At 48.8% G+C, this 70,530-nt stretch overlaps 2 protein-coding genes across 2 annotated transcripts; one reads left to right on the plus strand and one right to left on the minus strand.

The window, feature by feature from the left end:
* Positions 1–22,884: 22,884 nt before the first annotated feature.
* On the minus strand, positions 22,885–38,336 carry ZIC4 (Zic family member 4). The gene is made up of 7 exons (XM_064275383.1): positions 37,497–38,336; positions 30,869–31,486; positions 25,868–26,341; positions 25,017–25,159; positions 24,166–24,217; positions 23,643–23,765; positions 22,885–23,024 (listed from the first exon to the last, which is right to left on the minus strand). The coding sequence occupies exons 1-7, from the start codon at positions 37,564–37,566 to the stop codon at positions 22,885–22,887; spliced, it is 1,620 nt and encodes a 539-aa protein (XP_064131453.1). The 5' UTR covers positions 37,567–38,336.
* A 6,612-nt stretch (positions 38,337–44,948) lies between these two features.
* ZIC1 (Zic family member 1) lies at positions 44,949–48,421 on the plus strand. The gene is made up of 3 exons (XM_003416166.4): positions 44,949–45,930; positions 47,374–47,537; positions 48,224–48,421. The coding sequence occupies exons 1-3, from the start codon at positions 44,949–44,951 to the stop codon at positions 48,419–48,421; spliced, it is 1,344 nt and encodes a 447-aa protein (XP_003416214.1).
* Positions 48,422–70,530: the final 22,109 nt, after the last annotated feature.

Below are 70,530 nucleotides of genomic sequence, written 5' to 3' on the forward strand. Positions count from 1 at the left end.
GATGGGTGGCTATGGGATGTGAGGAATGCCGGTAAGAGTGAGGGAATGCCGGGTAAAAAGGTATGGGGGTGAAGGGCGAGAGAGGAGTGAGGAGAGCACCGGGTGGAGGAGACCTGAGGGGTCTGTGGAGAAGTGATGGAGTGGACCTGAGTGTGGGGGGATGTGAGGGGTTGCAAAAGAGTGTGAGGAGGGGAGGGTGTATGAAGGGCTGAGGGAGTAGAAAGGGTGAAGAAGTGTGAGGGGCTGAGGCACTAAGAGTGGGTGGGAGAAAGTGAGTTGGGAGTGTGGGGAGGCCGAGGGTGTAACAGCTTTGGGCAATGCAAATGCCTAAGGACTGAATAGGTGTGGAGCGCGCCTGAGGCGGGGGCGGAAGAGCACTTCTCCTCGCTGCCCAGTAGCCTGCTTTCAGATAAACCAGGAGCGAGTCCCCAACTTTGTCAGGCTCCCAGTACCTGCCTCGCCGGGGCTCCCGGTGGAGATCGGCTTCTGCCTGTGACTGATTAGCCCTGTTGGCAAATTAGGGGGGCTTCTGAAATGTCAGGTGAGAAGGAGGCTCCCACACCTCTCAGGTGGGAACTTTCCTGGAGCCCTAGCTCTTGCCTGCCCCCCACATCTTCACCGCCTCCTCCCCCCACCCCATTCTTTCACTCTGAATTCCCGACTTTTACAAACACACACACACACACACACACACCAAAAAAAAAAGATGGGGGCCCAGGCATTTCCAAGTCCGGGATTTTCCAGGAATGCCCATAAGAACGATTTCTGTGTATCGAGATCTTAAATCTCACTTCCTGGCCGCAGTATGGGTTCCTTCCAAATGCCCTCAGGAGCCCAAGAACTGGGCCCTATTGCCCCAGCCTCCCCTTTCGCTTTGCCAGGAGCAAGTAATTTAAATCCTGGGGGTGGACGGCATAGGCACTGGAAATCCGAACGCAACTTATTGGGTCAGAGAATGTGAAACAAAACGGAGCTGGAACGAACTCTCGGTTCTGCTCCAAGAAACCCTAGACCCGCCACCCACTAGGAGAAGGCTGGTCTAGAAGTCCCGACTCTAGCCTGCCCTCCTACTTACACGCACAAGCATAGCGCCCCCGAAGTGGGTTATCTGGGCTCTTCCAACCTCAATTCAGAAATTGAGAATTAACTTCGCACAAGTCCCCAAACCGTCTCTAACTTCTCATGTGCAGAACAGAGTGCAATTGAATAGCAAGTCCTTTTGAGGGTTATTAGAACAGTATAAAACGTATCTACATAAATTACGGGGAATGAATCATCTTTGAGGGGGTAAATGAGAAGATCTCCATCTCACCCAGGTCCTGAAACCCAACCTTAATGTTCCACTTTAATTTCACTGCAGAGTAAATTATACAATTTCACAGATCCTGGCCGGTGTCATTTCATAATCAACTCACTAAGAAAATTAATTACATAGAGTTTTAATGTATACTACAGAATCATCTAAAAGATTTTACCATTTCAGCACCATTTAAATACAATCATATTATCTTTGAAGAGCACTAATTCCATATGCAAATGAATTTTCAGCAGAGATTTTTCTCAAAAACTCATCTCTTGTAAAAACAAAGCTTGTACCTTAATATTTTCAAATACACTTATTTTTGCACCTTTATTTACTTTTTGCTCCAAGAAAAATAACATCGTAATAAATGTTCAATTATTTGGGGCAATTGTTTCTAGAAATGTTAGAATTTTTCTCATCATTTCTCCTCCATTAAAACTACGACATTCTTTTGAAAAAGAGCAGTTTTGCCAGTTATATTATGCCCTCATTCAGATCAAATAATTACTATCTATCCTCTGGAACACTTTTAGAGAAAACCACCTACAGATTTCAGAGTATAAATACTTAATGGTATTTGTGCTTTGGGCTAGAAATACGCACAAATTCTAGAAGTCCGTCAACAATAGACCAAATCAATCATTTCTCATCCTTAATTTGATTTGCTATAATTAAATAACTACATGAATTAGTGGACTAAATACTTGAATGATGCCTAGGATATGTATTAAATCTGTTTTCGAATAATATGTAGATATTTTTCTAATGTGATATGTGTTTTATTTAAAAGGTTCCTACTTCAGATTCAGCAACTTTGGAAATTCCTTAAACACCTAAACAGATTTTTACAACCAGACTCCAACCTAACTAAGTCTCTTGTATTTGGCATCAAGATTGTGGATTCTAGGTAGGTCCCCATTCTCCCATAATTCTCAACAAACCTTGTCCACCACAAGCACAGCTACACAGAAGCAAAGGCTAGACACACATTTCTGACTAACTTTTTTTATGTCACAGTAAACTACCTCAGAAAATAGAGCCTAAAATGCAGAGGGGCAAGAGAGACCTAGGCCAATTTTACTTTGAAATGAAAACATTTTTTCAACTAGTTTAGATGATTATGAGTTCAATAAAATGTGCAAATTCACTCTGAGACCTCCAGGACGATTTCTACCCATATATCATTGCCAGCATCTCTAAATCTAAAGACAAAATACGCAGGCTGACATTCATCTTGTTTCCTGTCAGCTTCAAATAATGGTTTTGAGATGGTTCGTATCTGCCACATTGTTCTTTAAAGAATAAGGTTAAACTGAAAAGGCCGATTTGTTAGTTAAGAAATTTTTAAGAGAGATTATTGAAAAATGAAGGTGTTCTTAATTTTCTTCCCCCCCCCCCCCCCATAACTTTTGTTGATTCCTGTTGCAAGCCTCTCTGTAACACCATTCCCTGTAAGGAACTTGTGCTGGAATTTATCTTTTCATTTGCATTCTGGGATTGTTGTTTTTTACCTTTCTGTCATTTTTGTGCTCCATCTAGATTTGGTTAGGAACGCAGCTCTTGTTAAACAAATTTCCCTTTCCCTAAATAGTAACCCATCAGAGAGAAGGTAAATTCTGCCCAGAGACCAAGAGGAAGAGCTCTCACTGGAGGACTGGTAACCCCCTCCCCTCCACCTGAAGATGCTTAAAGGAAGCCTGAAAGAAACCTTGTCAGCATTGGGAAAAACCATAGTGTTCTCAGGCATTCACATGTACATCACTAGGCGCTAGTGTGAGCTGGTGTAGCCCTGGTCAACTGCATCCCTTTGGAACGAAAGAAACAAACACTTCTCCACCCCAAAAGAATGATGCACCCTGAAGGATACTGCAAATGCCTCCCTTTTTCTTAATTTGACCTCCCTGTGTCTGCAGTCTTAATTGCCCCAGAAACTGAGCCCTGAAAATTGGTGAAGTTTTGCCATCTCTCTGATAATGAAGGAATGTGAAAAATTCAGCACCCAGCTAGGAGCCACAGCTGAGGGAAGTTCATCTTTTTCCCATGTCAAAGTTCAGGCAAAGACAGCCAGTAAATCATTTCAGATTTACGGTGTGAGGCTTGAAAGGGAGGTTGAAACCAGTTTTGGGTTTTTACAAGATTTTTTTTTAATCTTCCTGCTAAAGTCTTTGGTTTTACTGGAGGAAATGTTCAGTCATACAGCTTAGGAATTGGGAGAACTTCCCACGTTCCACGGAGTCTCCAGGGCTCAGATAGCTGTTGAGTGGCCATAGCTCCTCCAGGAAAGATAAATCCTCAAGGTCCTTTGGGTTCATTTCCCAAAACCATGCAGTTACCCGTTGTAGTGGGTATTGGCCCCTCACAGTTTCCCTCACAGTTTCCCCCACTGTTTCTCTCTCTTCTCCCTTCACCCACTCCCCATCTTTGTGGAGGAGTCAACCCTAAGGGGACTACACTGACGTGCCCATTTTCTCAAACAAGAATCTATTGACTCCTTCAAATACAAAGTTTCCTCAACCACAAATTTTGTATCCTATTCATCCTATCAACTTTTCTAAAAGAAAAATTGTAAAAAGAAAAAGCCAGAGAGATGTGTCTCCCACATCTAAATGGTCCCCTATTTAACCAGCAACTAGCAATCATCCGACATTAATTTATACGCTTTGTACAAATACCTAAGCTATTTAAAAGGCTGCTCTGGGTCGTGTGTGGCAGGGAACATCTATCTGGTGAATAGGCAGTGTCACACGGTAGCATGCTCCCTTGTCAAGGCTGATTGTGTTTTAGGCAAACATTTGCGCAAACATAAAGGCAAAGGTCAAGGACTGTTCAGTCCCAGTGTGTGCTAATTCACCTAGCGAACCAATGGGGCAAAAGTTGCATTTTATATGCTTGCCCGCCAGACCCAGGCGCAGAATGCTGCACCGGCTAATGAACAAAATCGCCTCTGATCAGCTCCCTTGTCAATTTCTCTCCAATTCCCCAGTCAATTTCTCTCAGCTTCCTTAGAAATACAATTGGCGAAGACGTGTCTGACAACATCTGGATCAACTCTGCCCAACCTCTGGCGCATAATGTGTTTATTCTAAGTCCTGGGCAGAGACGAGCTAATAATAATAAAACCTGGCTTGGAGCAGACGCTTGCAGGTCGCTGTTTAGTGCTTAAATGAAGGACCGCTCCGCACTGGCTTCTGAATATCCATGCCATAAAATAACACAGCAGACCAACAATATTATTCAAATCAGAGTCGAATCCCAGAGCTATGGGCTAGTGGCAGGACAACGTATTTAACTACGCATTCGCCGCGTTGTCTGTGGAAATATGTGTGCGTGCGCGCGCGCGCTGAGAACCGAGTTTCCAGTTTCTTTGGGGCCACTTTGCTCACAATTCAGCGAACACAGGCATCGCTTTCCAGAGAAATACGCTTTCCACACTAATATATCTAAACCAGCTCCCACAGATGACTCCTAGTTATTTTCCCAAACCCAGGGGAAAACAAAAAAACAAATAATTTCGAGCAGACGTCAACTTGAGCGACTCGGGAGTGGAATATTTTTAGGGTTAAACAAACGCGCGCGCGTTCCAACCTCTAAGGTTTACTTTGCATCAATAATCATCTGGAGAGAACCAATGGCTGAGTTTTTCCAAAGCGTCCATTTAAGGGAAGAGGCGTTTTTTCCCCTGGTAAACCCAAGGGTCTCAGCTGTGCGCGCCCACAGCAAATTCATTTTTTGTACACGTGTAAATTCCTTCCTGCGAGTCAACCCGTAGGCTCAGCTGCGAAGCCGCACGGCGCCCGCCTCGGGCGAGAGAACCCACGACTTGTTGCCTCTGCGGCCCGAACAAGGCTCCCGAGACCCCGGCCACTTAGAGCTTGCGGGCCTCTGAGACTGGGATGGCAGGGCCCAGGGAGAAAGCGCCTCCCGGTAAAACACCCGCAAAACCAGAGCAAAGTCTCAGGCGTCAGCCATCCCAGGAGGGAGCCTGGAGTTAACTTCCTCGTCTCTAAAAACAGCAGAAAAACACTCCCCAAAGAGTATTTTCAGTGCGTTCCAAAACCAAAGAGAAAACAGAAGAAAATGTAACTTACCCGGACCTGCCACAATACTACATTTTGAATGTCCGTTTAACACTTTCATTCTTCCTTTAGTGCTGCAGCTTTTTTTGTTTGTTTGTTTTGTTTTGTTTTGTTTCCTCTTGCCAGAAACCAACTCTCAAACTAGCTGCGGTAAAACAAAAATAAAATAAATAAATAAATAATAAAACTTTTTTTTTTTTCTTTTTTCCCCTTCTCATATCTTGCCAACTAGAATCTGCCTCAAATACTTCTTCTTTCTTTCTTTAGGACAATTCTCTAACCACCACCTGGGCAGCTTCACAAGGCTTAAAGTTTGTGTGGTTTGTGTGCGCGAGTGTGCCAGTGTGTGTGTGTGAGTGTGTGCAGGCGTGGGGGGTTAGTTGCTTTTAAAAAGACATCCTTGTCATTCAGAGTAATAAAAGTGTGGCCCCCCATCTTTGGGTGTGGGGTTTGTACACGCACCTCTCATTTCAGTTTAACTTTTTTCGAGCTGAGAAAGCTGCTAGCTTACTTTCGGGAGACTTTGCTCGTTATTCATCTGTTTAGTCGCCTCAGAGGCACAAAAGCCGATCTGCGGCGTTATGAAAAATGGCCTGGGCGCGGAGAATGTCACAGTGGTCGGCGTATTATTTTAGCCTTCTTAAAAAAAAAAAAAACTCAGGGAAAGTTTGCTTTTGATGAATTCAATAAAAGCGAAGCTGCAAGGGAAGAGGTTTTCAGCTAAAATCATACAGCATGGGGCAGAGCTTAAAATAGCCAGATGGCCAAAGGTAGAGGGACCCTCTCCATTTCAAAACCCAGATCTAGAATTCTGCCGGCTGAGCCTCTTAGCTTATTTAATCCAAAGTGTGTCTTTTTCTGGCCCCCCCCCAACCCACCCATTGATTTCCCCCGCTCTTTTTTCCACCTCCTTTTTGGTCCCCCATCCCAAAAGTTGCTGGTAAGACCCTGTTTGGGGATTTGTAGAAGTCACTTTTCAAGTTTCCTTTTATAACAGAGTTAAACTTTGCAGTGCAAATGGCCTCGAAGAAGTTAACTAAGAAGGACGCAGTGTCCATCAGGTTCCAGGTTCAAACCCTGCCGTTCAAATTGGTACAGCTGAGGCTTTTGAATCTAAAGACAAATATATTCTCCACCACGCCCTCATCTCCGACCACGGAAAATCCCTAGCTTTGTACCCCCCCATACACTTTGTGACCCCAACCTGCAGAGTGTGGTATTCCTGGTAAATGTATCCACACACACACCCATAGCATCCTTAAGCATCAGAGAAGCACTGACTGGGATAGTCACAGCAGCTCCCCTCCCTCCCAAGTTTGGAATGGGGGGTGGGGTGGGGATGATGAAATTAATATTCAACCCATGTAAGTCTTGCTCTGGGAGCCCGATGCTGCCCAAGCAGAGAAATAGAGGCAAGGAGGGGAAAGGGTCAGAAGTAAAAAGGGATGGCTGGGCTTTTTCCCAGGGCTCTTCTTCTCTAGATGGGGACTTGGATCTTCTGCCACCCAAGATCCTGCCCCACAGCGCCAGCCCTGGCAGGATTTAGTAGGGTGTGCGTGTTTGGCCACCAGCTCCAAGAAGGCCTCCTGACTACAGCTCCAGGGGCTGAAGACCTGGATGGAAGGAGATGAGAGTTTTCAGAAAGATTTGGCGATTGGGGCCCAGTGGCCCAGGCCTAAGCTTGAAAGGGAAGCCCCCAGTTACAGGGGGTTCGGGGCATGGAGGAGGGCAGAAAGGTCTGAAAGAGCTAGGGATAGCACCTGGGATGTATCAGCTTCTGCAGGAGAAAGGGGAAGCATTGCTGAACTGGATTTCCTGTGCCTTTGCCCCCCAGACTCGGCACAGGGGAGAGGCAGCCCAAGGAGGGAGCACATTGGGCCTTTGGCTTAGGGCTGCCCTAAGTACTGACTCTGCCATTTCCTGCCTGAGTGACCTCAAGTGTAGTCCTGAAACGACCTCAGCCCTCAGTTTCTTCATCTTTAAAATGGGCATAAAAATACAATCTGCTTCATAGGGTTATTTTTTGTTCTAAATAGGATTGTGAGTAAAAAGCGCCCACAGTAAGCATACAAGAGTCACAGTTGTTGTGCTGTGGGTGTTGCTGTTGTATTTTGTTATAAACACCGATATAGGCTTTTCTGTGATATAGGCTGACCTCGAAGCTCAGGCTCTCAACCAGTGGTTTCCGGGCCACCGCTGTTCTCACACTCTCGAATCTGGGGAGTGTCCAGGCTCGGGCCCCTAAAGCCCCACAGAGACCTCAACCGTTTGGGGACCTAGCCAGCAGGCTGAGAAGGAGTCCTCACATGCATCAGCAGCAACCATAGTCAGTGGCCTGAGGGCCCCCGCTCCTTTCCCTGTGCAGAACTGCCTGGGATATCCCCAATCTTCTTCCCTCAAAGGTGCTGGGGCCCGGAAGAAGCCCCAAAAACTGATTTGAAGAAGACCTTCTGAAAAAGATCAGACGTTTGTGATTTCACCGTCTGGGAGCAAAAGGACAGTGGGGGTGAAGAAGCAGAGGGAGACACCCCAAGGGCAGAGACTGTCCCGCCAGCTCACTCCCAGCCCCAAGTTCACACTTTGACTTTTCCAGCTCTCATTTTTTTTTTTTTGCACGGGTTGCAGGGAGAAAATTTCTTCCATCGCCTTGGCTGACGTAAGGTGGAGTTTGGCCACTGAATGGGAATCCAGGCCCCCAGCTACTCTGGGGCCCCTTAGTGAATCAGGCACTGTAGCAGCTTGGAACCCAAGACGAACCTCTGAAATTCACTGCAAAATCAATGCCCCCATCTTGTAGGACAAATCGAGCTAAAAACTCACAAAACGTGGGGCCGGGCCACATCAACCCTGGTTGATATGGGAGAAGCCCTCTGACAGCCACTTGGAGTTCCCACCCATTGTTGACCTATAAACTGAGTCAGTGAGGACCCAACTTCTGTCAGTACTTTGCCTGCCTTGAGCTCCACAACAACTCCCACGGCACCTTGCGCCTGAGACCCAAAATGGGGCACTGCCTGGCGCTCAAGTTACAGGTGGATAAGGTTCCCTATGTCCTCAAGGGAAGCGGATACCAAAAGTCCAACCCCGGCCCTCGAACTCTTTCACACCTTGCGGAGACTCACGCTGGGGTCAAGGGTTGGCTCAGGGCGCAGGCAGCCCCTACAGTTAACGGCTGCTGCCAAAGCTCTTGCCGGTGACAGAGTTTCCAGCCGCGTGTCACTGAAATATTGACACCCTGAAGAAGTGGGGGGGGGAGAGTTCCCCCACAGAAGTTTGTGTCTTCACCCTTTATAAATGGGGAAAAATTGATTGGGTTACCCCGAAAATTCTGTAGTTTAAACTCCGAAAAACCACCCGTGGGCAATAGAAGTGTGTGTGGGGAGGGGGGTGAGAATGATTTAAATAACTGTCCCAACAGACCCCCGACCTTCTGGGCCGAAGATTTCTTATGATTAATGGGCTTTGCTTTGTGCTTTACAATTATAATTAAACTATAGGAGACTGGGCTCATTTCAATACGGGACCAACTCGGACATGATGAATTGCGCTCTGTTCAAAGCACTCGCTTCACTTCAGCACCCTATTCTGATAACTCCTTCGGGTCCCCAAGTTTACTGGTGACAAATACCACCCCCACCTCCCAACCCTCCACAACTCTCTCTTAACTCTCATTTGTTCCTGGCTTTCTGGTTTGGGCAGGCGTCAATGGGAAGAAACTTGGGCGTCGGGTGAAGCCTGTTCCCGCCCGAGGTGGGGCTATCACATTAATTGTCCCAATAAATTGAGATATAGTGTGCACGATGCAATGGCGCAATATGGTTAGAGTCCACGTGTATGACTTAATTAAGCTATTTGCAGCCTGATGCTGCAAGTCAACGGGTGTGCAATGGATTAACAATCGCCGGCTCCCTTACCCCCAGGATGGCGCATAATTACTTCAGTAGCCGTACAGATCAATTTTTGATGATTGTGGAAATCATGCTTGCTCCACCAAGAAGCCGTTTAATAACTCTCCCTTGTGTATTAAAAAAGTAGTGTTTGGAAATATTTTGAAGTCGCTCCCAACATTTTTATAGGTTGTGAGTGTGGTCTTTAATGGGCCGCTGTTTTATTCCTGTTGTATATTTTACAAAGGGGCAAAGGCTAAACTCTAAGTCTGTGCTCCGAGAGGGAATTGGAGTCTCCCTCTTGCCCTCCCCTGGGCGAACGCCTAGCCCTTATATGCCGGAAGCCTGGTTGGTGGAAAAGGACGCAACGGACCTGGATGCAGCCTCGCAGTAGAGCACCCAACTAACTCTGAAAAAGTCTCTCTGGCCCCAGTCCCATCTCTCTGTCTCTTTCTCTCTCTGTTTCTCTGTCTGTCTCTCTCTCTCTCTCTCACACACACACACACACACACAGACCACCTCTTTCTGCTTAAAAATAATTGAAGGGGACAGCGAGTGCCTGCTCCTTCCAACACCACTTCCCCCATCTCCCCGGAGTCCCGAATGTTGCAAACCCCTCGGGGCGAGACTAAGGAAAGGAAAGCGTCTGGTGGCCGGTGGGGTGGTGTGTACCAACACTGGCTGATGAAATTTGCAAGGGGGCTAATGAAATTATCCAACTTGATGACAGCGATATTGATATTCCGACTTCCTGGGATCCTGGGTCTTTGTTACCAGTAAGATGGCGCCAAAGTCCCAGCTCACTTTCACCGTGGCTGGGGATGGATGGCAACAGTGTGCATTTGTTCCGTGGGATTTAGTATTTGAATCTTAAGCCAAGGCTGATCATTTGACCTCTCTGGATTGAACTAAATTCATCACCTATAATTTTATTAAAAAGCCTGGTGGCCATCAATCATAATGAGTGTATGTGGAGCCAACGTTTTCAAGGGGTATGTGTCAACTTCCCGGACACATGGGGCCTCCACCACTGCTTCCCTGTCCTGGGCTGAGAAGTCACAGACCCCAGATTCCCTCTGAGGATCCAGGGTCAATGTGGAACCCATTGGAGTGGGTGTGGCACTTGGGAGGAGGGCTCTTTGCTAGCCCAGGAGCAGGAGCTGAGCTGGGTGAGATGAAGTTCATCCCCTCATTTAGGGTAAGTTCTAAATGAATACTCTGCCTTTAGACTCCAGAGATGGGGTGCAAACAGTATTTCCAGGCTTAACCTGAAGGAAATTTCATAAAATTCCAAAAGGTGAAAACTCACGACCAAGACCAAGGCTACTCTCCCCTATTCTTGGTCTTGCTGAGGCAAATCGCTTTGCGGTTTCAGTATATCTGGGCTCACACCTCTGTGTCAGTATCCACATACTCACTGCTAGTGAAATAAATGTTACGGCATTCTTATTAAAAAAAAAAATTAAACAACACAAATTTTCAGTGGCCTTTTAAACCCAACTCAACATTAATTCTTAAAAACTGAGGTTGCAGAGTCCCTGTTTTGAAGGTTTCCTCGTCGAAGTTGATTTGTTCTAGTACCTGAAGCAGGTGATGTTTCTGCAGAGACATCTGAATGACAGCAGGAGTGAAGGACAAATCTAATAAAGCGTGAGCATCAAAATGTCATTAAACTTACAAAGACGAGACTCAAAATCACCAAAAAGGTAAATGTCTTCATTAGCCTGATCTCTGAAGACTGTCGAACATTTCATTAATTTATAATTTATGATTGTTTGACAAATATTGAAAAGTATGTAAATATGAGCGGGATAATGTCTTTTCTGCGGGAGATGAGGAAATGACCCAAAGTGTACGTGCCTGCAAGATTACACACAGGACCCAGATCTGTGTTATCAAACTGTGCCGCCCCTTTAGCCAACATATTGTGCAAGTGACAAGTGAAATAGTGCAGATAAACCAATGGTTTAAAACGTAATAAAGACAACAGCCATTTGCATTTTTTACGTTTTATTACAAAGGTAATTTACTATGACACATCTCTGAATGTAATTTATGAAAACATGTTAAAGCAATTACATCGTGTATACAGCCCTCAGAGCTACAAAATTCAGATAAATAATAATATTATAGAGCTCTAGAGACTTTCACTATTGGAAACATATCATGAAGGGAATTCTTTAAAAAAAAAAGAAAAGAGTCAGACAGGAGAAAACGGTGGCATTCAAATTTAAACTTAGAAATAAAATCTTGAAGAACAAAAGAAAATAAATGAATAATATTCTTTGCTGGAGTTGCACCATTCAATCTTTCTGAAGACAATTTGCTTACATTGTGGGGTTTTTCATCAACCAGAATGTTTATCTCTCCCTGGAGTCGATGTTAGATGTAAAGGTATTAATGGTTTCTGGGGAAGCATCCATGAGAGGAATGTATGTATCTCTTTCCAACTTCTGAGCTCATTCCTTCTCTCCATTGCTTTAAAGCACAAGGACTCTGACTGGTTCTAAAAGTTAAAGAGCAATCTGGTTCCCTATGATCGGTACAGTCTGAACCAATCCTTCAAGCAAATTTTCTACACCTGTCTGTCAAGAGTTTTCAAAATGTAAGAAAATTCCATGAGGAAGAAGGAGAGAAAAGCTTATATGGTAGAGGGCAGAATAAAAATGAAAGATGTTTCTTTCCTCCTCTGACTCCCAGAATGCTAATTTCTTTTGTAGTGACTCCATAATATGTTCTGAAACTGGGGGGGGGGGGGGGAGTGCATGATTATAGGCTTCAAATGTAATCTCCAACTTTTTTTTTTTGGCAAACCTTCTTTCCTTCTGTATTTATAGGTCCAGTGTTTCGCATCTGCTTTAGATTTAAAAGATGGTCATAAAACAAGCCTGAAATTGACTCTTTTTTTCTTTTTGTTCTCTGGGGGTGGGAGCCCTGGTTCTATACTACAACCTTGAGGCAGGTGCAGAGTGTGCTATAGATTTGCCTGAAATATTCATCCCTCAGGGAGCATTACCTGCTATGATAGACTTATGGTCATAATCCCCCCACCCCCTTACCCCCACTCCGGCCTCAGCCTTATTAAACCTCTGCAACCTAAGAAAACAGGCCCTTGACCCAACTGAGGACCGACTTGTGGGACATCAGCAGTAGATAATGGTTGCTTCTGCATCTTCTTTTGAAGTCAGGGGTCCCAGCAGCCCACAACTACTGGTCCCCAAAACTGCCTTCTGGCCACGACACCTCCTACTGGATGCAGAGGTGCCGAAGCATTTGAAACGTGCCCACAGAGCCCCATCCAGCTGCCAAATGGGGGCCACAGCCGTGTGCAGCTGGCCAACTCTTTTTCTAAGAGTGGGCAGGTGAGTCCAGGGTCTAGCGACTGGTACTCTCTGAAGGCTCTGATCACGGACTCCTCCTGCTCAACTTCTGGCGTCCAAACGGGCCAAGCAGAGCACGTTTCTATCACCTCCAGGCGAAGTTAGCGCCCCTTCCCCCCTCCCCCTCCCCCATCCCCCCCTCACCAAGATCGGGCAGGTCGGCACCGCTGTCGGACAGACCGATCACTCTGGGACCGGCTCCCTCGTCCATTTCTCTTCTTTCAGCGGCGTGGGTCGCCCTGCTATTCCACGCTACAGCCATTTTGCCCTTTGCTACCCCTGAGTTCCCCCACTATGATCCCCAGGCAGCCAAGGTCCGGGCTAGGTCCGAGCGCCCGTGGCCCTGGACAGGGTCCCCGCGTCTCCTTCTTGCCTCTAGAGCTGGACCGGGTGAGTGGAGGGCAGTGGCTTAGTTCTAACCAAGGTTAAGTCAGTCCTGCGCTCTGGCCTTTGTCTCTCTCTCAGTGTTTAGGGGCCGCATATGCTTTTGTGTTGCAAACAGCAAGCCGGGTCCCCGGGAGTCCCTGACCCTGGGCCTGGGCGGGAGCGCTGTTGCCCTGGACGACTGGAGCTGGGCGGACCTCTGGGCAGTGGTCTGGCACAGGCACGCTGCCAGGCACAGAGGTGCGAGCGCACACACGCAGCGGCCCGCGCACAGACCACAAAAAAGTTCCTTCTTGCTTAAATAAATAGATTTAAGAATGAATTTCGTAGATGATGAACTACTTGAGTTCGTGGATTAGAAGAAGGGCGGAAATGCAAAAAAGGTGCAGCAAAGAGCCGGCAGAGGAAAAAACTGATACCTGCTGACGTGCTGACTCCAATGGGCCAACAATTGCCTAATAACAAATGCAATAATGAAACGGCCGCATTGTTTCCTACTAAGCTCTCGTCCGTGACCCCGTTTATTTCTGCCAGGCCATGTTTTGACGACTTACAGTATATGCAAAAACAAACTTTTCCCGCGGTGTTATTTTTCCCCCCTTCTTCTCTGCTTGTCAAGCTTTTTTTTTTCCGAACAGTCAGATGATTTTAAAAAGAAGGCAAAAGAGAGAAGGCAGAAAAAAAAAAAAAAACTCCACCACTATCACCACCCAAGAAATGATAAATAGCGTCGCATAGCTAATCGCTGGAGGGCGCGTTTACCAATTCATAATCATTTATTCTTGGTGATGTATGGCTCTTACTCTTAAATCTGAAAAGCTTCTATTTGAAGGTGTAAATAGCTTTTTTTTTTCCTTTCCTGCAGTAAACCTTCCTGCATTAGCAGTGATTGATCTCATGTACAATTCGTCCCAGAGTGCTATTTTACAGGGGGAACACTAGCTTTTGGAGATTAACTGGGGAGTCTGTTACATATTAATGAAGTCGGGAGATATACTAACGTTTTGGTAATTTAGTTATTTGTGTCTATAGCTGTCATCGTTATTTTCTTTTAGACCCCTGCGGTTGTTATCCATCGAATTAAAAAGTGGTCCTTAGAATTATTTTTTTTTTCCACTGGCAACTAAATGCCATTTAATGTGAAAAACAAATGTTGACTTCTCTCTTGAAGGAAGTGTGTTTCTTGGCAAGACATCAAAGTGTTTTAAACTGTATTAGTGGATGATGTTAGTTTTCTTACCCAGAGCCTGCACTCAAGTAATAACTAACAGGGGAAAAAGAAAAAAAAAAAGTCTTGGCCTGCCCCTATACTAGAAAAATTGATATTCTAGAAGAAGGGGAGAAAGTTAAAACTCTAAAAGTGTTCCTAGCAAGGGGTCTCCCCAAATCATTTGGAAATCAAAACTGAATCAATGTTGGGAGGGGTGGGGGAGAAGGAGGTGGGGTTGCTCATTGATTTGCAAGCTGATAATTAATATCCTACCAAATGAGACATCAGCATCATTAATGCCTGTGTGTTCCAGGAGAGACCTTGAGTGAATTCCAATCCCGAATAAAAGCTGCATCCAGCAAAGGGGTTGCTTTTGCGCTGGGCTAAGATGGCACTAATCCTGTTTTCCTGTAGGAATTTTACATAAAGAACGTGTTCCTAAAATGCTCTTTGGCTTCCCACAGGCTTCTGGGAGTCTGTCTGCAAAAGGAAGGTATCCCCAGCTGCCTGGGTTCTCTGGGGACACAGGGCCATAGCTGGTTTGGGGAGTGAGGCTAAGAGGGGAGAAATGTGATTACCAAACATCGTGGTCAGAATGGAGTGAGATCCCCGCCTTAAAGTGGTGATCCCGGAGTTCCACTTCCAGGGAGCCCAGATCCTGCCTGCCTGTTTCAGGAGAACCGAGGAATCCTGCCCCACCTCTCCTGGGGACATATCCATCCATGACTCTGTAGAACATAAATCTTAGCCCCATCATCCTTCTGATCCCCTACCCCAGGCTGCCCCTGCCACTAATGGAGGCCCCCCCACCTTCCCCTCCCACGGCCCCTGTCACCACCATCCCAGAAACCCGGATCTGTAGCGTTGGACGACTGGGGCGTTCCAGTCCACTGTTGATAGGGCTGCTTCAGGAAGCAACAATCTTTCTGGAGCCACAAAACGCTGAAGCCCGATGGCGCCCTTGTTTGCCAGGGCGCGCCCCTTTTGTTTTCGGGGGGGGGGGCGATTTACGTTCTTTATAAAAATGTGGTTTGGAAAAATAGAAAGGGCCTTGAAAACGTTGTTACAATGAAAAAGGGACAAATTAGAAGACATTTTCCGTGATCAAAGGCTGGAGGGAGAGCGCGCATGGGCATTCACAAAGCTTGACTTATTCACTCCCCTCCTTTGCAAGTCGGGGCAACAAGCGTGTCCCCCATTGACAAGGCGCCCTATTCAGACTGCAGGTGCGAAGTGGGCCGGCGCGCCCGGCCACATTATGTCAAGGTTGTTGGAGATTAGTGTTCGGCCTTAATAACTAAAGCGCTTGATTTACATTGGAAAAAAGCCCCCTCAGCCGTGAAAACAAAATAGTTGAACGCGTGATCATTGCGAGGGCGGCTGATATCCTAATACTCGCATTGTTCTTGGCCGGGTCTTGGCGCGCCTCGGCCTCCTCAGGACCGCAAGGCCCCGGCTGCTGGCCCTGGACCAGGTCTCCCATCACGTCCCCAGTCGGGGTCCCGGAAAAGGAGGTGGGGGGACAGTTTTACTAGGACCTGAGTAAGACAGAGTGAGGTTTTCCCTGAGAGTCCAGATTGGTCTCAGGGCAGGAGCAAAGCAGGAGATAAAAGAATGTGGGCGTTCCAGGGCCTGGACATGCCCAGTGTATGCCTATCCTCAAGCGGGGGCAGCTTCAGCATTACAGCCTTCCTGTGGAGGGAGAACTGGGAGACTTGGCTCGAAGTGTGTGGGCAAGAGCAATGTTACTCACAGGTGATGATCACTTAGGGTGGCTGGGGAGCTGAAGGTGCTTACAAAGAGCTACAGCAGCACCCACTGACTTGGGCCACCTCCAGAGATGCTAGGGAATGTCAGGCCAAATTCTCTTTCTCCAAGCAGAGCCACTTCCTGAAAAGCCCAGAATTCTCTGCAGCTCCCCCTGCCTCGATTTCCTTGGGCTTCCCCTATTTTGTTCTCCCAAGGATGGTCCTGCATGCCCCTGCATGGGTATTTCAGGGTAAATTCCATCCACCTAGAGCCCCCCAGAGCCTCCCTTCCTGTGGCTGAGAAGGGGTCGAGAGAACAAGAGATCTGCAGATTCCAACCAAGAGCAGGCATTTCAATATGGATATATGTCCATTCTGACTGCGACGCTTTTTGTGGAAGTCAAGCTACTCAAGGCAATTTCCATAAGCTGTGTCCTAGAAGAAAAGGTTCGGTGGGGACAAGGTGAGAAAGCTGTTAACTATTGTCTGGTCCTGAAAAGGTTGTAAGTCAGCACCTCAGTGGCTGACCTGTCAGCTGAAGGTATAAAGGCTTTATTCACGCAATTGCTGCAATGTTCTCAGCTCTCACAAAAGTGTTTTTATGATTCCCTTTTCTTACCTCTTTCCTTAATTAAAAAGCTGAACCATTAGAATAGCACCTGCATCAGGTCCTGACAGTGCCTGCATACTAATTCCGGAGTCTTTACAGCCAGTAATTATAACATAAAATCAGAGATTGAATAAAACAGAAGGATTTTGCTCCCAAAGCCCTGCTAATCCCCTTTTAAAAGGGCCTGGTGAAATAATTCAGAACAGTTTCTGGAAGTTGGATTACCGCTCTTTTTTTTTTTTTTTACTTTTTACAATGAAATGATATTTCACACTTAAAAGAGGCTTTTTTTTTAACAACAGTTTTTTTTTTTAAGAAAGTTGGTAGGTTTCTTGGACAATAGAAAACTTTTAACTACAGAGTTCTTGCTCACTAAATGCAGTGTTAGAAAATGTAAGGGGAAATTGGATGGCATGTTTGAAACACTTACATTGTCTCAGGTATCACAGGCTTCAGTGTGACTGGGATTGTTTAAGCTCATCAAGCAACTCTCAGAGGAAATAAATGAGTAAACCTTTTGGGGGTAGATACATATTTTTCATGACTAGAAATATCTACTCTTCAGACAGAACACTGTTCACCAAGATGCTGGGCATTTTTGTTGTTGTTGTTTGTTTTGTTTTGTTTTTATACTTAATGAATACATTGATGAGCACTAAGGTTAGAAGCCCCCATTAAACCCTGAGCAAGACCTTTCAGTGGGACCAGCCAAGGACTTTGAGCTGTCTGCACTTTCTCCCCAGTTTTGGCAAAGAATGTCACCCTCGTCTGGCTACTCTGATCTTGCATGAGCCAGCCGTCAGTAACAGACAAGAGAACTCTGGGTCATTCTTCTAATATTTGTTTAATTCATCCCCAAGATACTGTCTTTGGTAGTTTTTTTTTTTTTCCTGCTTTCCTCTTTCCTCCATTATTCAACAACTGTAAATTACAGCCAGTGTTTTTTATCATAGAGTATTACCCAATTTTTGTTTCTTTCCTCTGCAGACATTTCCCAAGGCTGCCCGTTGATTCTGAGGTTCAAAGCCATGAGCGGCCCAGCTAGCCTTGTTTCAAATGGATCGATTTCCTCATCCTGCATTTTGGCTCCTGTAAAGTCTACAAAGGCTCTAAAAAGGGCCAAAAATGCTGTGCAAGTTTCAAAGTCCTTTCCCCTGTCATCTTTGCATTCGATTAACCTGCATCCTGAGTTAATTTCTTTTTTTCTTTCTCTTCCCTCCCACCCAGTTGCTTTGGATGTTTGCAAAGCCACTGGAAGACTCAGAGGCAAAACCCAACACCTCTCCTAATTTCTTGCTGAGATTCTTTTCCCTGAAGGATTGCGGAGCCTGAGCTCCATAACGTTCCTAGAAAACTCCCGCTCATTTTCCTGGTCGAGGAAATTTGAGTGAAAAGGCAACACGGTCCTGATGCTCAGGCCAAAAGTTGGTAAGAATTAGAACGTGTTGCTTGTGAGACCCTCGGACACTTGGTGAACCAGATGCTATTAACTTCCCGAAATGAAGATTCCTGAGAGAAAACCAGGATGACGACAAAGGTCCTGATGCCTCCCGGGAAAGAACGTGCTTTTGTGTGACTTTTGGTCAAACGCCCTGTCCTCGGCTTCCTGGTCTTCCGCCCCCATCCCCCACTCTCATTTTACCGCCCTCGCCCCGCCCCCCATCTTGAAAAGCCGGCCCGGGACTCACAATAACTGCTGAGACTTAGAATCAAAATAGATCACCATCTGGGCCGGCCGGGCCACCGAGCTGACTGCGGTGCCAGCGTCTTAACAAGTCATGGGGGTTTCTCCGGCTTCGTTCACTACCCAAATACGCTGGATTCCCTCTGATTTTTCTTGGGTCTTTAAAAATAATTTTCATCTCTGCCTCAGTGCCCCGCTGCACAGGGCGCTGAAACGCTCAGGAAAGGTAAGCTCACGTGGCTTCTGAGGACCCTCAGCTAGCCTCGGGGCTACCTGAAGGCGCTGCGCCCTGCTATGCAGCTTGGGGGGCCCTGGTGGTGGCACATTTTCTAGGAGGGACTGGAGATAGTGGCAAGGATGTGGGGATTAGGAAGGAACTCAGACGCCCCCGGCCTGTGTTCTTTCGGGGTTTCCGGGACTCTACCCCCATCCCGCTGCCTCCAGTCCCCGTGTCAGTGTCCGCCCGCGGCGCGAAGGGAAACTCCAATCTTTCCACCTGCCTCTCCGCACTCCCTCCCAGGAAAAAGCCTCACCTTGTGGACACGGAGTCGTGCAACTGGGCCCATCCCGGGAGTGGAAAAGAGCCTGCCAAGGGACAGGTGTCCCCGACATCCCACACTGGGAGCTTAGAGAAGGAAAGGCCTGTCTCTGAGCCTTAGAGCACTAGAAAAGCCCAGGCTTCTTCTCAGCCAGGACTTTGGCAGAGAGTTGGATGGTGTAACGTTTGGTAGAGGGTTGAATTCACTGGTAGGGCCCATAGCTCATTTCACCCTAGAATCACCTCCCTTGTCTAGCAAGTTCCTTACCTCCAATTCCGCACTGGCAGTGCCCAGATCAGCACCGAGGCACCTTGGCTTGCCGATAATCTCCACTTGGCCTCTCTTCCTCACCACCTCGATACCTCTGTCTGTGAAAAGGCTTTAGTGAGTGTGCTCTCTCAAAGACGTCAGGCCAAGAAAACCAAAGCTACAGAAGAGGCCCCCCTAACCTGCTCCTGAGACCTAAGGGGAAGGTGTTAGTGAAAGATTAGAAAAAAACCTCGATACCTCTGTCTGTGAAAAGGCTTTAGTGAGTGCGCTATCTCAAAGACGTCAGGCCAAGAAAACCAAAGCTACAGAAGAGGCCCCTCTAACCTGCTCCTGAGACCTAAGGGGAAGGTGTGAGTGAAAGAGATTAGAAAAAAAAAGAGATTAGAGGGGGCGCTAATTCCAGTACCAAGGTCGATGGGCCACCTCCCTCAAGGCTCCCACCGACTTTGACATATCTTGACTGTTCCAGTGGCCCTTCCCTCGTGGCAGCTCTTTTCACACCTGCGCACAGCCCCCGCGCCTGTGCACAAGGGGGTCCCTCCTCCTCACTTTCTCTCCAGGCTCTCAACCCTTGCTCTAGGAGCTAGTTCTCCAAGGTGTTCTCTGAGAAGACTTAAGGGTCCCCTCTCAGGAACCCCAGTCCTCCCACCCATCCTCTATGCCCTCCACCCCAACCAGACCAAAGTGAACCTACTTCTCCCGAGTTAAAAAGGAGCTGGAGCAGTGCTCCAGGAAATGGCACCGGAGCAGTAGGCACAAGGAAAAGGGGGATGGGGTGCCTAGAAGCACAGTGACCCCAATGGAGGCTGAAGGAAGGCTCTGGTGGCAGGATCGGATAAGAGAGTGCACACATTAGAAACCCTAGGGGAGATACAAATCCAGGCCCAGGGAAGAGTCATGAGCGCTGTAACCTCAAGATCTCACTCAGTGTTTCAACCTTCGCAGATTTCTAAAGGGAGCTGTGAAGCCCGAACTTCTGCTGTTCCCTCAAGGAGTGGACCCAGCTGGGAAGACCCTTGTGGGCAACTGTACAGCTAGGCCCCACCTCAGAGCTCGAACAGGCCTTGACGCCAGTATGCCCTTTCTTTTTCTTCCCACCAGCTACTAGGCTCTTCTCCAGGAAATTAGGGGTGACTGGTGAAAGGGTACACTACACTTGGAGTCAGGGGAAGGCAGCCTTTCCCAGCAGACACCAAGGGCATCGTTTTACCTTTTTCCAGGACATAATGTAAGTTTGCTGGTAGGTACCGGGGTCATTGGGATGAACTTGGGGATGAGGGAGGTCTCTTCCATGATGGTTGCTTTGTTGGGCCCCTCTGTTTTGCTGACCCGAACAACTAGGCCCCAGAGGCAGGGCCGGATAACCCAGTAAGCAAGGTACACAGTGACCAAATTGTGCCTTTCCACCAGTTTGCAACGCACAATTTCACGTAGCCCCCACCACGTCAGAAATATGGTGAAACCCGAGTGAAATTGCTCACCACAGATTAGCAAGTAAGCACAAGTAAGCTGGTGCGTGCCTTGCTCAAGCAAGTGGTACATTACTGTGCTTACTGCCCTGCCCGGAGGTGTTTCTGTGAGGCAGTGAAGGTAGGCAGGGGAGAGGACTGGAGGCTCTGTGCAGGCCCCAAACCTCTCTCAGGATGACGAAGCAATAACCAGACACCCGGATTCAAAATAGGAAGGAAAACATCACCATCATTTATTTCCAAAGAAAATAGCAAAATGGAGGTCGATGTACACAAAGGTCTTTGGAGGGGAAAAGAATCACAGATTTTATTCCATTTGTACATATTTACAGCAAGATTAAGCCACAGCTTTCAACGATGTTTTTCATTTAACAATTACTTTCAGTCAAATACGTAACAGCTTTTTTTTCTTTCAAGTTACTTTATAATTTAATTGATACTAAGGGGACAGATGATAAGCCACAAGCAGTGTGGGTAGAAACCAAAAGCCAAACCCCTCGTCATGGAGCGGATTCCAACTCTTAGTGACCCTATGAGACAGAGTAGAACTGCCCCATAGAGTTTCCAAGGAGCACCTGGTGGATTCAAACTGCTGACCTTCTGGTTAGCAGCCATAGCACTTAATCACTGCACCACCAGGGTTTCCAGTGTGGGTAGAGAGGATAACAAAGAGTCTGAAGTTTCAGTCAAGCTCTGTATGTGTGTGTGTGTGAGAGAGAGAATTATGATTATAAAACCTTTGCCTGACTGTATAATTCACATTCATTGCAATCATTACATTTTCCCATGAATTAGCGGTTTAAACAAACATATGGAGACCTCCAGTAAACAAATAAAAATCAATATAAGAGACAACATTTTGCAGCAACTATAATAACAGCATGGGTTACAGCTTGGGGAAACTTCTTGGCAAATCATTTAGTCAGCACACAGGGTGGGGGGTTTTAGAAACTCATTTTTACAAACCACCTTTAAAACCACAACAAGAGATTTGAGGAAAGCTAGGCAGGGTGAAAGTTTCTTCCCTGGCCACGATACAAAATGAAAAAATTGACAAGTGTGGATGGGGGGGAGGGGGTTACATGCACACAGGGGTCTCTACGTTGTAGACCAAATCTTCTGAACTCCAATGGCCAAGATTCTGAAGAAAACAGGAAATTATTAAAATGTCCCTCTCCCTCAAGCCACTCTCCTCTCTACTAATGGCAGAAAGGCCTTGTTGATGCTGCTAGTGGAAAGAAACACACAATGGGTCTATGTTTAGCAGAGGTTGCCTTTGAAGGAGCAGGAAATATTAACTGCTTGGCTGCAGCTTTAGGTTCCAAGGTTCCTGGGCAAGAATATTGGAAGCTTGAGGGATCCCCAAAGAAGCTCATCCAGGTGACTTATCTTGTGCTGATTGGGTGCAGGTCTCAGCAGAGACAAGGAGATACACAAGCATGGGTGTGGGGTACATACCCTCTGCCCACACCCTCTCTGCAGTCTCCTCCCATGTCTCCCAGCTTGTGCAAAGGGTCCACCAACATCTGCACACCTCACCAGGCCCTGGCTCAGAAGTCCCTGGGTTGCTTTTGTTTTTCCCTTGGAAGGACTTAGTGCTTAAGTTATCTGTTGGTGTAGCGTGTGTGTGTGTGTGTGTGTGTGTGTGTGTGTGTGTTTTAAAGGAGTTTGATTTTATCTCTTTAGAAACGGTTTCAAACTAACAGGGCAGGGGGAGTTTGAGAGAGAGGAGAACAAATCGCTGACAAAGAACCTTTTACATTTCATCAGCGTTGTTAGGACGACAAGCAAGAATGTCTCAGATAATAACTCCCACTTCAAAGATTTCTCAGCTCCATAGAAAGCGGACCATCCTTTTTATTCAACCACAAGGACTGCCACTAAAGAAGACTCTGCTGTTTGATTTTTTTTTCCACTGTGTTTATTTTTCCCCTATTCACTGGGGTACTTGGATAAAATAAACAACAAGACAATTAAGCGAACATGGACTTCTAACTTTCCTGCCATCTTCCCGGTTCCCTTGGCCTTGGGCTCTTGAGTTCGTGCCCAGGGCCAGCCCCAGGCCTGAAGGGCCCCACACACCCAGTGCTGGAGAAACATATTTGGAAACCACAAGAGACTTCTGAGATGGAGGAACAGAACAGGCTGTGCTGGGAGCTAGCGCAAAAACATCTGGAGGGAACAGGCTGAACCCCACAGACTCCTCCATGGTGGCTCAAATCAAATTCAGATCTCCACCTTGATCAAGATTCTGAGGGGTGCTTTGCACAAAACCGGGCGGGGGATGCTCATTTGTTAAGCTTCTGAGGTTGCCCTAAAGTCATTTACTCCTGACCCCGGAGCCTCTTTGGGGCGCAGTCAAGGTGCGCGGAGTCCGGCTCCTCCCTTTCCTGAAAGCTTCCCTGGCGCCAAAGCTCCCCACATCGGGGCTCAGAGTGAACCCCTAAACGCCGGCGAGGCAGGTCTTAGGGAGGAAGTATATACTGGAGAGCGCAGTGACAGTATTAAATGGCGTGAAAGCAAAGGTCAGCGCAAATGTATCTTAATAGAGTGTCTGCAGTGAAGTGTGCCGCCTTTGAAGGGGCCGCTCCCCGCGCGCATTTCCATGGCGAGCCTAACGCGGCATGCTGATGCACCGTCAAACTCACACTTTCAACCCCAAAACCCGACTCTTTGAACAACCCGAGCTTGATTAGACCTTTCTCCTTTTCTTTCCCTCTTACAAACCATTTCCTCGCCTTTAGAAACTCGCCATCAAACCCAAATGCGCCCTCTGATCACCGCAGAAAGCAGAAACAAAGGAGGCTGAGCGGCGATTCAAGCGGCCCTTTTCTTCCCTCCCATTATTATCCATTTTTATTATGATCGGGAACAAGTGCCCATTCGCGTGGGTTTTGTTTACCGGAAATTAAATGAAAATGATTTAGTCCGCGTCAAACAAAAATATATACTTGTATACACAAGAAAAAAGGCCTGTTAGACGTAAATATTATGTCCTTAATGAAAAGCCTGGACGGGCTCCAGGCTCGGCCTTTCAGGATTTCAGTGCGACTTGCCCATTGCCATAGAAATCCTAACTTACCATGAAGATGCACCGTGGCGAAGAAACACCGCTTTGTGAGCGGGCCCTTTGATGTCGCAGGCGAGAGATGCGGGCGCTCAGCTGCGCCGGGCGAGATTACCTTGCGAGCAACGCGGTGGACATCTGTAACAAGCAAATGAAAAATTAAAGGAGATTAGTGACTGACCAAACATTTTTATTTTATTTCATTATTTTGGATGGGGGGCCTAGAAACAGAAGAGAAAGAAACGAGTCCTATTGGGTTAGGGGGAACTTTGGAAATCTGGGCAGAAGGAACAAGTTTCCCAGCTGCCCTTTGCACCTTGGCCGTGGGACGGGAGTTTCACGATGGGAACAAGTTGTTTGAGACGACTGCCCGAACGGGGCCAGGCGGCCTCTGGGCGCTATTGTCCAGGGGGGAGGAGGAGATGGAAGCCCCCTCCCCCTTCCACAAGCGTCGGGATTCATTAAGGATTTATGTGAAAGATTCCGGGTTTTATTTGGGATAATGGAACACTGCCACTCCAGTTAGGCCGGTATTTACCTAGCGGAAGTTGGGAGGCTACAGGGCAGGAGGTAGAATGGTCTAACGGTGTCTGCAAAGGGGAGAGCAAGGGAAAAAAAAAAAACACAGAGTGGCAGGGCAGCGACTCATTTTCTGGGCTCAGCTTTTAAAATTGAGCTCATTAGCCCCCCCCCCCCGGGGTGGGGGTATTTCTCCCCAGTTGAACTCCAAATTCTTAGGGGACTGGGATAGGTCTTTTCCTTCTTCGAATCTCAGCTAGGACTTTGGGGCAGGCCCATCCTCCGTACAGAGGATGGCAGACTGGGAACCCGGCCCTGGTTCCCCCCCCCCCACCCTCTTGGCAACAATTGCAAAGGTCTTCCTCTCCCCGCCCCCAACATCTGGTTCTTTTTCTGAGGATTTCATACCCAGCATATTACATACACATTCAATGTAGACCTATTGGGCGTTTGCCTTCACAGGATTTATTATTCCAGTGCATTCCCCTTAAACCCCCCTCTTTTTTAAATATAAGACCAACGTTGGGCGATTTTGACAAAGACCGTCACAGAATTGTGGAGATTCACCCAGGCTTGGCCCCTTTGACCAGGTCGCTTGGCCGTGGAGGCCGCGGCGCAGTGACGTCATTGGCCCGCTTCCCCTCACCACCTCCCCCTCCCCCCAGCTCTGAGCACCCATGATTCCACAGGAAGCATTTCGGCAGGGGTAGGGGTGGCAAAGGGGTGATTGGTCGATAGAGGCCTCACAGCATTGCATCTTGAAGCCCCTCTCATGCTCTGTTTGTATTTCCTGTTGGGGTGGACTCATCCTCTACCCCAAGTGCGTAATGCCTATGGCACCTGTGGACAAACAGGCAGACAGACGTGTACGTGTGGCCGGGTCCGTCTACCGGGAAGGGGAACTCGTGGCCGCGGGGGAGAGGGCTGCACCCCTCGAGACTTATCTCTTTTGCAGAAGTCCGTCAAGACAATATTTGGGATGGGGACTTTGTGTATTTTCGTTTCAAGGATAGCTGGCGGAGGGGAAAATGGAGAGGGCCAAAAAGGGATGGAAACGGGAGACAAGAAAACGGCTCTGGCATTCCTTCTGTCACCTTCCCTGCTCTGCCACCTTTCCTGCTCAGAACTTCCGTGGCTGGGGTCGCTGGGGGGGGGGGGCGCTGGGTGGGAGCTCACTGGGAGCTGGGAAGCTCCTGGAGGTGGGACTCTGAGCGGCCCAGGCCTCGAGGAAAATACTTCGCATTCTGTGGACCAGGAGGGAACTTTATGACCTTACTTTTGCCACCTGTAGTTGCCAGGATTGCGCATAAATTCTCCATATATATATATACGTAGTTTTTTTTTTTTTTTTTTTACTGACTCTTGCTCTCATTTCTTTACCCCTGACACTGGTTTTATGCTGCCCAGGCAGTCCTGACCTCTGTGCGTGGAGTGTGGGCTTGAGTGGATATGACTGTAGAATAAATATCGAGACCATGTTTATATTATAAAAAAATCGGTATTGTATCAGCACATTCAATGAGCTTTATCAGGCAATTATTATTGGTAGCCTGCAACCCTCCCCTTCCTTCCTTCCTTCCTTCCTTCCTTCCTTCCTTCCTTCCTTCCTTCCTTCCTTCCTTCCTTCCTTCCTTCCTTCCTTCCTTCCTTCCTTCCTTCTTTCCTTCCTTCCTTCCTTCCCTCTCTCCCCCCCTTCCTCTCCCTCTTCAAGCCTCAGTAACCCGGCCTAGACTTGGAATCGGTGTACGCCGGAGCAGTAACGACAGCAGCAGCCCAAAGGCCGGAGGTGGCAGCAGTCGCAGGGCCAGGTGGTGGCGCGGGACTGGGGGAAGCGGCGAGGGTGGCGGCGGCGGGGCCGGCGCCCTGACACACATACCATTCGCTCAGGTCAGCGCCACGAGCCGCCACCGCCACTGAGGAGGCCACCGGGGGCTCACGGCCGCAGTCCGACGAGGGCGACACGAGGGCAGACGGCGTGGCCGAGTCGTAGCCAGAGCTGGGTGGCGGCGGCGAGCGCCCGTGCACCTTCATGTGCTTGCGGAGCGAGCTGGGGTGCGTATAGCACTTGTCGCAGCCGCGCACCTTGCACGTATATGGCTTGTCGCTCGTGTGCACGTGCGAGTGCTTCTTGCGGTCGCTGCTGTTGGCGAAGCGCCGCTCGCAGCCCTCGAACTCACATCTGAAGGGCTTCTCCCCTGGAGGAGGCAACGTAGAGACGTTAGTGCGCGTGGGCCGGGCCCGGGCTAGCCTCTACTCCCATACCCTCGTTTCTCACCCATTTTCCGAAAAAGAACCACACAACATTTTCAGAAATTAGAAACCCCTTTCCTGCGCGCCTCAGGCGGGGCACCTCCTTCCCGCGCACAGTGCGCCCCCTGCGTGATCCCACCCCCCACGTCTTCACCCCTCCTACTCGCCCGACTGGGCCTAGGGGAGGGGGAGGGTACGGAGGAGGAGCGACAGTGACTCCATTTTAGTTGAGTTTCCGTTCTCTAAAATCCTGATTCTTCCTGATTGTTTTTCTCCAAATTTTCTCGACTCAGAGCCAGGAGCACCTCTGTCCGGAGAATAGAGTTGCCTGAGGAGCTCGCATCTGCTCGATTTAAAGTTGCTAGTGCAAACAAACTCCCCCACCTCCCCTCCCCGCACACACACCGCATCCCGGCCCAAACTGCTTTCTAAAGTGGGTTTTGGGCAAACGCCAGGGCAATGGAATAACCCAAGTATGTGCAGCCGAGGTACACGGCGTGTGCGTAATGTGGATTCATGTTGCAGGCAAAGAAATTCTGAGCAATGATTCATCTCAGAGACGTTTTTTACCGCAAACAGAGCCCCCTCCCCCTTTCCTCCTAGCCCCTGAGGACAAACATGTAGCAGCATTCTTCAAATCTTGCCTAAACCGTCCGGGATCCCTCCAGATCCGCGCTCCCGCAATAATATTTTATTACGCTGTTTCAGCGGCTTCCCGGAGACCCTGCCGCGATCTGCCCACCCTCCCAGTCAGAGCGGACTGTGCAAGGCCCGGCGGTCTGCCCAGACCGCCCCCGTCTGGCTCTCCCACCTCGCAGGCCCGAGCTAAGGGGCCGACCCTGCAGGGTCCGCGGGCCGAGCCGGGTCGGATGCCTCTCCCACAGTCGCACCCTTGAACACGGCGTATTCGGGATGAGCGCGGAGGCTGCAGTCGGGGCCAGGCCCCGCTCTGCGGACCGGAGGGCAAGCCGGCGGCCAGGCTAGGCCCGCTCGCGAGCGGCTCGGATCCGGGGCTGCGATGCCCTGTAGAGCAGAGGGAAGGAGCGAGCGCACGTTGGGGTGGAAAGCTTGTCAGAGGACCGACCCCACATCCTGACGCTCGCGGCCGGCTAAGTTCGCTGGCGTGGAGGGAAGGAAAGGACCCTGGGAACTGGGAAGCCCAGATTCCTGCCAGAGCTGCAGATTTTGAGGGGAGGTGGAGGAGGTGGCTGGGCGCTTTAAACAAATGTATGCCGCCTGGCGCCCTGGGTTAAGGAGATGGCTACCGAGCGTCTCGCTAAGTGGGAGAGGTGCCTGAATGGGGCTTGTTGCTTTTGTGGTCGCTTCTCTCGCCGGTTCCTGGAAAGCCGGACTCTGTGGGGGCAGGTTTGGACTCTGGTGGCCAAACAAAGCCTGTGTTCCCAAGCCCCGCCGAGGCTCGAGCTGAGCTAAGGTTTGCGCACTACCGGCGCCTCCCCGCGGGCGGCCGGGGATGAGCTCGGGACTCCGGACCGTCCGGCCGGGCTTCTCCCTCGGCAGGACTACTGCTGGTACATGGAGCCCTCTGTAAGGTGCTGGCATCTGCCATTTCTCGGGACGGCGGGAGAAAGATGCTGAATAAATCAGTGTTCCTATTTGCCCCTCGTTTTCTCTCCTCTGACCCCTGCCAGCATCTGGAAAATCGAAACTTTTCTTCCTCCCTCCTCTTTCTAAACTCACACACCCACAAAAAAGATGCAATACAGAGCCTGCAAAAGAAAACAAGGTTTTGCTGAGAAAACAAGAGGAATGGAATTTGAGGTTGACACCCCGTTCAGGAAAAAAAAAAGAAAAAGAAAAAAACCCCGCCACACACTAATCCCATCTTTTGAGCGCCTCGTTAGACATCCGCGTAAAAGAAACAATAGTTTCGCTCCAGACGAGGAGCAAAGGCGACAAAAGCAGGGCACTGAGGAGACAAGGGCAGCCTGGAATTTCCGAGACCCCTGGGAGGCCAGGTGAGGCCGCGCCCCCGCGCTCTCGGGGCCTCTCCAGAGCTGCAGGAGGCGCCCGGGTCTCCTGGTTGACATCCCTCCCTACCCCACCCCCCAACCCGCGGCACCCCGCCTCCACACCCCGCCCCCCGCAGCCTGCACTGCGCCCTGGGTGGGGAGGTGGCTGTGGGGAGGCAGGGTTGGGCCAGGCCTGTGCAGCGGTCCCGGGGTGGCCTGGGCCTGGGGCTGCGCTGTGAGAGGCCTGGAGTCTCCTCCCCAAAGCTCGGCGGCGGGAAGAGGCCTCCTCCCCGGCCCCGCGCCAGGCCCGCCAGACAAAGTTCGGAAGGGTCGGGACAGCCTGGCCAGCGCCATTTTCTCGCGCTTGAGGTTGGGCCAGGTTGTCCGGGCGCATCCGCCCCGGCTTGCCTCTTCTCTCCCTCGGATCCCCAGCCCGGCCTCTCTCTATCCGCCGCTGGGGAAGGTGCGGCGAGGCCTGAGCCGAGGGCTCCCCCCGCCCCGGGAGGCGCACCAGGCGGCTTGGTCCCGGCAGAGCGCAGCGGCTGGCTGGCGCCTCCCTCGCGGCGGCACCATTGTTCCGGGCTCGCAGCGACGGCCACCAAGTGAAACCTATCGGCATGGGCCTGGGGCGGCCGCCTCCGAAGCCAGGCCGGGGATTCAGATCCCGGAGAATCGCAACTCCTAAGAAATCAGCTCCTGTTCACCGCTTCCGCGATTCGAGGAAATGAAACGCCATTAATATTTGAAAAGGCAATTATTTTCCTGTTGAATCGAGAACTGTCTTCATGAATAATTTGTAGCGAGGTCTATTGCCATTTGAGAAACATTTTGTTGGAGGTTCCCCCCCCCTTTTCATTACTGAGGGTGGTGGGTGGGAGAGAGGGATGTGGGAAATTCCGGAGCAAGCGAGGCTCGGTAGATTTTTTTTTTTTTTGAAGTAGTGAATCAGGACCTCCAGTGGGAAGGACGCACTTAGAATTCTGTTCTGAATAGACGCAAACCTGAGCCAGCCCGGGCGCACTGAACTTGCTTCTCTGCTGTAGGTCGATTGCACTAAGAATTTCACCATTTTCTGCTTCACAGACTTCAAACAGTGGGCCGGCAAAAAGCAGTAAAAGTTTGTTTGTTTTAAACCTCCCTGTCATTAAGGATGGGTTCCTTCTCCCGCTCAGGGCTGCGCGTCTACCTTCGAGGTACCGGCCGCCAGCTCCTAGAGCAGCGGGCCTGCGGGTCAGGATCGGGGTCCCACGTTTCCCCCACTTGGATAAAACTCAGGGGGCCGCCAGATGCGTGCAAGGCGCGGGGGGCGGGGGAGGCGGAGGGAGCCTGGGAAAACGACACTGCCCAGACGTGCTTGGACAAGAAAGTACAAGACTCCAGGCGGACTTTGGTCCGAGAGCCTCGGCTTGTGCCAGAGCGTCTTGGCCCGGACCTTGCCCGAGCAGCCAGAGTTTGGGGGCGGAGGAGGGATTTAGCCAGCTTCTTCCCCGGGAGGTGCCAGCCGGGCGCAGTTCTCTGTAACCATTGCTGATGTTTGCAGCAAGAATGGAGGTGAGTAAGGCAGGGCGCTGTGGAGTAGGGAGAAGGGGGGCATCAAGTTGGAACTTATTTCATCTTCTCGTTTCCTCACGAGGCCTCCTCCCCCGCCCCCAAAGGGCGGGAGGAGAGAATGTGTTGACTTCTTAACCTTTGGGGGGAGGGGACAAGACATCCCTAGCTAAGTGGAGTAGAAACAGCGGCTGCTAAACTAATTAACGTAACTTCACAGGCTGTTCTGGGAAGTGTGAAAACTTTCTCCTTGCAGTTGCATTAATTACAAACGCTTCTGGCCGGAGGAGTTCAACTTTGCAGACTCTTGCGCGCGGCTCCTTTTCTCTCTGCTAGCTAGAACTAACAGATGTGGTTGACACATGTCCCCATTTCACTTAACAGCTCGGTAAATGACATTTAAGGCGGATGGGTCCCGTTGGGTCTCTGCCACGGCAAAAAGGGGGGTTCTCCAAACGTCCCAAATGCCGGGCTAGCAAGTCTTCAAAACAGGGCCAAACTGAGCCCATCAGACACCTAAATCCAAAATCAGGCACCAAGTAGCCGGTGCTTCCGCGGTCCAGGTAGCGGTCAGCTCGTAAGGCTGACGGGTGGAGGCGTTCTCGCCACGCGATTACAAAAAGACCGCGAAAAGTTAGATGGCAATGTTCCTGCCCCTTAAGTCAAGCTCCGCGAGCAGGGAGCACAGGTTTGCACACACAAGGACACAGGCACGCTCCTCCTCCTCCCCCAAAATAGAAACCCCGCACCACCCTTCCCACACACAGCCTGCGGAAACTTCTGGGATTCTAAGACTAGAAGCGCATAATTAATATTTTATGGCCTTGGCGCAGAGTAACATACCAAAACACCCCCACCCCATCTGGAATTTAGGAAAATCCAGCCCCGAGGGCCCGGAAGAGGCTGCCTGCTCCCCGCGAGGGTCCGCACGAGACAAACGCGCCGAATACTGACCTGTGTGGGTTCGTTTGTGTATTTTGAGATTTTCTGATCTAGCAAAGACCTTCCCACACCCCGGGAAAGGACAAGGGAAGGGTTTCTCGCCCGTGTGCACGCGGATGTGATTTACAAGTTTGTATTTGGCTTTGAAGGGCTTGCCCTGGCGCGGACACTCCTCCCAGAAGCAGATGTGGTTGGCCTGCTCCGGGCCGCCGACGTGCTCCACGGTGACGTGTGTGACCAGCTCCTGCATGGTGCTGAAAGTTTTGGAGCAGAGACGCGGGGGCGCGGGGCCGTCGGCCGCCAGCCACTGGCAGATGAGCTCCTGTTTGATGGGCTGGCGCATGTAGCGGAAGAAGGCGCCAGGGCCGTGGGGCGCCGCGAGCTTCACGGTCAGGTTCATGCCCCCATAGCCATGCAGGGCGGCGGCAGCTACGAGGGCGTCGCTGCGGGCTGCGGGCCCCGGCGCGAAGGGTTCGGGCCGCGCGTACATGTCTCCAGGGAGCCCCAGATGTAGGAGTCCATTCAAAGGACTGCTGGGGGAGGCCGGGGGAGGCTGCTCGTGGAGACCCGGGAACACCGAGGGACTGGCTGTGGCGGCGAGCTGGGGGCCATGGTGTCCGGAGCTGCTACCTGTTGTCGAGACAAATAGCTCGCGTGAGAACGGGTGGTGTGGGCCCCGCGTTCCACCCGGCCGCGGGGGGCAGGCCCAGCCCAGCCGCACCGCGGCCTCTGCCGTCAGCGCCGGAATCTGGAGCCAGATGGCGGCGGCGGCAACGAACCGAGTGGACAGCGCGTGGCCAAGCGCCTCAGCAGCCGTCGGGCCGGGCAGCTGTTCGGTGGAACCTCCTGCAGCCCCATGAGCCGCAGAGGAAAGGTGGCGGGGAGATAGGAGGAAAGGGCAATGTGGTACGCAGCTCTGGCTCTGGGAGGTGCTGGGGGCCCCTGGGCTCTGCTCCAGAGGGGTCCGACCTGCGCCCCAGGCGCGCTTCGCTGCGAATTCCCTGGGGCGCTCGCGGTAGCGGCGCCCTGCGGGGGAGTGGGGGTGATGGCAGTGGCGATGATGGAAGTGGTGGTGTTGGAAGTGGCGGTGGCGCTGAAGCGCCCCGGCCATATATACTAATTTCGGCTCCCGGCTCGGCTGGGAGAGGGCAGCCTGCTGCATCCCGACCGGGGCTCCCCGGAGCTCCCGGTGCCGGGCTGCTCACGCCAGCGTCACCTGACAGCGGGGAGGGGAAAGAACAACCACAAAAAAACTTCTGCAAAGTTTTTTTCTCCCCCCCTCCAGTTTTGCGTTTTGGCTTTTTCCCCTCCTTCTCTCTCGATCTTTAATGCCTACGTGAAATCCCTTACGCTACCGAGGCAGCAGCGGGGCGCGGGAGAAAGTGAATAGAGATTCCGGGCCTTGGTCGCGGCCCGCCGAGAGGAACAATCGCCCAGGTCGCCCATTGGCCGCCGGCCGGGCCCGACGTCAGCGATGACAGGTCGCGCCGCAAGCGGACACACACACGCGCGCACACACGCACACACACCCAGGAACACGGCCACACAACGGTCCCTCCTACACACACACACACACACACACACACACAAACACACACACACAGAGCCTCTCACGCTGCTACTGCTCATGCGCTCTGACCCGGGCATGGATTCTTCTTTCTCCCAGCGCCCCCTCCCCCTCGTCTGGGTGGGAGAGCTTCGCCTAGCTTCGCCTGGTGGCTCCTGGAATTGAGCCGGGCCGGGGGTATGCCTGCATTCGCCACGACTTCGGGGGGCGGGGAGGGGTGTCGCGCTGGGAGTCACACCCCCGGGACCGACAGCACACCCTGTCCTGCCCGGGCGGTTGGGCAGCACGCTGCGCGCGGGGATGACGGCTTGCTGGGCAGCTCGCCCCGGGGTCCGGGAGGAGGCGCCGGCAGGGAGAGGACCAGGCTGTAGCCTAGGCTGCCGGAGCCCAGGGAGAAGCAAGAACTCCGAGGCTAGCGGCCCTGGAGCCTAATTTCATCTCCTTGCTTTCTCCAAAATCTCTTGTTTTCCTCGTCCTCTCTCTCTCCTTCCCCCACCCCCGCGACCACACTTCCTCTTCTCACTTTGGTCCTTTCTTCTGCCCTCTCTGCCCCTGGCTTCCCTCCCCACTCTTGTCTCTCTTCATAGTCTCACCGGCCCCTCCTCCCCTGTGCCTGGCGCGCTCAGTCTTGGGAGAACCCAAGAATCCGGCCCTGACCAGAGCCAAGAGTGAGCCCAAGCTGGAGATGACTTGGGAGAAACTGGCTTCAAACCCAGCCCAAGCCCTCCAGAAGGGAGCTTAGAACCCTCCCCGCCACCAACTTCACCGACTCGCAGACCAGGAGGCCAAAAAACAAAGGCTTGGGGCACGTAGCGAGGAGGGACAGGTCCTGGCTGATCTGGGGTCCACAGCTCCGTATCTTGCTGCGGGACAGAGCCTCTGGCAAGGGGACTGGGGGCGGGGAGGGCTCCCACTCTCAGTTTCAGCCACTTGTTGCCGCTGTGCGGAGAGTCTGCCTTCCCTCTCGCATGGGTCCTGGGCTGTGGAAAGAGTGGACACACGTTTCCCAGTCCAGGCTCTGAGAGGGCCTGCAGACGAGGGGCATCCTCCCACCAGACGCCCTCCTGGGCTGCGGGCGCCACCTTGGTGGTGGAGGTGGGGGCGGGAGGGCAGTCAAAAAAACTTGGGTTCTGGCCCAGCCGAGTGTGGCGTAAACAGGGGGAGTGTCCTTTGTCTGCGCGGACAGGCTGGGGCCAGCTACACCGTTCTGCGGTTTAAAGGGCTGCTGACCCAGACCCCCGCCTGAGTCGCTGCAGTCGAAAATACCGGCCCAAGTGCTCTGGCCTCCCTGGCTGCCGTAGAAAGTGTTCCCAAACGGAGAAGGGCTTGGATTTTTAAGAGATGTTTTCAGGATTGAGTAAAAAAGACCCGGTACCCCATCAGCGGAGGCGAGAAATTTAAGCAAATTACAAGGAGTTAATTGAGCGGCCCCACCCATCCCCAGCACCAAGGACTATTCTTAAGCATTTCCTGGTCAGTAAATCAGGGCTTCTTTTAAATTAAAAAAATAATAATAATTAACTTATTTATAATGGTTGGCAGATTCTTTGAAACTTTCTTCACTTAACGCATTGTTCCCCGCTCGGGCTCTCTCGGTGGCGCACTTTAGCCAGGGATTAACTTCCACAATAATTTCCCTCGGCTTTGACAAGCCCCGGTCTTTCTGTTCCTCGGGCGGAAGAGCTTAGGCAACGCTACCAATAGATATTTCCTTAGCATAAAAAAAAAAAAAAAAAAAGTCCAAAGAAAGCGTTTGACAGCTCACAAAAACCAGGGACTTCCACACAGTAGTTTTGAGACCAGGCTTGAGAATTTCTCTCCTTTTCTGGCATTCTCCCTCGCTCACTTCCTCACTTTCCAGGGGCTTCCTCACTGGTCTCCTGCCCTGTTTTCTCTTCTTTCAAGAACTTCAGGGCCTGGTCTTTCTAGCGAGGTGTTCTCAGGTCTCAGTGAGTGGTTTCAAGGCTCCCCGCAGCGCAGGTGTCAGTTGAATGAGGTGATTCTGGGCCGAACCGTGAAGAGCTCAAAAAAACAAAAAACAAAAAAAAAAAAAAACGGGTTCCTCTCTGGGACCCCTTGCCCAGCTCTCTCTCTCTCAACAAGCTTAGTCAATTTCCCTGCGGCATTTAGGCCTACATACAGTGGCATTTCAGCAATAGTCCGGCCACTGCCACCTAAACCTAGGCAATCTGCAACCAAATGGCCGGCCGTTTGGGATGTTTGTCAAATCCACCATCCACTTTAGTTTTGAATAAGACTCTGATTTGCACCGAAATTGTCCCCTTAATATGTACACTGTGACACCCCTCCCCCACCAGGAGCTTGAGTAACAATACAGACCAGGGGTTCTTAACACATTTTAGGCTGCAACCCCTTTGGAAGCCTGGTGAGGTTGGTAAGCTCCTGATCGGCCTGTGGTGTGTTGTCCACACTCACAATAGGAAAAACAGTACTAACTTTCAGTTTGAAAAAAAGGTGGCAAAAATAAAGATGTGATTTTTCCCATCCAAGTTCATGGACCAAATTCTAACTGACTCCGTGGACTCCAGGGTTAAGAAGTAGAGAATTTATACACATGGACTATTAGGACACAACACATTCTCTGTTACTAACTTTGCCTTTGAACACCTTTGAACGTGTGTATGGCTTTGTGTGCCAGCAGTGGAAGGGCAGATACATCTGATTCAGCCAAAATCACCCACCGACAACAGTCTGGTCCCCTGGAGCTCCTTCCCAGATGCAGCCTTCCCTAGAAGTGCTGAAAACATCTGGACTTATCCTGGGTAGATGCTTTTTCAGTAACCAGGGGTCAGCTGACCTGCAGGTCACTGAGGTTGCCTGATCCTTGCAAGTTCCTTGGAGCCACGTGGTTCTTACCTTGGTTGGCTGAATATAGCAATGGGACCAGGCATTCTCCCAGGGGAACGTTTCCTCAGGGACAGCCATACAGAAAAAAAAAAAAAAAATCCCTTCTTCCCACTAATATTTATGATCAGAAAATTTGGGGGATTACATAAGTGTGTTCAAGGTATATCTGTGAAATAAGCCCAAAGCAGTATTCAGCTAACCACAAATGACAGGTGGAGCACCAATATTGGGGAGGCATATGTTAGTCTCCATGGGGACCTTCCAGTGCCAAGGACCAAGGAGCCCAGGTTTCAGAGACTCTCCAGTTTGGCAGACTAAGGGATGGGTATGTCCTCAGTGTTTCTCAGGTTCTTTAGGAAAGTTCTCTCGACACGCTCTGGCCCAACTGAAATATTCTACTCCTAATGATGCCTGGGGTTAAGACATCACTGAATTCACTTTTTTTTTTTTTTTTGCTCAGAGATCTCAGGCAGAGGTCAACAGGAAGAACTGGGGGCCTTGATGGGCAACTGTTTGGAGCATATTGCACTACCAAAGATGCAACAGTATTACTTGCCTTAGCCCTGCCAAATCCACCTGCCCAGAGAGGCTCTCAAGCCAGTGCCCAAAATCAAGAACCACTTACCTCTGTTTGCCCCAGTCAGACCACTGCAAAAGCATAACCTAAAGTGATCTGCTAATCTACTGTGTAGAAATTCAGAGGCCCTACCATCTGCCAGAGCTCCTCACACCATTGGGTCAAATGGAGGAACGTCTGCCCTCTCTCCCTTGGAAAGAAATGGGGGAGATTTCAGATCAATAACTAGGCTATTTTTTCCATTTTGATCTTTTACGCAATGCTAAATGATGATTATCTGTTGCAGGTTCTGCTCAGAGGAGGATCCCAGAAGCTGAGGGCCACTGCACAGAGCCTGGCCAACCATATGCCTTCTAAACCAGTTGTCTGGATCCTCTGCACCTAGAGCTACAGCCACTTGCTCCAGTCCTTTCTTCCCAGTTTTGTGGCCAAGTTAGCACCCAAAACAAGGGCTAAATCTCTTCCTGGGCTTTTCACAGACCAACTTCTAAATTCCTGCCGTGGGAGGTTGTCTCCAGTCTTCTGAAAAGAAATAACTTAAGCCCCAGGAGCCTGTATGTCCAATCCCAAATTGTACAAAGGAGATGAGATCTATCAGGATTTTGAAGATAAGGGGGAATATTCTTCCCATCTGCTGTGAAAGTTTGGGTTTTAATCATTGTTATTAATGGAACTGAGTATGGAAGGATATACACTTGACTAGGATTTAATTTCCAAGCACGAGTTCCAGGAAATGTCTTTTTAACAAAAGATTAAGAAATATGGCTAAAGGATCCTCCAGACCAGCATTAAGGAATCAAAACAACTGAATTTACATAATAACTGGATGTCTCTGAAGACTTCTGCAATCAAATCATCTCAAAATAATAAAAGAGAGACATTTCCTGAGTTGTCCATTTAACTTTTGTTAAGAGGGTTGCTTTGCCCACCATCCAGGGAACATCTTTGGAGACAACTGTCAGCTGGTGGTGGAGATGAAATAAAGGAAACTAGACGCCTGGAAGGGAAAACAGCCAACCCTAAATCATATGCTTATTCTAAATGGAATATTAAATTAAATTCTTCACAATGAAGGTATTCCTGACAGAGCGGCTGTCAGTCACTCCCTGTTCAGACACCACATTGTGGGAGTGTCGTCACCACCACATTGCAGAAGGCTGGTGTCCCTGGTAAAGATGATGCATATCATGTAAACCCCATCACCAAGATCAAAGTCGGCTCCTTTCATGGAAGCCAATACATGTCAAACCTCATTCCAATCAAATCGTCCGGAAATGAATTCAAGATGAATATGTCATAGAGTAATGTGACAGCGGAGCTGCAGAAGGCCAGGGCTGGTTGTTTCAATGAGAGAGTCGTCAAATATTAATTCTGAACGTCCAGATGAGTAGGCATTGGGGGGGATTAGCTGACTGCTGGTGGGATGCTGTGTTGCCGATTTGTGTGAAAGTGCACCAAACACCAAGGTGTTACTTTAAGTTTCATTGAACTCAAGAAACACCCCAAACTCACAACCTAACATAAGAAAAACAACAACAAAAACTCCAGACTCAAAAAAAGAAGGAAGGAAATAATCTGAAAAAGAAACGTCAGCAAGCCAATATTCAAAGAGGAGAGTCTTAACTTACTTGAGTCCTTCAGAGTGTTTCGGTAAAGCCGTAATCGTTTCCTCAGCACCAAGGAAGCCTTGTATCTCATTTTCTGACTTTAAGCCTGTTTGGGAAGAAAAAGAGGACAGTCACTGGTCAAACAATACGCTACTAGGTTGTATGGCAGGAGCCTGTGGCCTGAATGTATGAAATGAAGAAGATGTTGGTTTGAAGAAAGTCTTTTGCTTTTTCTTTGACAATTTTCAAATTTGGTAGCTAAAGAAAGATAAGGATTCTGCCAGGAACTGCCCATATTTATTACAAAACAATACATCCTTGGTGAAAAAAATAATAAAAATAATAATTTCTCAACTAGACTTTTATCTGAAATTCACTTTGTGGCTTTGCCTTGCAAGTGGAATTAAGCCCTCTTTCCAGGCTGTGTTAAAACATCTCAAATTTGAATTTATTCTATGGGAAGCCCCACTCATTAAAAAAAAAATGTATTATGTTGTGTTGGAGTGGAAATTAATAGAGGGAGAGACCGCTGTCTTCTAGGAAGCTAAATAAACAAACAACAAAAAAGGCAAACTTAAAAAAGGAAAAAAAGAAGCTAGGACATTAAAAGTGAGTTGTAAGTGTTGAGACTGAGAGGAAATTCTCTGAAGCTTTTCAGATCCTGTCCTGCCACTTGGTGTTGCAGAATCCCTTAGCCTCATATGGCCTTCCCCCAGACCTATTTTGGAGCTCTCACTGGTTGATTTTTCACAGTCGATAAATATATAACATTCAACCAGATTAAAAAAAAAAAAGCATACTTTTCATCACTGGATCCTGGTTATCCCCGTATCTTAGTTGAGAAGGTCAGAAGTAACATCCCCCTAAAATATATGTGTTCCTTTTCAGACTGACCCTGTGGCTACAGCTACCAAGCCTTTGGTCATTTTTAAGCCTGTCTTTAAAACCAGCCTGGGGACTTCTGCTTCTGTCAGAAGAGGCTGGAGGCGGTGGAGCAGCTAAACAGAGGCCATCCACTGAGCCCCGACCCTCAATTTGGCCTAAAAAGACAAACAGTTATTGAAAAGGTCTCAGGCTGGACAAACACAGCAAGCCCTCTTGTCAATGAGGATGTCGGCCTGTCTTGACACTCCAGCCTACAGAACAAGCAATTGTTTAACTTGTTGAACCACAGGCCAAATCCAAGTGGGACTCTGTTATCTCAGAGGGTTTCCAGTTCTCTATGCCCAAAGATTTCTCTCTCTCTCTCTGTCCTCAGCCTGCATTTGAACTAGCTGCTTGGCCGTTTTCACCCTTCTCTCTCCCTTCCCTTCTAGGTCCCTTCTGGGGACCAGGGTCAGACTCACCTTTTCCCAGAAGGTTTTATTTATTTTCAACTCTTTCTAACCAAAAGGCATCCTTCCCCCAAGGTAATAAACTCCTTCCTGCACAATCAGGAAAGAAAGGAGGCCCAGTCTTGCATTCCTACAGAAGGTGGCTCTCTGGGCATCCTCAGTCTGAAATGTCCTCACGGCAGGACGTCTGGCACCGGAAAAGTCCTGTTTGGTTGGAGGCTAATAGAATTTACTTTTTCGTTTCCAAGGGAAACGGGTATGAGGGTTCCTAGAGATCTAGGTCCACCTACAATATTGCCCCAGTCCCATCTGTACTAGGACTGGGTCACTTCTACCTCCAGGTCCTAGCAGCCCTTTGGCTCTTACAAACCCACAGGCCTGTGAAACAAGTTGCAGAGGCCAAACTAGGGCAGGTAAGGGGATCTTAATCTGTAGCAGCTATCTCCTTCATCAGACCTGTGAGGGATACGGAAAACATCTTCTTCTTGGGTTCAAACTCAGACACCACTCAGCAAGCCAGTCACCTCAGTGATGTAGGGGTGAGAAAATGTGGGAACATTCCCTGGGCCCCCGACCTGAGGTCCCACTAGTCTCTTGGTGTGGGAGGCCTGCCACAAGGCTGGCTTGGTTATCCCTGCATGCTGGCTCCAGACATCTCCCCACACCAGTCAGCGGCCCCTGAATTACCTACGAATCGGGGAGTACGGCCTAGAGATTCACGGGGACCTGCCTTCCTCCCCCCACCTTGGAGGAGAAGTGGGTGCCAGCGAGGCCCAGTGACTGATCGTGCAGGAGGAGAGCAGGAAGGGGGGCGGTGGGTTCGTGCAAAAGGTACCATTTTCCTTTGAGAGAACTCCGAGGCCCTACCTTGTGAGGCCACCCTAGCCGGCGCAGGCCTGGCCCAGGTCAGAGGTCACCTGCAGCCTGCTTTCCAAGCCGCAGCTTCAGGCCCCTGCCTTCAAGCTGCTCCTCGCAAATTAACTCTCTAGCCAGCCGAACCTGGCGCGGCAAAGGCTTGCTCCCCTCTCGGCCACAGCTCTGCCTGGGCGCTGCGCGGAGCAGGGGCGGCTGCACGCTGGCCTGGGACTCCCCAGCAGGAGCGGAACCACCCTTCTGGGCTCTGCCGGCTGTCCACTATCGCCCGCCACTCTCTGAACCTCCCTACCCAACCTCGCCCAGGCCCTCAAGCTCCTGCTTTGCGCCACGAGGCTAGGTTGTGAGAGCGTTTTCTCATTCTCCTGTTCCCTCAGCGAGTAGCTCGGCTTCCCGAGCTGGGGGCTGGAGGCTGGGCGACCTCCGGGTGCTAGAGAAACATCTGCAGCCATGGCTTCACTGCAGAACCAGCCCGGGCACATAACTCTCCCCCGACATTCCCCCTCCAACCTGAAGGCGTGTGGGGCAGAGGAAGGGAAGATGTCGCAGCAGCGTGGGTCGCTGCGAGGCTAACACTGTCGGAGAGGGGGAGAAACGTGACTTCGGAATCCAGAGGGAGTTCCCTGCACGCGGGTTGGCCGACGGACAGCTCTCCAACACCTAACCAGTTCTCCCTAAGACAAAGCTGGCTTCCAACTGTCCCCATGGGCTGTTGTGAACCCCAAACTTTGCGGTCAAGGCTTTGAGCCAGTCCTGGATTTCTGTCGCAGCCCAACTCTGTTCCCGCCTCACTTCGCCCCTAATTTTCACTCTCCCTGTGTGCCCAGAGTCGGAGACTGCTGAAGCTGCGGCCTGCTCTCCCAGCCCTCGTTCGCATCTCAAGAAAGAAAACCAAGTCCCTAACCCGCTGCCGGCTGCGCGCAGAGAGGGGATCCTAGGGGTCAGAGTTCTGAGGACCAGGGTGCGGGGGAGGCGGGGGGGGGGCGAGGAACAGCGCCGGGCGCTGACCCAGCCGGCATCGGCTGTCAGGTTGGGGCGAAGTTCCATCGTCTCTCTGCCAGCCGGGCCTGCTAACTTGGCTCCTTTGACAACGGGGAGGAGAAGCAGAGCACCTCCCCGCCATCCCGTTGGGGACAGGGCAGAGAAGCTGCCCGAAGGGGGTCCCTCCCGGCGTTCTGGGCCATGAATCCCCTTCTTGTGCCCACAGTGGGACACCTAGGCCATTTACAAGGAGGGAAGAGAAGGCAGGCGGGCAACAAGCTGCTTTTGGTCCGTGTGCCAGTGGGGACCCCATTTGTGCCCCCTTCCCCCACTCCTGGGAAGAAGGGTGGACGGTCTCCAGCGTGGCCCCTTTGCGGAAGGGCCCCCTCCTCCCCTCAGTGTCCGTGGGGGTGGGGCCTGCACTTCGGTTGGGGAGGGCTAATGGGGAAGAGAATAAGGGAGAAAGCCTGGCTGGGCCTCTTCCCCCAGTGGGATATGGGTGCCGTCGGCCCCATAAGGGCGCTTGCTCCGCAGCCGTTGGGGGTATGGGGTTCCAGCTGTCTGCCCCCTGAATTCGTGCACTTACCTCGCTCCACCTGTTGCCGGGATCGCCTCATTTCTGCACATCACTTCGGGGTGGCTGAGGGGGGACCACGAACCCCTCCAAGCCTCTCTTTTGTGGTTCCAGTAAGGCGGTCATTCTTCATTCCTCCTTTTCCAGCTTTCGGGAAGCAGTTAGGGAATGTATGATGAAGCAGAAATGAGCCGTCGGGATGATATTTTAATGGCTTATATGTCACGTTGGTGCATGTGGCTTTGAACTGGAGCCGCTCGCGTTTCCTGCAGAGAGCGCCGCAAATCCCACTTGATAACTTCTACAACCCACAACTTTTTTTTTTTTTTCTCACGTTCGCTCTTACCCTGTATATTTGGACGCGTTTTCTAAAAATACCCTCTTGTCAACGTCCCGGTTGGATTTTCCACGGACTGGAGAGGAGAGGACTGACTTTTCTTTTTTGAAGAATTATTTCCCTCCCCCCTCCCAGCAGTTACCTCCCCCCTCAGGTCCCCTCCCTTGTTTTCTTGAAAGGCAAGGCGAGGTGAGTTCGATATTTGTTCTCCCCAGAGAGAGAGGAAGAGCCTCTAGAGAAAAACTGCTTCTTGTAGAGGTTTCTAGGACCTCAGGCAACAGAATCTAACTTCCCCTTCCAGACAGCAGAAAAGAGTCATAGTGGCTCCTATAAATAGATATATTTTTACAGTGTATAATAGTTAAAACAAACAAACAAACAACCTCTTAACTCCCAGCCCTTTCTTTCCATTCCCTATCCGGGTTCCATTCAAAGTTGATGGGGAATGCTGGGCGGCTGGACTCAGACTTGTTGCTGGAAACAGAGCATTTCCTTCTCGAATTTCCATTTCCCAGAGCAACACAGAGGAAATGTTCCGCCAGGTCTCTTCAGGTATCAGGAAACCATCCCGGTTACAAAAGCCGGGTTTTGAGCAGGGAGAGCCCAGGAAAAACGGAGCCCGGCTCGCCAGTCCCAAGCACAAATTTAGTCCGTGAAAAGACCAGAAAACCAGAAAGGCAAGGAGAGGCCGATGCTGGCTCAGCCCTCTTCCCTCTTCCAGCCGGTGCAGCCAGTGCGGGCGAAGGGGCAAGAAAAAGATCCATTTTTATTTTGCTGTCGCCCAGGCACTGGGGAGTTTTCTAACGGGCCGCCTATGAAAGGATGAGTTGAGATTTCTTTGTCTGGAAAAAGAGTTTAGGGCTGTGATTCAGCTGCAAAGAAGCCAAATGAAGTTAGAAACAAAGGGTAAATTGAAGGATTCCGACTCTTGGCTTTTTGTGTTTTCCTTACTAGAAAATAATTAGACCTAATGAATATGCAGACGCCTCGGCTAAACCCTGGGCCGAGGCTGCTGGGTTTTAAACAGAGCTGCGGAGCAGCGCAACCTTGGTCCCCCAGCCCCCCGCATCCGCGTGCATTTTTTGAAATGCATAAATGTTGCTCGGCTTAATTGATTGAGTCACAGGGATTTTTCCCCCCAGCTTTTAAGTGCTATACTCTTCTACCTTTCAACAATCATTTTAATATATAGTCAATGGCTCTTTGTGGACGGAACAAAAAGCAACTACGCGCTGTTGTTGAATAGACTTTGCGCTGGGCAAAGACAGGTTAATCGAAGGCCGCATCGCGAAAACAAGCGAGTGTTGTATGTTTGCACTGAATCCAAATGTCTGCATTTTCCTAACTAAATCAAAGGGAGTGTTATTTCTTTTTCTGCTCACTCATCTGAAGGTAAGTAAATTTTCTCTGGCGATCAAAAGCCTGCTCGGCAACAAAGACCGCGCCCGCTTTTTCCACCGTCCTGGTGTGGCGAGTTGCGGAATTTCAATAACGGTGACAAGGGTGACTGATTTGTGAACTAGAAAAGGATTGAATGTCACAAAATTTACATTGGTCCTATCTATCGGGGATTTAAATACCAAAAAAGTATTCGGAGATCTCTAGGGAGCTTTGGGCAGCCCAGGGGAACAATGGAGCGGTGGGAAATTTACAGTTTTACCTGAATGAATGGGGCCCCGGTGGGAACAAGGGTGCAGAGCGAGGAGTTTGGCGGGGGCAGCCGAGGGAGATGAAGGAAAAAGAAGAAAAGAGAAAAATAACATAAGGGGGGGGGAGAAAAGGAAATTGGCAACAATGTTTCCAATTTGCCATTAAAAACAAACAAACCTCAATAACCTGGAAAATCAGGGGATCTCATCCACCTGTGTTTATTTTTTGGAGGGGGGAGGAAAGGGCACAGGAGGCTGGATCGATTGCATAAAATTGAGAAAAATCGAGGCAACCGGTTACCCTGAGAAATCACAATACTTGTAAAGAGAGAGTGAAGTGCCCGTGTGCTCCCGAGATCTTAAATTATTAACAGGAGAGGAAAGAGGCAAGAGAGAAGCAAACTTCAAAAGGAGCAAATAACAAAAGCCCCCTTTGCTGCCCTTAAAGGGAGGAAAAGGAGGGAAGAAAGAAAAGAAAGTTGCTGAATCGGGACATTCTGGAAGTGCCTTAGCTGTGTTTACCAGCCGCATCCCCGCCTCCTGCTCCCGGAGACGCCCGAAATCGCTAATCGCTCAGCGAGGAGCAGGTTTGAAGGAGGAGAGACAGATAAAGGGACAGAGAGACAGAGAGAGAGAGGGAGAGAGGAAAGGAAGGAGAGAGGGAAAATATGACTGCTAGAAAGAAAAAGAATCGTGGCAAAAAAAAATTTCCGTGAGAAGAGGGAAAAAAAATTTGGCTAAAAAAAAAAGTTGCTACTCCTGGCAGCCCTGTTTGTCAAAAGGGGATGTCAAGCGCTTTACAATACCTGGGATTGATGAGGCCGGCGGGCCAATGAGCGGTGCGCGGCGTCTCGGCGCGCCCTCCGTTGGCGCGGCGGCTGCGGGCGGGGGGAGCGCGGGCGCACCAATGGGCGTCCGCGTCGGCGGCACGTGACACCTCCCCCTGCTCTCATTCATCAAGGGGGGGGACGGTGTCGTCCTTTCAATTCATTTATCTGCAGGAATGATTGCTGCTATCAGTCTCGCGCTCACCGCCCGGCTGAGGAGGTGAAAGTTTCTCCCCAGGAAGATAAACCGCAAAAGACAATATTGTGCATGATTTGCGCCTTTTCTTTGGCTTTTTCTTTCTTTCTCTCTCTCTCTCTTTTTTTTTTTTCCAAAAAAACAGAGGGGAGAAGAGGAGAGTGAAGCAGCGAGGAGGCGAGCCTGAGATAAAGGAGAGAGAGAGAGAGAAAAGAAAGGGCGAGGGGCTAGTGGAGAAGTGAGGAGGGGCGCGCGGCGCGCGGCGGCGAAGGGCGAGCAGTCGCGGCTCCGGCGCTCACATTCCTCTATGCCACAAATCCAGGAGGAAGTTTTTTTGGGGGGCTGAGATGCTCCATGCCTTTCCCCGGGCAGCCTTGACGCGGGGCCCTCTCGGCAGAGACTGAGCGGCGAGGAAGTGAGAGCCCGGCCGGCGAGGTCTGCGCGGCGGGCTCCGGAGCCCGCCTTGCTCGCGGCCGCCAGCCGTCCGGCTTCCCCGCGCTTGGCCGGGAGGGCGCCCGGGCGCGCCGCGCCGCTGCCTGCGGGCTAGGACTTCTCGAGGTGGGTCGACTCCCCCTCCCTCCTCCTCTTCTTCCTCCTCTTCCTCCGCCTCTTGTTCCTCCTCCTCCTCCTCCTGATTTTCCCTCCTAGGCGGGCGAGGGTGGGGGGGGCGGGGGAGGTCGGGGCTCGCCCCGAGCAGCCACGATGCTCCTGGACGCCGGCCCCCAGTACCCCGCGATCGGCGTGACCACCTTTGGCGCGTCCCGCCACCACTCGGCGGGCGACGTGGCCGAGCGCGACGTAGGCCTGGGCATCAACCCGTTCGCCGACGGCATGGGCGCCTTCAAGCTCAACCCCAGCTCGCACGAGCTGGCCTCGGCCGGCCAGACGGCCTTCACGTCTCAGGCGCCCGGCTACGCGGCTGCCGCGGCCCTCGGCCATCACCACCACCCGGGCCACGTCGGCTCCTATTCGAGCGCAGCCTTCAACTCCACGCGGGACTTTCTGTTCCGCAACCGGGGCTTTGGCGACGCGGCCGCGGCAGCCAGCGCGCAGCACAGCCTGTTCGCCGCTTCGGCCGGAGGCTTCGGGGGTCCACACGGCCATACGGACGCCGCGGGCCACCTCCTCTTCCCCGGGCTTCACGAGCAGGCTGCGGGCCACGCGTCGCCCAACGTGGTCAACGGGCAGATGAGGCTTGGCTTCTCGGGGGACATGTACCCGCGGCCGGAGCAGTATGGCCAGGTAACCAGCCCGCGTTCCGAGCACTACGCCGCGCCGCAGCTGCACGGCTACGGGCCCATGAACGTGAACATGGCCGCACACCACGGCGCCGGCGCCTTCTTCCGCTACATGCGCCAACCCATCAAGCAGGAGCTTATCTGCAAGTGGATCGAGCCCGAGCAGCTGGCCAACCCCAAAAAGTCGTGCAACAAAACTTTCAGCACCATGCACGAGCTGGTCACGCACGTCACCGTGGAGCACGTTGGCGGCCCGGAGCAGAGCAACCACATCTGCTTCTGGGAGGAGTGTCCGCGCGAGGGCAAGCCCTTCAAAGCCAAATATAAACTGGTCAACCACATCCGCGTACACACGGGCGAGAAGCCCTTTCCCTGTCCCTTTCCTGGCTGCGGCAAGGTCTTCGCGCGCTCTGAGAACTTAAAGATCCACAAAAGGACGCACACAGGTACGGAAACAGCTTTCCTCGACTCCCCCTCCCCCCCTTCCCCTTCTGGGCCTGGGACTCGAAATCCAAAAGTCGGCAGCCTGGCCGGGGCGCACAAACCAGGCTTTCTAAGCTCCCGGCACCAGCTCCCGGGAGGCAAGCAACCAGCCGAAGTGTGCGCTGGCTTTTAGTCTGGGACTTGAAATTATGAAAAAGCGGAGGGAGGGGCAGACGAGAAGGACATAGGCAAATAAAGAAAAGGAAGTATAAAATAGGCCGACAGAACCGGGAGCCGCGCCGGGCTTGGCGGAGGCCTTGGTGCGAGCGAAGCCGGCTCCGGGCGGCTGTGAAGTCGCCTGCCGTTTTCGCTGGTGACAAATCTAAACGCTTGTTTCCAGCCAGCAGCCCTTTCCAGGCAGCTCAGAGAGGGCTTTGCCAAAGGAAGGGTTGAGGAAGTTGGAGGCGATCGGGTGGATGGCACAGCAAGAAATAAAAAGAAACAGAAAGAAAGAGAACGAGAGGGGAAATAAGCCGGGCCTGAGGAAGCTTCGGGGTTTATGCATATTTAAGGAGCCCACTTTTAGTACTGACTGGTTTCAGAGTGGGCTTGAGGCGTGGAGGAGTTGGCGGGAGGCGGGGAAGTCCTTTTGGTCAATTAGATTCCATGGGGCGATTTTCAGAACACCGAGTCCTCCGCGTTGGCCTTTCAAAATAAGCAAGAGACTGTTCCGGAACAATTAAAAATTAAAAAAAAAAAAATTTTTTTTTTTTTTGGCCGTGATCTGGGAGCTGTGGTCTGGTGTCCTGTAGACCACCCTGGGCCCATGGGCCCACAAGCCCAGGAATCCGCTCTCATTCTCCAGCCTGGTTGGCCCGGGTGATTGCTGAGAACAGCGCCTGGAACTTGGGGCTGATCGCCCTAGTCAGGGCCGAATTCGCGGCGCCCAGCTCTCTGCCCAGATTACGCTATAAAATGTTTGTGTGTAGGGGGTGGGGTGGGGTGGGGGAGGCGGAGAGGGGTGTGCGGGGCGAAGGGGAGGGGGTAGGGGGAGGAGAGAAGAGCAAAACAGCAAGAGAATCAGCCCCAACATGAAAATGAGAAAGCAAGCGCTAGGTAGAAGCCTTCGGAAATCCGGTGTATAGCCCCGGGCAGAAAAACCAGCGGCCTGACCCGCTGCCACTCTGGGACCTTAAAAAAAAAAAAAAACTTATAAAATATATGTATAAAAAAAACCGTAAGAATAATGTCTGGATTTAATTGAACTAGGGCTTAAAATATAGTGCAAATATTTATAACTTCACCGCAGAGAAATGAGAAGAAAAAAATTTTTTTGAAGCCCCGGGTATTTGAGCTTACAACCCTGGCCCCGCTGGCTTTTTATTTTGTTTTTCTTTTTTGCATTTGTTTAATTTTTTAAAAGGATTTGTTTTCATGAGCCCCCTCTTTCTCACCCTTCGCACCAGGAGAGAAACCCTTCAAGTGCGAGTTCGAGGGCTGCGACCGGCGCTTCGCCAACAGCAGCGACCGCAAGAAACATATGCACGTGCACACGAGCGACAAGCCCTATCTCTGCAAGATGTGCGACAAGTCCTACACGCACCCCAGCTCCTTGCGCAAGCACATGAAGGTAATCGCCGCGCTCTCGCTCGCCGCCGCTGAGCCGGGAACTCCCGGGGCTCTCGCCGGGGTTGGGCGGCGAGTGGCAGCCGGGTGGTGGCCGTGGGTGGTGGAGGCGGTTGGGCCACGGTGCCACTCAGCCAAGTGGGGTTGGGCCCAGAGGGCCGCGACTGCAAAGGGGGATGGGGCGCCCCAGGCCAGTGGAAATTCACCGTTTCATAGTAAAAGTAAAAAGAAGCGAGCACTGGTCCGCAGGCCGCCACTGAGTTTGCTGCTAGGGCTGAAGAAGCAGGTTGGGACGCGGCAGCTGGCGCCGTGGCGGCTGGCAGTGTGCTGCTGAGCCTCGCTCGGGCTCCTGCGCCCGGCCCTAAATGCTGGCCCACCTTAACCTGGGCACACGAAGCTCGGGGGTTGCGGGCGGGAACCGTCCCGGGCTCCGGCCTCGGGTCCGGCCCTCCTCTTCGCGGACCTCTCTTTCTTTGTGAGTCCCGGGGGCGCTGTCCCTCCTTGGAGCACCGCCGGTGCAGGACCGAGGCGGGGGAGCCCAGCCCGTACCCCGCGGGAGGAGACGCTCCGCAGCCCCGGGGGACCCCGAGCTCCGGAGAACGAGGCGAGCTGGAGCGCAGCGTTCGTGCTGCCTGGGCTGCGGCCGCTCCGGCTCTTTGGCTCGGTCAAAACGCGACTCTATTCCTGCAGGTCCATGAATCCTCGTCACAGGGCTCGCAGCCTTCTCCGGCCGCCAGCTCGGGCTACGAGTCCTCCACGCCGCCCACCATCGTGTCTCCCTCCACAGACAACCCGACCACCAGCTCCCTGTCGCCCTCTTCCTCGGCGGTCCACCACACAGCCGGCCACAGCGCGCTCTCTTCCAATTTTAACGAATGGTACGTGTAAACTCAGCAAACCACACACCGAACCGAACCCTATTTAAGAGACTGAGCACACACACACGCACACACAATGTTACTGAAAGAACCCTGCGAATCAAAGCAGCCCCCCCGCCCACAAACCCCACAATCTTATTTTTTTTAAACTTGCCAATAGACCTAGGACCGAGTGAGAGAGAGGAAGCAGCAAACCTTAGAAAAATCTCCTTTCTTTTTCTTTCTGTTTCTGTTTTTTGGCAAAAGCTTGGTAGCTAAGGCGCGGGACGGGGGTCGAGGAGGTGGCGGCCGCCTGACCAAATGTCGCTAACCCCAAGGGCCAGTTTCTGGTTAGAATCTGAAGGGGCTCTTTGGGGGCTTCGGCTATTTTTTTTTTTTGCTTTGCTTTCCTGTAAATACAGAATTATTAGCTTAAAACTGTACTGTTGGATTCTGTAAATAGTTATATCTCGGTTGGAGCGGGCGGGTGGGATTGTGGCGTTGTGGTCTTTGCATTGAGGGAGGGGGAGGGGCCGGGCGGGAAGGGGGGAGGGCAAGGGGTGGGCGGCCGAAAGCCAACTATTTGTACTGAATGGCAAGAATGTTCTAGTAAATGTGTACCAAAATGTGAATTACTTTGTACTTTTACAGTCTCCACGTCGACCTAACAGATTATTGGTATTAATGTGCTTTTTTTTGTATAAAGTGCAAACATTTCGTCCCAAAGTCTGAGTACTTTAGTGCAGTAACATGTTTCACGTCCTGTCAAGAATTCGTATAGTACGAGCCTGGATCTGCGTGTCAAACTGTTCCTTTTGTTTATGTAAAGTGATATTAAAAAACAAAGATATAAACTATATCTGTCCGTTGCTTTTGGCACAAATGACAACCACATACTGTATATAATTCCTAGTTTCCATATTTACCCGCATGTAAAAGGCCGGTTTATCCATGTTACAGATATTCAATATTTATGGCTAGAAGAACTCCTATGTACACTTTAGTTTCCAGAACTGTTTGGTAACCTTTCGTACCTTATTAAAGATTCTTAAATCTCGGTGATTGTGGTAGGAATTTCTTCTTTGCCCCCAGCAACCTGCTGCCTCTTCCGCCAGCCTTACTGGGTCTCCTGAAAAGCTCTCTGATCTCCCTGGCCTTCCTTTTCTGTCATCGCAGGTCATATAAACATGATATATGAACGCTACCCTGCTGGCTTTCCGAGAGGGTGTAATTAGTATTTATATCAAAATTTATGAAACAAATTTTCGGCCGCAGTATAATTTAAATGACCTTTGCAGATGTAGAATAACAACCATAAAAATAACAGAAATAGATTGCACAGGCCACATCAATATTAATGCAGGCGAATTGTCAGCAGCTCAGGGGCTGGCTCTGAAGCCTCACAAATGAACTCGCGGTGGAGGGTTCTGCTGCCCCCCAAATTAAATTCCCCGGGCTGAAACCGGGTTGCAGATTTACAATATCATATTTTAAATTGCTGTCTTCAATTAAACCATTTATAGCCATAACTAATTTTCAGGATGTCGATGCAGGCTTTTCCAGGCCTGCCTTCTTTGTACAAAAGTAAACGTCCATAAAGCGTTTTACTTATATTTCTTCAAACGTGATGCTAATTTAAATTAATTACTTCCGATGATACGTTATTATTCCTATAATTTTGCCACTGTTATTAGTTCTCTCAAAAATACATCTAGGGAAGAGAATTATTTTATGTAATTTGATTATCTTTCTATCTCTTTTATTTATTTCTCATTTACTTAAGAAATTCGTTCCATTGGCTGGCGTTGATACAGTAAATTTGTAAATGAGGAGACAATATAAAAAATCTAAATTACTTGTGCTTAATGACTGTAGCAGAACGCCTTTTCTCTAAATCAGATTGTCTTTCTTGCAGTTTAGTTTGATAGATTTGCAAGCTATGCTGCTCCTGAGAAGTTAGCTCTGCTGGTAGGAATGCCGGCTTCTTTGTCTCTGGTTGTAGCTTGCATGATCGCCCCATTAGGCAGACAACGTAGCTGGAGATCACAAATCAGGCCCTTGGCTGTGGCTGCAAGAGCGTGGATGTGTCAGAGAGGGAAGGCAGAAACTGGCCTCACTGCGGGCAGGGAGGAACCTGAAGTTTCTTTAATACACTATGGGTGCTCAAAAAGTCACAGGCTGTATTAACTTTGAGAAGGAAAAAAAAAAAAGAGGCAAAATCCTTCAAAAGTATGAAAACTCCTTAAGACACTCATCTATTTTAAAGTGAATTAATTTTGCAAGGCACACTGTTGGCCAATTACAAAATCAAATCTTTTAAGTCTTCTAAAAACCCTTCATGGACTTGTTGTTTTCATTTTGGGCTTTCTACGTTTGTCACTTTGAGTCCATGGAGCCTTCCTCCCCAAGGAAGGAATTGGTTGCACTTTCGGTAGCACAGGGAAAAACTGGCAGGATGATGGTGTTCAACTTTTGAAAAAATGTTATTCTGATTATAAGACTAATATTGGCCTTTCATGAAAAGAGCGCCACCTTGCAAGGTTTGGAGAGTTAAAAAAAAGAGTTAAGGAAGCTGGAAATCACTGGCACCTAAAAAAAATTGCTGCTAGCTCAAGAACTTGTGAGACCAAAAGCTAGCCCCAGTTGGTTCTGGAGTTTGGAAATTAATCAACAGTGTAGTATTTGAAGTGATTCCAGACGTTAGGTTCAATGATTAACACAAGTAGAAACAAGGAAAAAGAAAAAAGAAACAACAACAACAAAAACTGAACTCTCTAGGAAAGATAACCTCAATTAATAATCCTTCTTTCCATTAGAGAACCTGACATGAGTTTTATGATGACAATCAGCATCATAATGGCACTTTTATAACTTTGCCAGAGCATTCAAGAAGATGGTACATAAGGGAATCTTTAATATTTCTTGACCATGAGTAAATGCAATTTACTTCAAATTTGGAGATATAAATGCCTCGTTATTTGTTGTGTACCTGGTACTCATATTTTAGCTTTAATATCATAGATAATCATTAAATATCACACTGTGAGATATGATTTAAGAAGGGTATCTTTTTAAAAAATCAGTTTTAGGGGAAATGTTTACTTCAAATCGACTTCATTTTTTAAATCTTTTCTTTAGACTTTGAAGGCCAAATAACTTACGACAACCCCTTTGAGGAGTGTTATGGGAATGAAGAATCTGCTATATATTTCAACATTTTCTTTGGACTTTGAAACCTAAAATCATTTTTTAGACCCCATTTGAGGAATACAGGGGGTGTGTGAATGGTCTCATTCACAGGAAAGGAACTTTTATAGGACAGGCCAATATCTATGCCAATCCTTCCTTCTCTCTTCCAACACCCATCACAAAGAAAAACTCATTAATGATATAGGTCACCTAAAATAATGCTTCAAACTTAAATGCATTCTATTATTTTGCTGGTACCTTTAAAGTCTGCTTCTTGAGATGTATTCTTCATACTTCTCTTCATGGGCTATTAGGTGTTGAAATACATGAATGTGAACAGCGAAATATATTGTTAGACCCTATTTAGCAGAAGCTGAAGACACTACGAATGGTTGGTTTCTATGTGTAGCTGTGGATTTTGATTTAGACAGAAAGCCGTCTTGGTTCATCTTGTGACTGCATTGTACTCTGAGTACTACCAAATGATTAGAACAGCTAGCAAATTATTAAAAAGTTATATTGTGTCAACAGAAAATGCCTGAGTACAAGCACTCATATTTGAGAAATGAAGAGAAATGAGTTGGGGTGTGCGTGTGTACATTTCTGGAGCAGGCATATAAATAGACAAGCACCATTTATATTGGGGCTAAGTAATTTTCAAACATTTCAGATCCTTTGTTTTCTTCTTCAAAAGCTACCCCCAACTGCTTTAAGCATTTGCAGCTGATGATTTTGATTTTTTAAAGTCAAGCATTCAAGTTAACCTTTAAAGCAAACCACCTCCAAAAGAAAGATGTAACCTTTCAATTGCCCCATCTGCTTATCATTTTTTTTTTCTTTTTTTTTGCTCTCACTGACAATGAAAATAGCACTAACCTTCTTTGCTGATGGGCCTGGCATTTAGATGTTTTTATTTGTTGATTGTGAAGTTTCCTCAGAACTTTTAAAGTGTTGGCAACAGAACCACACTCCCCAAATACCTCACTCAGTCTCAAAACCTTCCACATGGTCCCTTTTTGAGGCCCAGGTATAGTCAGTGTCCTGTGGATGCTTAGTGAGTCTGTGCTGATGGAGCTGTTACCCAAACACACTGCTTTCCAGGAAGTGACTTGAAGATGGCCCTGGGCCTTAAAGGGCAGCATCAATATTAAGAAGGGTTGGGACTGAGTGACTGTGGTGTGGTACACTTAAAATCAAGGCACTGGGCTTGTGTCCTTGACTGTAAACTAGATATGAAGCTATCAGATTTTACATATTTCCATCTTATAGTTTTTTCCAACTTAAAATACTAATTACAAAATTATCTCCTCTCCAGGTACAGAGTTCACGCCTCCTCCTAGCATCAGGAGTAGCCCTTTAGAACTAGGTGTTCATATTAGAAAGAAGAAGAAGAAGAGAGAAAAAAAGTGTTTTCATAAAGATGGTCACAGTTGGTATCACTCTCTTTGGTTTTAGAATTCTTGAAAACAGAGTGGCAATGGAAAGATTTATCCCATTTATGCCAGTCAACCCACTAAAGTTTCACATTATGAGTGGTGCTCTTTCAGCGTTTTACCACACTATCCGTTGCCTGTAATATGGCTCCATTTAAACTAGTCAGAAAAAGAAATTAAGCTTTTATAGGGTAGCCATACAGCACCTACATTTTCATGTGATAATCACTAGTTCGGGGCAAGAAATAAGAAAAAAAAAATGTTAATAGGTTCCTCTAACAGGTCACAATTGAGCCTCTTTCTCAAAGTTTATTGCAAATGCAATGGTGTATTACGCACAAAACATGGCCAATATTCTCCATTAAGCTCTGCCAGGCTGGCTTGCTCCACAGTCTCCCCCTGAGCAATAGGAAACAGGATCAGGTCAAACCAAGGGCTATTTTTACCCTGCAAGCTGGAATCTGTCATCCATTCCTAATGTTGATTTCCACTTTAGAGCGACGAGCTAAACCGGGTACGAAGTTCCCAATTGATGCTATGCAGGAGGCGGGGGTTTTCAAGAATAAGAAATCAGATTTAGCTATCTAGTATGGAAATGACGTTGTCGGCCAGTGAAGATGCAGACTGAGGCTGTCGACTGTCCACAGTATGCTGGCTGCTCCTGATGGCTGTGGGGCCTCCCTGTAAGTATGTCCAGGAGAATCCCCGGGTCGTTAAAGTGACACAGAGGTACTTTCACCTACAGCACACACCGGGCTGGAACGTGGCTATAAACCTATCGAAATCAGAGCTTAAAACAAACAAAAACCACCCCGAAGTTCGAAGGCAGGCGGCCTGAGCAAACCTTTATATTATTTTAAATTATTATTTTTTACATCTGTCTCTTGTGTGACAATTCCCATGAAGGTACAGAAAACATAAAGCCATAAGGAGGGTCAGGCAAGCTCCCATCCCAGCTCCTTTTTGTTTCCTTCCGTCCATCCGGGAAAAATCCTTGTCTGTGGCCAAAACCACCACCAGAAAAAACGAAACCAGAACCAAAACCAAAGAAACGAAAAGAGCCTTGGAAAGTGGGGAGGAAGGTGAAAGCGGGAGAAAGGGCAGGGCTGGGGCGGGGTGGGCTGTGCGGACAGGGAGGGCTTGGGCCTGGAGATCCCTTCAGAATGTGGGAACACAGGCTCTGGGGTGTGTGTGGGGGGACACCAGGGCTCCCCACAGCACCTCCACCGAAGGCGCAGGCGCCAGCGCCGGCGGGGCAGCCCGCGCCACCCCACAGCCCGGCGGGGCGCTTTCCCAGTGGCGGCCGCGGGCGGGGGCTGCGGCCGGGCGGGGTGCGCATGCGCGGCCCGGGGCCCACCGATCCACGTGCTGATGAATATGCATGAGGCGCCCCGCCCCGGCGGGCGCGGAGGGGAGCGCGGCGCTCGGGCGGCTGGAGGCGGCTGGCCCGGCTCCCAGAACGGTGCGGCGGGGAGGCTGCGCGTGTTTGCCTTCCGACCGCGCTGGTTGCGGGCCAGCACAGTGCGGGGCAGACGGCCCAGGCGCGGGCGGCCCGCCGTCGCCGCCATCGGAACCGCGAGCCGAGCGGCCCGGGAAGGGCCCTCCTGCCTTTGGGGCCGCGGGCTCGGGGTGCGCGGCCGTGGCGCTCGGCCTGGTGGGGCCCCGCTCACAGCAGCTCCGCCAGGAGCCCCTCTTCCCGCGCTCGGAAGCCGGGAGCTGCCACCCCGGCTCTTCTCGTTCCCCTTAGCACCTCGGAGAAGACGCCCCCTTGCACCCCTGCACCCCAGACAGAGCTGGGCCGGGGTGGGGAGGGGCCGAGCATTGGGTGGTCGTCCCAGACCCTGCCCCCTTCCTTGGCCACAGCCAGGCCCGGGAGCCTGCCTGTCTTTGTCTCTTTCCCTCCCTTCCTCTCTCTCCTGGTCCTTGCTCTCTCTGGCTCTGCCCCCGACCCCACCGCCCCGTTTGGGGGACTAGGAGCCGTGTGGTGGAACCTACTGCTCTAGGCTTTTCCCTCCAGCCTTCCCCAGCTCGTACGTCTGCGAGCTGGCTAGTCCTGTTAAGCTCAAACGTGCTTGCCTTGGGGATTGGTGGAGGCTGCCCTGACCGTGAAGCCTGGAAAAATCTAGGCTTTGGTGAGAGAACCCGGGGCTCAGGCGCTGCATTATTGATTTTTTTTTTTCCTGCCGGTGACGTTCTTGGGGTTCTGCACGCTGCGTGACATTTTGTGGCCAACATACTGACATTTCCTGAGCGGGCACATAACCTGTCTGGCGTCTGGCTGGTTGGAGAGGCCAACACTTGTAAACAAAGGGGAGGGGCAGTGCCGGGTCAAAGGGGCCCTCAGGTCACTCCAGCCTCCCACTGACGCCTGTACAGTTATGCCTTTTGGTGTTTTAATCAAAATGCTGGGTCCCCTAACAGCAGAAAATGGCTGCCAACACGTTCCAATCCTCCTTTGGATTTCACTTTCAACTGAATGGGCAGACCCTGTTTGTGGAGCCCACTCCTCTCGCTTATCCCAACGACAAATAGAGGCCTGGGTCACACCGTGGCCTAACTCAGGGCCAGCTGCCCCCTGCCAATTAGGGGGTCCGAGGGCCAGAGCATCATTTCACCTGACAACTGCCACTAGCCCAGCCGGAGGGGCGGGCAGAGGGGTCTCGAAATCATTCCTGCCAGGACTGGTCCTTCCTCCGCCTCAGCCTCCGAGCCTTGGAGTTCAGTAACGCGAGGCTGGGCCGAGAAGGGCGTTTGCTGTAGGCCCCTTTGCCCCGCCTCGCCGCCTCTCGCCCACCGCCGCCGGGCCGGGATCCACCGGGGCCCAGCAGAAGCCCCTCGCCCCCCACTCTCAGGACTGGAAGGAAAGTGATCCAGGCACCTGGGGGTCAGAGCGTGCCAGCGTTTGATCACGGGCGGAGAACCCCTCGTTTTTCCGATCCCTAACCAGTAGGACCACCCCACAGGAAGTCCCTTCTCAATTTGGGCCCTTTTGTGTTTGAGTACGTTGAAGGGAGGGTGTAGATTCCACGGGCTAATGGTGAAGACCGTGTGGGGCTCCCTCTGAGCGCAAAGCTCAAAGCCAGCATGGGTTCCCGCGGTCTTCCCCCAAAGGCCCAGGCCCCTTTTCATTTGGCGAGAGGCTGGAGGGAAGGGAGGAACGGGGGCCAGAGGGCCCGGGGTCGGCCACGAGCGGCCCGGTGCCGCGGATGTGCCCAGCTGCTCGGCTGGACCGCCAGCGTCCGTGCAGGGGACTCGGTTGCCCTCACCCGGCTGCAGAGTGGGGACGCCCCTTCCCCGCCCCCCAGCACTCCTGGGGCCGCCGCCAGAGCCCAGGAGGCCGGCAGGCTCTGTCTCTTTGGCTGTGAGGCGGGCTCTGGGGCCTCCCAGGCTAGGCCGAGCTTAGTCTGCCCAGACAGCGGCGGGGGGCACGGGCCGGGCCAGGGGAAGGGGGACCCCAAATCGGACAAGCGCTCTCCTTTCTCCCGCTCGCGCCTTAGCCCCTGCCCACATTGCCCGTCTCCAGTAGGACTGAGTCTCTCTGCCCGGCCTCTCTCTGCTGCCAATCTTGCCCGCAGTCTAGACCCCAGACCTGGTAAGTCCTGTTCTTTCCCCACCCGGCCTGTAACCCTCTAGGCGGCAGTGGCCGGCTGGTGCGTGCGCGCGCGTGGCCCGAGGCGCGCGCAGAGAAGTTGGACTGATTTCGAGCAGCCGCGCCAATCCGACCTGTGCGTCTGGAGTGTGTGAACACCAAGGACCCCAGGTAGTCAGAAGTATGGCGGAGCTCCCCATTGAGGCGGGGACAAAAAAGGGTCCAACCCTGCTCTCCTGGATCTTCTTTGGCCCTGTGGACACCAAAGCTACCTTTTAAAACTGCTCTTTCCTCTGGCCTCTAAAGCCTTGGACTGGCTGCTGGTGGTTTACCCCTTACCCTAAGCAGTTTTTAATTACTAGGTTCTCCAACAAAGTTTATTCATGGTTTCCATTAGAATATTGTGAAGTTATTATCATTACTCTTGTGATTATTAATATTTTAAGTGAGCATTTCCAAGAGTCACAGCTTCTCAAACATACGTGCCTCTTGAGGACATTTTGACAATTACCTTGTCCACTAACTCCACTCTTTTCTCCCTAGGGAAAAAAAAAAACTTAATTTTTCAGTAGTTGCCGTAGGACATGACGTTTACATGTCACTTATGTGAAGAAAGAAGGAAAGAAAGAAAAACAATCTCGGCGTTTCTCGTCGGAGTTCTATTATTGAAATGTGAAAACTGGATTTGGGGTGGGGGGTGGGGGTGGTGGCCGGGCGCTGGAAGAGTGCTTTTGAACCCCGATGCCCTGTTGCACGGGGCTGACCTTTGGCTGACACGGCCACGGAGCGGGCCGTACGTTAACGAGGATTTGATACATTAGACATTCGAGCTGGGCGTGTAAACCCACAGTCTGGAACCAGGTCTCGCTCAAATTAGTATACGATCTTTCTAAGTCCTAAGGCTTTACCAAATGTCAGGCAGGCCGATCGCAGTGTGAAAAGGGCCGCGAAGGACGCGGGGTAAAAGGTACATTCCAAACTCCGTGAACACAAAACAAAGCAAAAAACAAACCCAAAACAACCTCTTCGAATAATTCCTGAAATCCTCCAAGTCTCCACTTCGAGGCAATGCTTATAAATAAGCCTAATCGGCCCCTTCTAATGAATTCCCTTCTGAGAAATCCTAACACCAGGCAAGGCTGCGAAGGCAGTGTCACACCTTAGCGAGAAGTTTTTGAGATTCATATATATTTTTCCTCCTTTACTAGCTGGAGATACCAGAGTGTGACATTTTATACCTGTTAGGCAGTGGGCCACACACTGAGGGGAGAGTCACAGGTTTTAAAGCCGTTTAAAAGTTGACGCGTTTCGATTTAATTTGGTTCGACTTGTCCCCAGATTTTGGAGCCCAGAAAGAGAGGCAGGTTGGCCACAAAAACCCCTGGCCTGGCGCGCGGCGGCGGGACTTGCAGCCCACCGCTCCCCTCCTTCTTGGCGGCCTCACCGAGGAGGCTGGAGTTGGAGACGCCGCTGTGGCCGGGACTGGGAGGCCACTTGAAGGGTGCGGTGGCTCCCGCGGTGTTTTTTTAACCGACTTGGGAAAAGTGTCATTTTATTTAAGCTGACATTAAATAAGCTCTAACTTTTTTTATAATAGCCCTCGCAGGAGATGCTTTTCTTCTTTTCAGTAACATAGCCCACTAACTAGTCCCAATGGTAAAGGGGAAAAATTCGCTTTCGCCCCAGGTCCCAGCTACTGTCAGGGTGGAAGGGGGAGGACCAAGCGAAATCGCGGTCTTGCTCCCGGTCCTGAAAGGCCTCGAATCGCTGACTTCCTTCAGCTACTGTCCTGGAAAGAGGATCGCAGCGGTGCCGACAGGTTTCTGCTCCCGAGTGTTCGCTCCCGAGGCCAAGGTTTTACTGGAGCTGCCAACCCCTCGAAGGAGCGCGCAGGGGCTGTTCCCGGGATCCGAACTCGTTCCAGGCGAAAAAGACGAGGTTGGGGTTTTGGGCCTCAACTCTTTGCTCGAGGAGTCTCTTCCTCCACCCCCTCCTTTCCTCCAGGTAGAGATGAAAAGATAGAAAGTAAAAAAAGAAAGACACCTAACTGCCATAAAAAAAAAAAAAAAAGAAGAGTTGAAGAGTAGGGATTCTAGGAGAGAAAAATCGTTCTCCAAGAGCCTGAGTTAGAGAAATACAGGCAGGGCCCACCCACGAGAGCCAAAAGTTTGTTCCTGACCCAGTCCCTGTAGACTCAGCCCTCCAGCCTGGGCCCGGCAGGCTCGACACACGCTTGGCTTCCCCAGCCCCGAGGACCAGGGCAACCGCACTGCTGAAACCTTTTCGGAATGCAAACGGGCCAGGCCCCCTTTTAAAAACCAAACCTTTCCATAACCTTGAGAATTCCCCAAATGCTGGTCTAAGGGCGGGGAGGAGGGTGGGAAAAGAAGGAAAAATCGGAGGCAGGAGAGGAGATAAAGAGAAAAGGCTGGGACCAGTAACCTCCAGGTCGAGTTCATTTTCCCTCGGAGGGGCTCCCCCGACCCCCTAGGGTGTGATCTCCAGCGACCCGTGCTCCGGCCAGAGCCTCCCCGCATCACCAACCTCCCAGTGGGGTCAAGTTGAGAACGAAACAGTGCGTCTTTTTTTTTTTTTTTTTTTTTTAAGGTCCTTATTTCTGGAGTCGGCGGAAAAGATATGACATTGAAAGCGCTCGCCACTTGCGGACTGGCCCCCGCGTTACTTTCTGGGTCCCCTTCCCCAGGCACCCCGGTCCTCCCCGGCCTCCCAGTCCCGCCGCGGGGGCGTAGACCCGGGTTGGGGCCTACAGACGCGGCCGCAGACCGGGGTGCCCGCGGGATCCTCGGAGCTTTGAGCGCGGCCGCTCTAAATGCGACACAACTTTCCTTTGGCCCTTTCTGGGTTTCGTCCGGTCCTGCCAGGGATTCCCTTCCCGCGTAGTCCCCCGCAGCCCTGGCCCAGGCCACCCAGGGGCCGCTCGGGGACCTGACGCAGCAGCGCGGCCGCTGACGTCAGGGGCTCCCGGCGCCGGAACCCGAGCTCGGGCCGCAGGCGCGGGCGCCGGTGTCATTAATTACCAGGCGCTACATGTTGCAAAGAAAGCCCAAGTTGTCCAGGTGGCCGCTGAGATGTACATACATAGACACATTTTTCGGAGGGGGAAGCAGGAAAGGAAAGGGAGAAATGGGATAAGAAACAGCGATTCGGCTTCTCAGAGCAACCTTATTAACTTAGCACCCTCTTCACTCCAGGTCCGCCCCGCTGGGACCACTCTTTTGGAGGTACAGGTTCCTCTCCTTGTACCTGGCTTTGGGGATTCTTGGTTGCAGCACCGTTATTTGTTCTTGTGGGAACCACACCGGTACAACTTCCCTGTGGGTTCAAGCCTGCGGAGCTTAATCGTATCTATCAAGTGAGCGGGCACTGCTTGCTAAAACTGGTTTTGGGTTGTTCTTAAGCTTTCAGCTTGGTCAGATTCTCAGCGCGAGATTTGATACTATTATTGTTGTTGTGTAAAAAGAAACACGCACCCACCCACCCCCCCCCCCCCACAGACAAATAGGGTCAAGATAAATGGACGGTGCAGGCTCAGGGACAGAATCTTTCATTTGTGACACCAAGATCAGCTTTTCTTTTTCCTCTTGTTTTGCAGGGGATTATATTTATACTATTTGGCTTAAAATAGAATTTTTAGGTAGCCATAGCTTCTTCAAAACCACAATTCTTGGTTCTAGTTCTAATACATTTCAAAAATCTTTCCTCTGAGGACCACTGTCTTGTAAACACAGGGCAGGGGAGGGTCATTGTGAGGAAAATCTCTCTGGGGCTCTTTTCTGGAAACAAACAAAATCATTCCATTTATAACGGAATTCCACAGGTGATAGGGAAGTGATTTCCTGGAAAAACAAAGTGAAGTTAGAATTAAACTAAAAACCCACCCCAAGTGGACAAATTTTATGTAAGTGGAAACAGTAACTCAGAAATTGTATATTACCTTATTTGTCAAAACTAATTCCCTTGAAATTAGCTAATTGAATTAAAAAGCCTGTCTGGAAGGTGCTGTATGTAAAAATAGAAACTCTCATGTATAACTGCCTATAACAGTAAATTGCACTTTTCAAAAAAATACACAAAATTATCTTCTTACATGTGGATGTGAAATGTATTTGCCAGTACCCACAGGATCAGAATAAAAAGCCTCTTTAGTTATAGCTATAGGAAGTAGAAACATCCAGAAAAATACTTTAAAAAAAGGCAGATAATTTTTTTAGTATTTCATAGACCAAAAAGCAACAGACTGAATTTAAATTTTTCTTTTGGAACTCTGGGTGGCTTTTTGATCAGAACCGCTGTGGCGACCATTTTATACAGAAATCAGCCATTTACTTATTTATTTTACCAATAACTATATGCTAATTACTCAACACTTATGCGCTGGTTTCTCAGAAGTGTGCAATCCTTCTTTTGGAAAATGAGCACAAATGATCATAATTTTCTTATGAAGTGTAAATATACTTGTAGTATTTAAATTCAGAGAAGGAGAATTTTGGAAAATCTAAATGGTCACACAGAAATATGTGCAACAGTCCAGAAGCATGAATCAATAAAAATTGCCTAGCATTGTGTGCTAAAAATTATTAGGAAAAAGAGATACCTGTATGCAAACGGAAAAATGCAAAGGAACCTTATTTGGGGTAAATACAAACAAACAAATGTCCAAGGTCCAAATGTGTTCTTTTTTTCTTTCATGATCATTATCTATTTTTATGGCTGTAATACCTAGAGTTTTATTTAAAATTTCAGAAGTGTGTATTAACTGATTAAAAAAAAAAGATTTGGAATTGAGCACAATTGGTCAGCATTCAGTAACTTCAGAGCTGTGCTCCTATTTTATCTACTATAAATCTTGCCAAAGAACCCTGCTATTTTTGGTCCAGCAGGTTAGAATTTATGGGTCTAAGATATAATCCAGACTATGTGTATAGTAGCACTGTGTCTGAGGAAAACCCTAGGATTTTCACTAGATTTAAAACAGCTAATGTTGTTTTTTTCCTGAATCAATACATATTTATCTCTTTAAGGCAATAATTGAAATGCTAAAATTTCCAAGGTCATTCAGTGTGTGTATGTGTGTGCAGGTCTTCAAATAACCTGATTTGTACGAGTTAGAAAGCATTCTACGGGAGTTATGTGGTTTTCGCTGTTGCTGCGTTGTGATTTCGCTCTCCGACCTGGGAGAAGTCAGTTGCTATCCTTGGCTCTTAGCTTTTTCACGTGTGAAATTTAGTGCATTGGACAAGATGCTCACTAAATTTTTATGCACTTTAACAGCTGTGATTTGGCTTACTCTTGCTTGTGAGCAAAGACCTTTTAGAGTTTTATTTGGGAAAAAAAATTGAAGCAGGGCAATCGACTTAACTGATTTGGGTATAAACCCAATGGACTAACAATTCCAATTGTAAAACCTCATTGTGTAGGTCTCTCTTTTCTGGGAGTCCTATTTCAGGAATATGCACTCTGTTTAACAAGGGAGGCTAGAGACAGCCTATCTTTCCCTCTTTCTTAGTTACACATGATATACAATGTTTTTCTAGTGTTTTGTTTATGTGAATTACAAAGAATATTTTCCTAAAGGAGGGCAGGGCTGCTTATGGGATGGAAACACTATTACATTCAATTTGTTTAAGGGCATGTCATTGGTATAGTGTGAACTTAAGTTCTGGCCATATGTAACTGGATGTAGAATATGTTTACTATGTGTATTGATTCACTTAAAGTGATACAAATCCCACTAGGAAAGTAACAAAAATGAGAGGAAAAAATAACAATTCCCTTACACAGATTCATTGCTGGACCAGCGTGAAGTGCTAAATACACCGAGTGTGCCGTTCAATCTACAGGTTCCGCATCTGTTGCTTGTTACTTACATATCAGCTGACCACACCTGAGTGGACTAATTAATTAATTAGCTAATTAATCCAATAAATATTAAAGGCAAGTATAATCTTATAGAGACTATGGGCATTTCAAAAATAAATTTCAAATGCTTTCTATTCTCCAGGAAGATGATAAGAGAGACATACACAGTTAAACAAAATACAAGGTAAAATATGGTACTTGGCACAAAAGAGGCGTGGACAAAATTTGGCTGAAGAATTCTGACTTTTGATTATCTGTACAAGAAATTGGATGTGACTGAAAACACAAAAGCTCTTTTTAATCAGAACAAAATATAATATCACCAACTTTTTCTCCCCCTTTCCTTCCTCTTTCCCTGTTCCCCTTCCCTTCTCCTCAACTACTCCAACTTCTTCTCTTCTCTTAGTCTTGCTCTAGAACCTAAGACAATATGAAATTTTCAAAGGACATCTCTCAGGGTGGTGGTGGTGGTGTTGTGAGTTGGCTGTCTGGATCCTTAAGAAGCCTTTGTCTTTTGGGGACAGTTTTGTCAGAGTGCCCATCTGTAGCCAGCTAGGCTGGACTTCCATGGGTAGGTTTACACCCTGTGAACTCTAGGCCCTGAGGTTCAGTGGACTTTTTCAGTTCCCAGGATGCCCATTTTTGTAGTTGGAGTTGGTCAGACCAAGCAGAGACCAAGGTCTGTCAACTCTAGCCAAGTATTTGAAAAAGACATGGATTGGTCACCAGGACATTTACACTTTCAGAATTGTGCAGAATTTCTCTGTATTCTGTTACTTGTTTGATCTAAATACAGACTCCCTTTGTCACTAACAAATATGCCTCTTTCTTCTTTTCATTTTGTTTTATTTGTTCATTTCTATTCAGTTTTTCATATTTAAAATGAAAGTGTTAGCATACTGACTAGTTTTTCATGAATATTCGATCTGTTCTGAAGTATTAAGCCAGGCTTTTCCTTTCCCTAAGGCTGATTTGATTCTCTGACAATATTTTCCAAGGAAATTTTATGTCTTCCTTATAACATCTGATAGTTGCCCCATGAAACCAAAGAGTAATTCATGCTCTCTGACACTGGTTGCATTTAAGTGCTTTAAAAAACTCTAAGCAGAACTAATTTGTAACTAATCAAAGAAGTAGAAATACGTCATTCAGATTTTCTATTTATTCTCCTTGTTGCTGTTCTTTGGGTCAGTTGGAGTGTGGTGGGACCCAAACCAGTCTGATTGCTACTCCTTACCTGTTTAGGTAAGGGAATTCAGGCAGGAGGAATTGCAAAGTGTATTGGAGTATATTTTTTATGAATCTTTTGTCATTTCATGTGATTCCTATTGTCTTTATAAAAAGATTTGATTCTGAAAAAGGTCAAACATACAAAGTAATGAGAGTTGTATAATGAACCTCTATCACTCAACTCCAGCATTTATCAACTCCTGGCTAACCTAGTTTTGTCTGTGCATTTACCTACCCTTCTTTCCCCAGAGCAGTACCTCCTAGACATCATAGTATTTAATATTGAATTATCGTATAGGTAATATTTACTATAAAGCTGAGTAGGCTTTGGATGGCAGCCCACTTATTTTGCTGAAACAATGCCTACTTGGAGCATTTGGGTTATTATTTTCAATCCTTTTAGCAGAGTTCTACTTCTACTACTAGAGTCTTTGTTAGGCACTGAAATCAAGAAGCTGTGTAGTTCTCAAGAGGAAAGAAATAATTTAGTTGATTATCCTCATAATCAATGAAGATGGAAGCTTCAAAGAGAAATCTCACAATTCCCCGGGTCTTGTGGTCAAAATGGAATCAGAATAATTCAGTCTGAAGTTTCTGAGTTTAAGAAGATGTAATAACTGGAAATTTCTTTTGTGAAAAAATCGTATGAGCTTAAAAGGCTATGAAGAAAATCATTGTACTTGGAAACCTATCACTAAAGATAAAAAAAAAAAAAGATAACACACCCTAAATGCCAATAAAACAATAGATATGAATGTGGTTTAAATGTAATGTTTTCTTATTAAGTTATAGGAAGAAATATGTTGTGGTTATTTTAAAAAAGAGAATATTTATCGTAGGGAGTACTACGCCAACTGGAGCCCTGGTTGCACAGTGGTTAAGTGAGCAGGCTGCTAACCAAAAGGTCGGCGGTTTGAACCCACCAGCTTCTCCTTGGAAACCCTATGGGGCAGCTCTACTCTCTTCTATAGGGTTGCTATGAGTCGGAATTGACTCAATGCCAACGGGTTAATGGTTAATGCCAAACTATTTGTGGATGAAATGATAAGCTGTCTGAAATTTGCTTCAAAATAACCTTGGGTGAGAGAAAGTCAGTGGGTGTAAGATGATCCAAGATTTTCATTGCTAGGTGATGGGTACTAGGGGACTTATGATAATATTCTCTCTACTTCTTTATATGCTTGAATTTTTCCTAATAAAATGATAAAAAATCAGATAGACAGGAAAAATATCACCACACTGTGTCTATTTCTCTCTCTCTCTCTCTACCTACCTATATATGTATGTATGTATCTGTCTATCATCACCAGAGATGTCATAAAGATAGCATGAAAATATATGGGCTTTAAATTTAAAAAGACAATTCATTTCCTTCATTTTGGACAATCTATGTGTGTATAAGCCAAAGTACTGCTCTCAATCTGGATTTTCACATGTGGAAAAATACTCACCCTGGTTTAAAGGTTAATATTTTTCTGGCATCCCTATGTATTAGATATCAATATCTAACACACTGCAAGCAAAAATATTACTTAATATTTTAGACTTGCAATCTCTTGAATGGTTTGGCATCTAATTGTTGTGACAGCTATGGAAAGATCTAGTTGTAACATTCCACTTAAAGTTGTTTTGTGCATTGGTTGTGACAGAACCTGTCAGTATGTGGGGAAAATAATGATAGTTATAGATTATAAAATGAGATAATTGTTGTAGTATAATGCTGGGGCATTCTCTTTCCCATGGGAGATGTGGACTCTTGAGGTTTGGAGTTAACTTCTGCCTCACTGTTCCTTCTCCTGTACACGCTCCATACCCAAGTCATTCCTGTTGGAGGTAAGAAACACATCCTCAGTTGTAATCTATTATGAGGTTTGGGAATAAGTAATGGTTTTCATGGTGGGCCTTTATTTTTAGCATATGATGCCCTTCGCTATCTCTTAACCTGGTATAGAATATTGGGGATGATGAGTGAACACTTCAAAATGGCAATATTTCTCATTCTCCTCTCTACCTGGTCTTGCCCGCAGATTGGAATTCTAGCTTAGTTTTCTTCCTTGTGCTTTGCCAGGCTTACCTACCTACAATCTGAATCTCCTCCAGGGTACGGACCTGCCCTAGACCTTAGCATGGGGCTAGGACATTAAAGCCATCCTAGTTATTTCCTTTCTAGGACTAGATCCTGGTCCACACATCTCCAGCAGCAGCGGCTCTTCTGACAGCAATCAGAAATCACGGCTTTTCTTATCACTGTTGTGCCTGCTGTAACAAACCTCTGGTACTAGATCGTATCTGTACAGACCATGCACTGAACTAACTAACTTGCCCTAATCCAACCTTTGCAGGAAACCCTGCTGACTTAGCAGTTAAGTGTTGGGCTGTTAACTGCAAGGTCAGCAGTTTGAATCCACCAGGTGCTCCTTGGAAACCCTGTGAGGCAGTTCCACTTTGCCTTATAGGGTCGCGTGGCAACGGGGTTTTTTTTTTTTTTTTTTTTTTTTTTTTTAAGTGCTCTCTGAGCCTGTGTTTCTTAGCGTATTTGCATTAGAATCATCTGGAGGTTTTTGTTAAAAATTCAGATTCCTGGGCTTCTCTTCAGGTCTAATAAATGGAAATGTCTGCGTTAGGGATGGTGACCAGGACTCTGCATTTTTAATAAGGTGATGTTTGAAAACCATTGACTACAGCCCTGGGCTGTGCCCTTGGGTTTGGGTTTTGCTCTGGAATCTTATTTTCTGTCCTTTTCCTGCTTTTATTGCTGTGACTTTAAAATGCCTGATATCTGACCTTTTTAGGGTATGGAATATGGAATTTGTTAGAGATACAGAAAAAACATGGTGGATGGGTTCTTAGCAAACTGGGCTGGTTTTCCCTAATATACTACTTGTGTTACTAACATCACCCTTACTGCAGTTTTCTTCTTGATCTAGCATTAGAGTAAGAATAAATGTGAAATAATTTTCATAAAAGAGTCTTTTAAAAAATTAAAAAGCACCTTATAAATGCAATGTATTATTTAAAAACAGTCAGTTAATGAACTTATAGCCTATTTGTGGGTACTCTCCAACTTGCCCCCTGAACATAGTACAAAGAAAATGAAGAACATATTTTCTTCCCAATGGAAGCCCATAATGGGGGATAGCATGCACACATAATGTCACAGGAAAGCGTTTGGGGCGGGGGGGGGGGGGGGGGACCTGATTCATGTCCCAGACATGTTCTTTGGTAATATAATTCTGAATGCCCTGGGAGATGCCTCTATGAGTTGGAATCGACTGGACAGCAATGGGTTTGGTTTAGATTTTTTACGTATTTATGTACCAACCATTGTATCCATCAATGTGTCTATGACTCTGTGTATTCCTCTCTGTCAGACACTTAGTATCCATCATGTCTATATTTATCTGACTTTAAAGTAAGTGCGATGTACCCAAAATGTTAGCTCCATGAGGATAAAGGTTTTTGTATATTTTGTTATTGATATATTTCCAGTGCCCAAACAGTGTCTGTTACATAATAATTGTTCAATAACCGTTTGTTGGCTGACTGAATGGTTGATTGAATGAGGTTAATCAGAAAAGACTTCCAAAAAATGATTCAAGTGAGAGAGATCTTACGGGTGCCCATAGATGGGTTGGGAGTGAGTGGGGGAGAGGGATGAACTACAAGATAAAATTGGTCTTAGCAGTGAATGTCTCTTGACAGTTCTAGTCTACCTGCTATGGGCCATATCAGTAAGCAATAAATAGGGGTGGTTATAAATGTATTTTTTTGGCTCAGAGAATTTTTTTCCTTTTATATCTGAGACCATTATGAAGTGTGACTTACTTAATTCTGTTAGAGGACATAGGCGTAGGAAGGCATTTTAGGGTTGGGAATTTTCTTCCTTTAGAATTGTGTCTGCATAACAAATACATCTGATACTGGCACACATTTTCCAAAGCAGTACTTTTGGTTTAACTGTATCATAATCTCCTTTGTAATTTCATTTTTCAATCTATATAAAGAAAGATAGATTTTTCTCTTAGAAACTAATGTTCTTGTTGTTGTTAGGTGCTGTCGAATCGGTTCTGACTCATGGGGACCCTAGAGGGCAGAGTAGAACTGTCCCACAGGGTTTCCAAGGAGCAGCTGGTGGATTTGAACTGCTGACGTTTTGGTTAAAGTTAGCAACAACAAAATTGAACCAGCTTCTGGTCATAAGCCACTCGCACACAGCCAGGTTTCTAAGTACATCTGGAAATGTAATTTGGCAATCATTTGGTCTATATTCTGTGTGAATTTTTAGCTGTTAAGAAACTACTTATACATTATTGCAATTTAGTTTGTTGTCTGTATCCCAGTATTGAAGGACAGTGAATTCAGGTGTAACATCTAACAAACATTTATTGAATGCTTTGTATGTGCCAGGCCTTCTTACAAGTTCTGACGATACAGGTCAACATTCCTCATATAGCTTACATTCTAGTAGGGGGAGGGGTGACAACAATAAACACAGAGAGGGTATATATATGAAGGTAATTCTGATAGTCATAAGTACTGAGATAACATTAAAACAGATCAATGGGACAGAGAGGGCCAAGTGGTGGAAAGGCTATTGTGATCAATGGTGGCCTTCCTGAGAAGGTGACATTTGAGTTAAGACCTAAATGATGTGAAAAAGCCAACCATGAGAAGAACAAGGGATAGAGGATTCTGGCTGAAAAAGAGAAAAATATAAATGCCCTGGAATGGGAACTAGCTTGGTATGCTAATTAAATCATTCATTCATCCCTCTGTAGAAAATATTTGTTGAATGTCTCTTCTGTGTCAGGTACAACATGGTGTAAAGTGCTGGGGAGAATGCTGGCGAGAAAAACAAAATGATGGTGAACAAAACATCTTGGGTATCAGGTCACACAGAGTTTATGTTTTAGTAGGGAAGGAATAAAAAAATAAACAAATAAGAAAAGTATCAGATAATGATAAATGAATTAATAGTGAGAGAAAATTAATATGGAATAAATTTTTTAATTATATAATGTGATAGAATATTTTTGGTGGTTATCTTAGGTTGAGGGGCCAATGAATGTTTTTCTGAGTAAGCGATCTGTATAATAGGGATGTGTCAACATGAGGCTCACATTGTGTCACACATCCCCTAGCCGTCTTCCAGATTATGGGTTGAAACATAGTGAAGTCGGCTGACGATAATGTGTGACTCCTGGAGAGTTACCTGCAGCCTGACCTCTTTCTCTTCCACTCATGAATGTATACAGGAATGCAAGTAAGTGTAACTGTTCAAATTTATCAAAAGAGGAAGCAATTAAGCTAGGTACTTTATCATTAGTAGCAAATTACATGCAACTCTTCTGTGATGGTAAGGTTGTGTGTCAACTTGACTGGGCCATGATTCTCAGTGGTCTGACAGTTACATAATGGTGTAATCTGGCAGTTGTGCGATGATGTAGTTATCCTCCATTTTGTGATATAAGGTAGTCATCTTCATGGCGTGATCTTATGTGATCAGCTAATCAGTTGTAAGGGGAGTTTCCTCATGGGAGTGGCCTACAGCCAGTATATATGGATGTTTTGGCAAATCTTGCTGGCTTTTGATCACTCTGGATCTTGCATCTGGCTCATTATCATCTGACCTCCGGTTCTTGGAAATTGAGCCAGGGACATGCCATATTGTCTGCTGATCTTGGATCCTCAGCCTCCACAGCCCTTGATCCAGCAGCCTGCTGTCTGACCTGCCAATCTTGGGTTTGTCAGGAGAAGCCTCCAGCCTGATGCCTAACCCATGAAGTCGAGACTTGCCAGCCTCTACAACTGTGTGAGCCATTTCCTTGAGATAAATCTCTCTCTCCTTCTCTCTCTCTATATATACTTTACTGGTTTTGCTTCTATAGAGAACCCCGCCTGAGACATTCCCTAACCAAGAGTTTTGGATATTGATGCTAAAAACAGCTGTTCTAATAATATTGGATATTTAATTCAAAGTTCTCACACATTATAAACTCTTTGCCGTCAAGCTGATTCCGACTCGTAGAGAAGCTATAGGACAGGATAGAACTACCCCATAGAGTTTCCAAGGAGCGGCTGGTGGATTCTAACTGCCATTCTTTTGGTTGGCAGCTATACCTTGCCCTAGCTCTTAACCACTGTGCCACCAAGGCGTCTCTCACATTATAGGGAATAAAATTCTATTTAAATTAGTTCAAATTAAAGGGTATTCATTGAAAGGAAAGACCAGGGACAGGAAACTGAACACAGTTTCTACACATGGAGGACTCTGAAGAGAAAGGGTCTATAAGCATCTCTGTCCTCTCTACACATCTGCTCCATCTGTTTCTCCTTTCACATAAGCTTTTTTTTTCTTACTCGTGGGTTCCTTTGTCTCTCCATAAATTTACATTACACGTAGCACTGGATGACACGAAACTAAATTGGACTCAAATTCCATAAGGCCTATAGTTTTAGTACTCACAGTTCTCTGACTGATTTAGTCTGACAATGACCCAATTCCAAATTTCTTGGAGGGAGGATATGATTTTCCCAGCTTGAATTAAATATATACCCTGGTCCAATCAGCTGTAACTTGAAGAGGGGAGCAGGGTATAGGGGCTACTTTGCACGTACTTGTGTGTGGTATTTTAGAAAATAATCACTCCCCCATTATATAAAAGTCTTTAATGAATAGGTCATATTTTAAAAACTGGAAACAATGCTTACAAGGTTACCATTTTGATTGTCTCCTCCACAAGCCTCAATTATGATCCCCTCATCTCCTTACCCTCTTTCTAGAAATGAACTTAGTTTGGAGATATGCATACACCCACC

The sequence above is a fragment of the Loxodonta africana genome, chromosome 23 (genome assembly GCF_030014295.1).
Source record: "Loxodonta africana isolate mLoxAfr1 chromosome 23, mLoxAfr1.hap2, whole genome shotgun sequence".
In the NCBI taxonomy this organism is placed as follows: Eukaryota; Metazoa; Chordata; class Mammalia; order Proboscidea; family Elephantidae; genus Loxodonta; species Loxodonta africana.

Bases quoted from the DNA above. Each gene is read 5' to 3' on its own strand.
- ZIC4 (XM_064275383.1), bottom strand. From the start codon at position 37,566: ATGAGATACAAGGCTTCCTTGGTGCTGAGGAAACGATTACGGCTTTAC. The intron at 25,160-25,867 runs GTTACTGAGGCT...CCCCTCCGCCAG, and splicing joins CGATTCCAAGTCTAGGCCGG to CTATCCTTGAAACGAAAATA. The intron at 24,218-25,016 runs GTACACGTCTGT...TCCCCTTTGCAG, and splicing joins GTAGACGGACCCGGCCACAC to ACACCGTTAGACCATTCTAC.
- ZIC1 (XM_003416166.4), top strand. From the start codon at position 44,949: ATGCTCCTGGACGCCGGCCCCCAGTACCCCGCGATCGGCGTGACCACC. The intron at 45,931-47,373 runs GTACGGAAACAG...CCTTCGCACCAG, and splicing joins CCACAAAAGGACGCACACAG to GAGAGAAACCCTTCAAGTGC. The intron at 47,538-48,223 runs GTAATCGCCGCG...CTATTCCTGCAG, and splicing joins CCTTGCGCAAGCACATGAAG to GTCCATGAATCCTCGTCACA.